The sequence below is a fragment of the Carya illinoinensis genome, chromosome 7, assembly GCF_018687715.1.
Source record: "Carya illinoinensis cultivar Pawnee chromosome 7, C.illinoinensisPawnee_v1, whole genome shotgun sequence".
Lineage (NCBI taxonomy): Eukaryota > Viridiplantae > Streptophyta > Magnoliopsida > Fagales > Juglandaceae > Carya > Carya illinoinensis.
In genome coordinates, this window is record NC_056758.1 from 5,001,469 (window position 1) to 5,073,557 (window position 72,089).

The 72,089-nt window shown below is 35.3% G+C and overlaps 5 protein-coding genes across 6 annotated transcripts; all 5 read right to left on the reverse strand.

Annotated features, from left to right (window-relative positions):
- Positions 1-5,633: 5,633 nt before the first annotated feature.
- Positions 5,634-7,935, reverse strand: LOC122315199 (transcription factor RAX3-like). The gene is made up of 3 exons (XM_043130997.1): positions 7,200-7,935; positions 6,948-7,077; positions 5,634-6,845 (listed from the first exon to the last, which is right to left on the reverse strand). The coding sequence occupies exons 1-3, from the start codon at positions 7,333-7,335 to the stop codon at positions 6,095-6,097; spliced, it is 1,017 nt and encodes a 338-aa protein (XP_042986931.1). The 5' UTR covers positions 7,336-7,935; the 3' UTR covers positions 5,634-6,094.
- Positions 7,936-13,203: 5,268 nt separating this feature from the next.
- On the reverse strand, positions 13,204-32,562 carry LOC122315510 (branched-chain amino acid aminotransferase 2, chloroplastic-like). Of its 2 annotated transcripts, none has more exons than XM_043131448.1 (10): positions 32,242-32,562; positions 32,014-32,090; positions 31,452-31,626; positions 20,118-20,294; positions 19,895-20,026; positions 18,129-18,227; positions 17,372-17,488; positions 16,923-17,018; positions 14,868-14,980; positions 13,204-13,568 (listed from the first exon to the last, which is right to left on the reverse strand). In XM_043131448.1, the coding sequence occupies exons 1-10, from the start codon at positions 32,380-32,382 to the stop codon at positions 13,451-13,453; spliced, it is 1,245 nt and encodes a 414-aa protein (XP_042987382.1). In that variant the 5' UTR covers positions 32,383-32,562; the 3' UTR covers positions 13,204-13,450. The 2 variants fall into 2 exon arrangements, with proteins under 2 accessions (XP_042987382.1, XP_042987381.1); XM_043131447.1 differs by having other exon boundaries at positions 13,205-13,568; positions 32,014-32,102; positions 32,242-32,561.
- A 787-nt stretch (positions 32,563-33,349) lies between these two features.
- On the reverse strand, positions 33,350-41,512 carry LOC122315511 (protein CROWDED NUCLEI 4). Its single transcript, XM_043131449.1, has 8 exons — positions 41,107-41,512; positions 38,517-38,726; positions 38,154-38,407; positions 36,953-37,223; positions 36,770-36,853; positions 34,777-36,632; positions 34,218-34,590; positions 33,350-33,834 (listed from the first exon to the last, which is right to left on the reverse strand). The coding sequence occupies exons 1-7, from the start codon at positions 41,311-41,313 to the stop codon at positions 34,254-34,256; spliced, it is 3,219 nt and encodes a 1,072-aa protein (XP_042987383.1). The 5' UTR covers positions 41,314-41,512; the 3' UTR covers positions 33,350-33,834; positions 34,218-34,253.
- Positions 41,513-43,011: 1,499 nt separating this feature from the next.
- LOC122315512 (pathogenesis-related protein PRB1-2-like) lies at positions 43,012-43,719 on the reverse strand. The gene has a single exon (XM_043131452.1). It carries the CDS (start codon positions 43,677-43,679, stop codon positions 43,170-43,172), a length of 510 nt encoding a protein of 169 aa, XP_042987386.1. The 5' UTR covers positions 43,680-43,719; the 3' UTR covers positions 43,012-43,169.
- A 3,048-nt stretch (positions 43,720-46,767) lies between these two features.
- LOC122315513 (lysosomal Pro-X carboxypeptidase) lies at positions 46,768-52,079 on the reverse strand. The gene is made up of 10 exons (XM_043131453.1): positions 51,539-52,079; positions 51,158-51,344; positions 50,697-50,830; positions 50,487-50,599; positions 50,232-50,355; positions 49,476-49,625; positions 49,222-49,377; positions 48,808-48,887; positions 48,588-48,637; positions 46,768-47,117 (listed from the first exon to the last, which is right to left on the reverse strand). The coding sequence occupies exons 1-10, from the start codon at positions 51,953-51,955 to the stop codon at positions 46,978-46,980; spliced, it is 1,551 nt and encodes a 516-aa protein (XP_042987387.1). The 5' UTR covers positions 51,956-52,079; the 3' UTR covers positions 46,768-46,977.
- Between the last annotated feature and the right edge of the window lie 20,010 nt (positions 52,080-72,089).

Here is a 72,089-nt window from a genome sequence, read left to right on the forward strand (position 1 = left end):
CTTTCATGGTGCAAGCATCTTGTCGATCATTACAATTGTTCGGCCACGTACAGTAATCATATTGTTATACGGTTTACTTGGTTATATATTCATTTTAACCACTTAGTCCAGCTTGATCATTCTAAGCATCATCCATTTATACTGCACGTACACGTATATATAAATTAATACATGCCAGAAATATTTTTAAGAACAACTCCATAAAAATTAATGGCAATTAATTAGCACATGATCCCGTCCAGCTTGCAGGATGTTCTCATGATATATTCCGAACACAGTACTTAAAATTAAACTTTTTGATGGAAATTGAAAATACAGTTAGAAGAGTTTAATTATATAATTATATGACTCAATATAAATTATGATCGCACATAGACTAGCACCCAGTACTTATAGACATTTATAAATTCAAAGAAACGGTAGAGGCAAGTTGAATTCTTTGTGGTTACGATGATATAATATATAAAAAAATAATAATAGTTGCAGTCGTGAGTGTGCGAGCGAATTATTTTAAAAAATGAATAAATGCAGGGTTCACATGAAAAGAAATTAATTTTTTAATAATAGACTCCTACTCTTTTTCAAAATTATTACATGGTATTTGTGCATTCCACGATTATATGTAATATTACTTCTATACATACATATATATATATATATATACACGCAGGCATAAGTTTATTTGTCGGTCTCTCTATGTGAATACGTAATATGAACATATGCATTCTATATATGAAGTAGAGGTGAGAGGAATTAACATTATATTGTTTTATGGTACTCTTCCATTAACGGAGAATATAGAGTTTGATACGTAGTGTGCCCTAAATATGTGAAGAAACTCTGCAGTGTCAAGAGGAGAAATGTAGGTGGCATTCTCATTGACACTTCTCATTGAAACTCTGCAGTGTCAATAGGAGAAATGTAGGTAGGTGGCATTCTCATTGAGTTCCAAAATAAGCAGACTCTTTGACATTATGCATCACGTAGCGCGCGCGGATGGTCTGCCTGGCCTGGAGTCCATTGCAAGTCGTTATTAATTCTATATATATTGAGTTGTTCATATTGCCTTTTTCTTCTCATGATATGATGTCACTGCTTACACAAAATCATTTCATTAATCGAAACATATAAACCTTTTGAACTGCAGAGAGAATTTTTCGTCATCTTCAACGATTTTCCAGGCTACATGCAGCTTCTTTGAAGCTTCTCCTTCTGTTTTTTTACATCGGTGGGAAACTTTTTCAGGCATCATTCTAGATACAAGAAACCTTGATATGACACGGGAAACTTTTTTCTATCCAGTCCCGATGTGACACATGTTGCATATATCACCTGGATCATGCATTCAGATTCATGCACCTCTCTCTCTCTCTCTCTCTCTCTCTCTCTCTGTGGATTAATCAAAGAGTCATTAATGTTGTTTCTTTAAGAAGACTTTTATATTTGACTGCTATCATCTGCTTTATTTTATTTAATACGTTTATATAACACGGGTTTTTTTTTTAAAAATTTTTATTTAATAATATTTCACTATATTGTGAACATAAGAAAGAAATGATCTTCCAAGTAGAATCAATTGGGGGTATTGGTCCCATAATTAATATATATTGCTGAAGAATTACTCAATTTGAAGAGAGAATTGATTGGAGGATCGACTAACTTTGTCAATGGACTTTTAATTAAAGTGTCATGTGCATGTAGAGGTATTGCCTAAATCCTGATCTAGAAGCTCCAAATCATATCAATTGGCTGGATTTATAAAGTTGGGCTACCAAACAAAGTTAGAAAGAAAGTCAAGATCATGAAAATTAGTGATTTGATAATCCGACTTTTGTAACAACTGTATATGTCTGGCATCAACTTATAAATTGCAAGTGATTGTGTCGGTAAGCTATACAGCTTTGACCTAAGAGGAAAGTACTAATTTCTTACTACTTTTATATGTTTTGTTTTTAAAAAGTAAAATCATCTTGCTGAATAACATGAAACACAACCAATATCACTTCAGAAGTTCTTTGATTCTTTTGTTCTTTTCTTTACTTGGCTGCATGCGGATTAATGTCAAGCGATGGGTCGGTATGAGCACTTGAAAGTAGAGCCCTAGCTTCTTCTTTTCTTCTCAGAAAGTAGGACATTTATAGATAAATTAACATATACAATATACAAGTAGAGTCCTAGCTAGATATATATATATATATATATATATATAGATAATTTTATCCGTCATCTCTGTCTTGTTAATTAAACATTTTGAAACAGTAAACAAGAGTGATGTGTTGTAACTTCGAACACGGATTTCATGATGTCATGTTTTTAGTAGCTACTGAGCATGAAATCAACAGTACTGACGAAAACACTAGTATCAGAAGATTTTGTTATATGCATTCATGCTATCAATCATGACAGAATTGATTTGGCCCAAAAGAATTTTATAAAAATAAATGTACAAATTCATACGGTTTGATATAAAATATCATATTATAAAATTATTTTTTAGATTAAAATAGATCTAATGTATTATATGAATATATATTAATTTATAAGTTTACTTTATAAAATCTATCTGTAGTTATATATTTTTCTAATCATAATATATAATGAGCACACATAAAAAATTAGGTTTTGGTGATCTACCCGCATATTGCAAGCTAAATTTTTCTACTTTAGAAGCTAATGATCACATATATATATAAATAATATAAAGGGCTTTCTAGCTAGGTTTAGCAATCCCTAATTAAGGGGACAGTAAAATATTGCTTGGATAGTTGGATGCCCCTAATGTTCACTCTTCCTTCTCTTCTTCAGCTTATTGGTAAAAACTTTATGAAATAAATATAATTTACTAGGACTAGGTGAAAATGGCCATTCGTGCATCCTACCTGACCCGCATGGTATCCAAGAGACAATTTGCCCCATTACACAGGCGAGCGGGGCGGGTAGATATCTACCCACCTGCTCTACCCAACCTATAAATAAGAATACCCCTAATTTCTAGTCCGGCCACATGACCTTTAAACCACGCTGAGCATGTGACTCAAGGTCATTGAGCTTGGCTATGACGACAATCGATTCTTTTGAGGGATGCTACGTCAGCATATGTTGACAACTAGGTGGGACGCATTCTGTTGATGATCGACATTTGTTGGTGGCTAGGTGGAGCACATTTGGGTGGCGGTCGTAGGCCGATCTACCCGATCGACACTAGGGTAGGGCCATCCGTCCATGCGGGATGGGGTCGAGGATCGGGTCCAACAGAAGGCCACCCCCCATACCAATAGGTATGTGGGTGGGGTGGCCGACTGCCCACCCGTATAGGGCAGGGAGCAAGCCTACATTTTACACACTCAAACTACCAAACACTTTACATCCTACGCTATAAATTATTGATACTTTACACTATCCATAAACATATGATCACGAAGATTATGCCACTATCACCCATTTTCATTAACTTTAATAGTCATATTTAATTTTCCTAGACAGTGAGTTTCACCTTAGCAGCTTCTTGATATCTCCTGTATTTTTAATTTGACCCGAGAGGGCAGATCGAGACAACTCTCTGTCCACTAAATTGCCTACTCCTACGCCTAAAATATTGTGTCCAATAGTAGATACAATTAATGGGCGGGCGTGGACCAGTTTCAACTATTATGTCTTCAATCTCCCCAAGCAAGGTTTAAAAAGTTAAGAGCACACGATGAATGAGCTAGCCACTTTGAGTATATACATCGTGCTTCCCAACTGATCCGTACCGCATCGACCGTGCTTTCACAACTATAAACTTCCATGTTAATGCTTTCCGAGATTGAAACTATATATTTCCCAAAAAAATCACTGAGTTTTCAGTACTGTTTGGTTGAAATATAAAAATCAGGAGTTTAGTTGGTATCATAAATCCTCCTTTACTACCTCACCCAAAACATCAACCTAAACCCATAAAATGGTGGATGAAAAAAGGAGCAAAGTTGGAATCTGCCGCACACTACGGCCTACAACTCCTGAGAAAATCCAGAATTTGAATAAAAAAACTAAACCAAACCAGTGGAGACTTGTGTATAGGTGCCATTGTCTTATATCTTCCTCGTCTCTCACTGATCTTTCTCCTCTCAGTTCATCATCAAGATCGTCTCCTTCAACAAAAACAAAATCCCGACCCAACTTTCACTAACAGCCGCTTTAGTAGTAAGTTCTTAGACTGCATGGGATTTTAAATCTCCAGCAGCTCAAGTTCTTGATCTGAGATTCAATGAGCTTAAAAGAATTGAGTCAATAGAGAGGGAGATGTTCAACAAGCCATTATATGCAGTCAATCCCAATCGTTTTAGGTTTGATTTGCCAGAAAATCTTGGTTAACATGATATCTTAATTATTTGTCGATCATCTTGTTTTGGCCCTAAAGTGAGCCCCAAAAACATCATGTCCCCTCAGGGATCAGCTCGTTATGATGAACATTCGCTAACAGAGCTTGGGTTACTCGAGAATTTGTCTCAGGAACTTTACCCTTCTAGCTAGTATGACTTCTTCATTATTTCTGGTCGAGGGTCCACTTTCATGAAGGACTTGCAATGGCGACAACATTGTTCCAGCGTTTGAGTAGGTGCTCCCCAACAATGGAGTTGGGGATGATCATTTAATTTACTATCCTTCTATACATCTATACATAGAAGTTATAGGATATATAAGGCCTTCATGATGATCTATACAACCATATTAGCAACATCCATGCAATATACTTCAAAAGGACCAATTATCACCATTACCGCTCCCTTGTTTACATAAGCTAGCTTCATATAACACAGACAAATCATGGGACTTGGATCTTAACACTTTTCTATCCACATTTGGATCTGATACACATTGATCAAGTTCTGGTGACTTTCATTTGGATTGTTACATGATCTAAATGAGAGCGAAAGCGCCCTTTCTTTAAACAATATCTCCATTTATGGAAAAAAAAAATCTGTATTGGTTATTTGAGTAATATGACTGGAACTATCTCAAATTGACTTCATTTTGGAGTATTCCGTCTTCCCAATATCTTTCGTGGACAACTAGTACTTTCTGTCTAATAATGTCGGACAACCTTCATAAAATTAAAGAAAAGAAAGAACCATGTGTGTACAATATGAGTGTGATTTTCATCAATGTCTAATCCCAAAGTAGTGGGAGTCTGAGATATGCATATATATATACATATATATATACTGAACAAAGTCACAGATAGTGCCCCGGTAAATGGAAAAACAAGTTCATGAAAGGATTGATTTGGATTGGTACGATTTGTTGCGATATGGGACTATACATAAGTGATCATCAAAATAGCTTCAATCGATCCACCAGAGAAACCCATTATGTAGAAAGTCCTGGGCATGCAATTTAAATTTTGCTTGTTCTTGTTGGATCTATATGATAAGATGTGCTTTCACTGCTCTGACTGATATTTCAGACATGAAGAAACAAATAAGAGAAAGAAGCCACATGATTTTGATGCCCTGCTGACCGCTAGATTCAAGCAAGTCACAGCCAAAACGTCAAAGCACGTTTCCTACTTTACCATCTTTTAATTCGTGGAGGATTATTCAGGGTGTATTGTGAAAGCTACAATTCAACCCATGTGTTGGAAAGAGAAATAATAAGCATAGAAGAGTAGTACCTTTTAAGTTATAATTAAAAAGTCGAGAAAAAAGTTAGCGTGGGGGAGAGACTAGTGTATATGGGATCGACTCGATCGATTTATATATCTAAAGAAGAGCGCGCGCACCGAAAGACCAAAGTGCCAGGAGAATTGAACCCAAGTGCAGCACTGTAACAATAGTTTCCCCTGCAGTTAACTTTCATGCGCCCGTCCTATGATTCCTCAACTGCATCCTCCATAAATTCAGTCCCAAAATCATAGAAAAATAATTAAATGGAACTAGAAGAGTAGAATTAATTATTAAAGAACAACCATAGATGTGAAAGAACACATCAGAAAAAAAAAAAATATGTATGAGAAAGAACAGTCAGCTTGGAAGTGTAAACAAGTCTGAGTGAGATCCTGACAGCATATTCTCTGCTGGAACAAATTTACACTGCCCATGTACAACGCTGCTAGCTATTGCGGCGGCGCAAAGTACCTCAAATTCTCAAAAGCAGAATCTCGTAGTTGTGGCAATCCTTGTTGGCAACCTTCGTAGTGATCAGAAACCAAAGGGGGATAAACAAAAGAGTTTATATCTCCCCAACTCGCGCTTTCTCCAGAAGTACTGGTACTAGTCCCAGTGCTCGCATTCACCATCTCCATTCCATAAAGCCCCTCCAACCCATCTAATTGTGGTGGGTTGTCATATCCCAATTCACAAAGCTCGCTTGGGAAACTTTCAAGCCTTTGAAACATGTTATGAAATTGAGTACAAGTACTGTCAATGGAATTCACGATCGCTGCTGAAGTAGGAATACTCAATGAGTTCACATAAAGTTGATCTTGAGACGAGGATATAATATCAACGGGGTATTGAAAATTAGTGGTGTTTGGTTGCTGATTATCTGGAAATTTTCCTCCTAGTTTTATCAGCAAGCTCCTTATTGCTTGGTCCTCCAGGGTAGGGTCTTGGGTTGAACCCATTACTGGCACTGCCACAGGTAGCTCTGCAGACCAGTACGGGGTCTGGTTCATGACCCCAGAAACCATAAAGGCCTCACAGCTCTCTCTCTTCATCTCTTGCTTCAGGCTGTTCGCTCGCCGAGCTTGAGCCTGTTGCTCTTTGCGCTGCCTGCCGAGGAGCTTCTTCTTCAGCCTTGTGTTCCAGTAGTTCTTTATATCATTATCAGTTCGTCCAGGCAATTGCCCTGCGATGATGGACCACCTGCATACACCAAGATGATCTTTGCTTATTCGGAGTCCCCATGATCTTATCACTGAGAAAAGGGCTATAAGATGTTGCCTGAACAAGAACAAGAGCAATTACCTGCTTCCTATATTTAGGTAGAGATTACAAATAACGTTGTCTTCTTCCTCTGAAAACCCACCATGCTTAATGTTTGGCCGGAGATAATTCAACCATCTAAGGCGACAGCTCTTCCCGCATCTCTTAAGGCCTGAAGGCAACACGGAAATATGCAAATTAATTATCATAAGTTCATCTGGGTTTTGATTCACGGAAGAGAAGTACTGGAAATTATAAGATGTAAAGAGGTTTTCATCGAATATTTGTTAGTACCTATCTTTTGGGGCAAAGCTATCCAGTTACCGCCTGTGCCATGCTGCTCGATGTAAGACTTGAGTTTGGTATCTTCCTCAGGCGACCATGGGCCTTTCTTGACGTTGGTCTTGTCACAGCAAGGAGCTCTTCCCATGTTTTGATTTCTGTGGGTTGATAAGAGGTGTTTTTCTTCTCTCTCAGGTATAATTAAACTGCTTCAATCCGCTTTATTATAACTTGACGATGATAGTGATAATATAATGCAATATATATAAAACCAATGAAGACAGAGAGAGAATGGAGAAGGGAGACTATAATGGCTGGAGGAGGACTTGAGACATGGCACGGTCACAGGATTTCAAAAGGCAAATGAGCAAAAGGTGAGAATTTATGAATTAAATAATGAAATAATTTGTAAACGCCAGAATAGGAGACCAGGGTTTTTCTCGTTTGTCTTTCATAATCCAGAATCAAGACATATGTCCGCCATCCTCCTTGACTCTTTCTTCTGATCTTCTCTCTCTCATCAATGTCTGCTATATACAATATCTTTTTATTTTGTATATAATGATGATTGTGATAGTGCATTAAGTGGACCCGACCAGATGGTTGAAGAGATTAGACATCAGATTGTCCAATATCGATCAGTAGCTCAGATAGATGGAATCCTGGATGGAGGCCGGGGAGGCTAGACGTGTTCACACTTGAGAGAGAATATTTTGATATCATGGATGTCCTATGAAGAAACTGCTCCAAAGCAAACCAATGAGTAGAGAGGAGATGTTGATTAATCATGGATGACAGATAGATCAGTTGTTTACAATTGGTCTTGTTTCTTTCAATTCTTTTTCTATTTGGAGTCAAAGGCATGATGCATGCAGCTAATTCATTGAGGGTAATTAAAATTTAAAATACTAGATATTACAAGCTGTACTCTTCTGTAAAATTTAAATAACTAATCTTGAGATCACTTATATAAATAGAAAGAAATAATTCTCTTAGATAACAATTAATTTGTTCGACCAATGCTAGCCTTAGTACTACTGTATATATGTAAATAACATTATTAATTCGAGTCAAAATCAAACTTCTAAGAAAATTAGGAAATCTTGAAATTAACAGAGTTGTCCAAATAGGCAAAAATTGGCAACAAATACTGCCAAACTAAAGGGTTTGATCATCAGGTGAGTCTTGCAAAGTCTCGACCAGTATTATCTGATGATGAGTGCTCGTTTCAATTTGGATTGTTCAATTATATTAGAAGAAAAATGAGTATTTATGATGAATTATTTAAGACACGAATTGATATACTCATTTTGACAATAAATATAATTATTTTAACAAAGAATAAATAGTCACAAATAAACAGTTTTCTTGTAATAATACATTTTTAAGCAATATGAGTCCCTCAAGCTTCTGATCTATCGAATTATGGGCAATCCAAACTATTCATATATCCTCCAAAGCATGTCTTTTTTTAATTAATCCCCACGAAAAGGAACAAGTACTGCTTGACACAATATATATAGTATATATATATATATATATCTCTTGTTGTGGCATGCATGGAAGATTTAAGCAGCAAACATTAGATTCTTCTTCTAATTAACGATCTCAAAGAACGGTCTGATCTCCCTAGCTCACAGCTAGCTTAGTAGAAATTGGTCATTATCAATACAACCACACAAAATCCCCAACCACAAACTCTACAATCCATCTACCAGCTTGCAATTAATAGTACGTTGAATCTTCAAACACTTGATAGGCGTTGTTTTATCGACCTACTGGCTTCCGTGTACCAAAATAACTCTAATCCCACCTTAGCATCATTGCGCGCATTGTAATATAAAGGTCTAATATATACATATATAAGAAAAACGAATATTAGCGACGATTTATTGGCGACTATTTATGATGAGATAATTGGATCGTTTTAACAAAAAATAATCATTTTCATCACAAATAACTAACCATTTATAAGCTTCTAAGATAATTCGGAGTGTAATTCCATAAAAGTAATTTGATAATTTTGAGCTGCAAAATGAAATTATTAACCAAAAAGGCAAAAAAAAAAAAAAAATCAACAAACAAAAATTAATAGTGAGAAGCTTCTTAAGAAATATATATATATATATATATAGAAGTGGAGAAGCTGTCAATTAGTATGGTAGTAGTACTAATGCAATCATGTGGAAATGATGAGGGACTTTTTTCGTTATAGTAGGTGACCAAATCGCCACTAACAGGAAATTACCTTGATGTTGCCTGCATGAGTTGTGTCGTACGTACGTGCTGATGCTTTCAATGCATCACCAAAACAAAAAACATAATTTATAACAAAACTTTCAAATTACACCAACAATAATGGAAACCTTTTTCATAAATACTTATTTAATATAACCCGAGGGAGGTCCACTTTATATAATACATTTCTCCTTTTAGGGTAAAGACTTCTTGGCCTCAACCAATTATACATAAAGCACATGCAATTTGGGACCCCATATTTTATATAATTAAGATGTAATTTGCAGCCTTGCTAGAGTTACCTCATGAATTGCATCACCAATTAGACCTTCTTTATGATCTATTTGTTTATTATGAGTTTTCATATTAATTCCATTGTCCTACTTTTTTTCTCTCTTTTTCCATTTCAAAGAATTCAAAGTTGGAGAGCATGTTTTGATTTGTTGTAAACACGTCTAGAGAGCCGAGTATGAAATATCGAAAAAAGATATATTCATATTTTGGTTTGAATTTAAGAGTCTTAAATAGGAGAGAGATATACACATAAAGTAAATCTTATAATATTTAATTTTTAATAGTATTAAATGTACAATACATATTATATATGCCAGTAAATACCTTCAAATTCAAACACTCAATTTAAATATGAACTTAGGCGATGAAGTATCAAAGTCAAAAGAAGATAAAGAGAGGCTGACTTAATTGATCATAAAATGAAACGTGAAGAAGTCAAAGTTGCCATTATATATAATGATCGACTGTTGATTTTTGCACAGTGTTAATTTTTGCTTTCATCCTTATTTAACTCTTTGCTTACAAATTAAGTTGACAAAGTAGACTACTACTACTACTTTTCGAACATAGAAAGAAGGAATCGGTCTTCTCTCTCTACTCTGGTTTGTCAGCATACGTAGCTTTGGTCGACCTAGCAAAGTTGCCTGCCTGCCTGCTTTGAATCAGTCTTTGGATCAACGGTTTGTTTAATTTGGGCCAATACAGCTGGATATGATCAATTTTTTGAGTACGTAATTACATTTCTAGGTCGGTACGAAAGCTACACTAGTCATAGTTCTGTTTGGATTTAAAAAATATTTTATAACATTTTATTTAATTTTATCATTATAATTTTTTAAATCTAAAAATAATAATAATATTAAAAAATAATATTTTATTCAACTTTTATCTAAAACTATTACATCTCATTTCTAAATCCAAACTAGGCCTCTATATATATTATTGATATGATATATAGAATCTCATTTACAAAAAAAATTAAAATTAATTTTTATTATAAATCAACTTCAAGATTATGAAAAGTAATGAGATTCTCTATAATTATCTATCGTAAAATATTTTTTTATAATTAAAAAAGAGATAGACACAACATAAAAACGTTATAATATGTACTGTACGTTGTCCGTTCGTAATGACATGTCGCAACAACAAATAATGTGCATGATAACTACATGTTGTATCTAATTCTTTACCAACAATTATAAAAATTATTCTGATTAATTATATAATTCTATGCATGAATTGTTGAAGATACAATCAACAGGGCTGCCTTAATATAATTTGGTGCCTAGAAATCATGATGTAGTCAAAAATTAAATTGGTGAGGTGAGATGCATAGACTTCATCTAACTATGTGATCAATGATTCAATTCAATTAGAAGAGACGACGCAGACTCTCTCTGCCTCGATCTGATGTAACGTACTATAGGTGAAGTTGATTGAGGGGCAGGTGAAAAAGGCTGCTTCATGGGTAAATGAAACGATCATGTTGAAAACTTCTTAACATCTAGAAACTTACTTCAATACAGTACTCTTGAAGCAATGTTCATGAGAGACTTTTCTTTAGCTAGGTTTGAATTATAGAAAAAATTAACCACCATGCCAACATAAAAAGGTTTCATGTTGAATTTTAGATGAAGTTAAATAGCATATGAATTATTATTCTTGATGATCATTGTTATTAGAGTAGAGTCTACTATTAAAAAATTAGTTTGATCCATAACCGACCTCCACCTAGCCGCCAACAAGAAAATGATACTAACTTAAGCCTATGAGTAAAAACAATGTACATAAATCTTTGTCTTTCTTCAGGCATCGTGTTCATGGAACTCAAACTTTGCAAAGTCCCCATCGACCAAAACGTACAAGAATAAACCTCTTATAATTTCTAGACCAACAACATTATCGATAACATGCAACACACACAAATTACTGTGGCTAAAGTTGTGTACTTTTGAAGTTGTCGTGTAAGCATGACCAAATAAAGAATGTGCATTCCCAAAATTGACCGCTACAAATCTTTTCTAAGAAGAAAGCTTTGTAGTTATTCAGTTTTTAACTTTTCCTTCCAACTAAAAGTTGAGTCAGCTACGCGGTTTCTTCCTCCTTAAAAGCTAATTTGTTGAAGGGGTAAAGGTCAAAGAACAAAGACAATGCAGATGGGGACAAATGTTTTGAAAAATTCAATGACAGTCCCACTTCTTGCCCAAAACGACAGAACGTTAATGGCACTGCCGTTCTCAGAGAAAATTTCTACACGACTCTACCTAGTGTTGGTTCACCATTTTTAATGGCATTTAAAAACCTGTGGCAAGGCAGATAATCCGGAGCTAAAGGCAAATTATTTAGAATTATGGGCAATTTTTTTTCTTTTTTTTTGGGATAAATTTGGGTAATAGATAACAATGCTACAGTACATTATCGTCTTTTGACACACTTGACGCTGAGTGTGGACGAAATCGACAGGGAGGACGGGACTCAAGTGGGCAAGATGCTCCACTTATTGGGGACACTATCAAATTCTGGATGATTTTTTTTTTTTTTTAAGGGCCAGGCTAAGACGAGCGACGTCAGATAACAATCTCTCTCTAACGCCTGTGCAAAACGACGACAACACAAAAACTTCTTGTTACGACGGATGCATTTTCATGTCATGACTTGTGAGATCAAAAGATTCTCTTAATAAAAGCAAATATTTTGTCGTCACAAGAGATTCAGTTGCAAATCCTTACGATAAGAAGAATATCTGGAGACGACATTTTAATGTTTGAAAGGCAATGATAAAACTGGGTTTTCTGTATTGAGATCTCCTTTGTGGGTCATTTTTTTTTTTTTCTTGATTAAAGAACCTCCATTCCTGTTCAATTTAGAGTGGGAATGTTATTTAATTGGAATCTAATGATACAGAACGTGCATGCGTGCCTATCAGTAATGCATCTCAGATTAATAACACATGGGTGGAGCAAAAAGGGGAGAATAGTTGAAAGCTGTGCACTTCATGACTGGGATAATTCAGTCATTTGGGTCTCGTCTGCATGCCCTATGTATGGTATGTCATAGACTCTAAGAGCTTCTAAATTGCAGAAATTCCTTCACCATATTAATTTATGGATTTCTGGAGCCGAGTGCTATACTAGTGATTAAGCCCGACAAGGCCATGTACAGAAACTACTGAAATAAAAAGCAACAATTTTGTGGGCTTCCCACTTCTCTAACCAGTCACCATATCATCAATGCTTAATTTGCACAAGTGCATATGGCTATGTTTTTTCTTTTTAAGTTAGGATAAATACTACACATCATCCTACACCACACTTTATATATTAAAATATTATTTTTTATTTTTATTTTATTCTTATTAAACTAATTAAATTATTCTATTTATCATCCACACACTACATATTTATTATAGAAAAAATAAAAAAAAAATTAAAATAAGTATGGTGTGTGAAGTGTAAGGATGACAAGAAGATTTTTCCTACTGGGTCTCCAAACTCTTTAATTTATTTCACATGCTTCAGAATTTTTTTTTTTTTTTGAGAGATTTGACAACCATGAGGCCATTTCAGTAGTGCCATGAAACGCACACACTAGAATAAAGAAATAACTCCGTAGAAAAATAATAATAATAATAATAAACAAAATAAAAAATCTAAATATCACTGGTTGCGAAAGCAAACTTAAAACAATTTCTGAACTCCATAGAGGTCACAAAGTTCCTTTGAAAATGCCTACCTCACCTCCACAGTCCAATCCATCTTGTCTTCTATAAGTCCCATCTGTAGTCTGGTAAGCACAGAGTAGAGTTGTTGCGACACAACACCAACACCGCCATCTCTGTAGGACACCCTGAACAAAGAAAAGAAAGCAATTAAGTGCCATTTAATTCACTTCACCGTCATTTGATTCACTGATCCTTTTTCTTGATAAGCGTTTGTTCCACATACACTTTCTCAATACCTAGCTATTTGCACAACATCCTCATGTTTGGTTTATACATATTATTATTATTATTATTATTATTATTATTATTATTATTATTCAAATTGCACCCTTGATGTAACCCATCACCCCAATTCTTATGGGAGATGGAGGTGCCATTTGGTCAAAGTCCTTTGCCCATGTTTGGTTTGTAGGGATCTTACGATAGAACCCGCAAGGCCCTCAACGGTTTTGTACCAAAACCTTGGTATTTAAGAAATATGAGCAAATGAACAAAAACAAGGAAGTCAAGATGGATGGGTGTCGACAGCATAAATTTCTCTTCCCTAAGCAGAGTCTAGAGGAATGATTGAAACAATAAAAGATGGGTAGTTAAACAGTGAAAATAATTGTACCAAATCCATTTCCTATTATTGCAAAACAACAATCCCAACTGATAATTTGACTTGACTCGATTAATCCATTTACAAAAGAGAAAAATTCAGAGGTATTTAACAATCATGCACAAATTAAAATGAGTCATCCAAGAATGCACGGACTTGTGTCACAAAAAAAAAACAACCGCACCAACATGAACAGGCACTTTGACTCAAGTTAAGGCAAGGAACTAAGTGGTAAAGAAAATGCTAAAAGGAACGCAGTAAGAAATCACGATGGCCAATGGCATGACCCTAAGAGCAAAGCAGCTAGAATACGTGTAGTGGGCACTGAGTAATAAAAATAAGAGGCTTTATATTCACAAGAGCTTCGACCCATGTGGCATAAAATCTGAACAAATCAGTAATTTCAAACCACAATAATTAATTAACTGGTGCCACTAGACAAATTCCTATTGATACGTGTCAAAGTAGATATAATCAATATAAGTTGTGTTGTGACTCGTCAAAAGTACTGATATTTGCACTAGGTTCGGCAGACACTGATCTAACTTTCCAGCTTAACAAGTTCAAATCCGTCGCATAGACTGAAATGACTTTTTCAAAAAGTTCTATATCACTGATTTGATCATGTTACAATTCTTTCATGCTTTCAGAATGTGCATCTTTATTACATAAATCATCACTTAGTTTGTTAGTTCCACCATCTATTGTTATTAGCACAAGCTCAGATGGGAATGAATTATTGTTACTTTTTGATTCATTAAAGAGATCGAGCCTATAATTAATGGAATATGGTGTTATCAATCTTTCATTTATATGGTAGTACCTTTTGTCCATATAAGTAATGCTTCCAACAGGTGATACTACCACAGCTGTTCCCGTACAAAACACTTCATCAGCATCAAGCAATTCATCTACTGCCACCTGGCGTTCCTCAACCTGCAGGTTTTTTTTTTTTTTTTAAATAAATAAATACCATTTGTTTAATCTGGAAGGTGGAGAAAAAGTATACAATGGATTTCTTCTTTTTGTTTTTTAGAAATACATTTTTTTTTATAAGTAAGAAGTAAATTTTATTCATTCAAATGAAATAGGCATAGCCTGTGTATATTTTTTTTAGAAATACTAATGCAACAATCCAAAATTTGGAGAGAAATATTGGCTATTTGTAAAAGTTAGTTTCAATATATGCTACCAACAACGACTACTAACTACCAATGAAGATATCCCTTCTAGGGGAGTCACATTTGCATGAACTTATCCTGCCAGTTTTCATCGAAGGAACATTGATTCACAAATTGGAGGTTTTCCACAAAATAGATTAATGCCTTTTACTTGGAACCAAGACCTGGTAAGGGGATGGGAACAAAATAATAATGAAGAATTTGTAGTAAAATAATGCTCCACAGAATGAAATGAGCTCTGTTATCAAGGGTTCCTGTCTATATGGAAGTTTGTAAACATGCCTATAAGCTCAGAAAGAAGGAATATGGTCAAAGTCAACCCAGCTCGACTGGGATTTGAGACAAGTCGATTTGCACTCTAAGAACTTCTCACCTCAGCAAGCCTTCATTCCAAACAGAGGGCATAACACCCCACCTAAAAGTGTAATACCATGGAGATTGGGCAGGAAAAGCCACAATCTTCAAAACTGTAGAAGGTGCTGGCGAGGGTAGATGTATGAATAATAGGTGGCAGATAACTTAATCTTTCAAATGGATTTACTCAATGGGAAGTGGATTTTATCAAAGTGGTACATGATTGGTAGATGGAACTCTTCAACTCATTCTAAGTTCGGTTGTATTCTACTCAGTTGAGACAAGTTTTTTTTTTACAAGTAAACGATTGTATTAATAAGAATTGGCATAGCCCAAGTACACAAGAGGTAACACCTTTTTTTTTTTTTTAAAGAAGAAACGGAAAGAAGAAAATCAAGAAAGTCTAGGCCATTGAAATCTACAACTTTAGCCCATAGGTATAAAGTTTTAACAAAGAGTAATCTAATCTCAAGACAAGTTTTTTCCTTTGATAAGAAAAAGATTCTATTAATAAGAATAGGCAAAGCCCAATTACACACAGGGTACATGAGGTAAAACTGGTTAGGAAGAAAAAGACAAGAAAATCATGAAAATCTAGGCCATGAAATCAATGGCTTTAGCCCATAAGAATAAAGTATTAACAATTCTAGTATGTCAAGAAAACTCAGTTGAGACAAATTGGGGAAGACAACATGGCGGGCCATGTCAAAACAAGAGTTTCTATAAGTGAAGTTGTTAATTATACATTTACTCATCATGGTACTAGATTTCCATGGAAGTCCATCTAGAGGAGCATGCTCCCCCTCGAATACCAGCTTTCTTTGAGTGGACATCTTACCTTGGAAACTTACGGAAGATTCACATGTAAAAGGGATGGGGAATTTGTGACCATATCTTTTTTATGACGAAAAGCATTTTTTGGACCATCTCTCATTCCATTGTGAGCAAGCACTTTGTGGCAAGTAGTTTTTGGTCTCTTTGACCTACCATGGGTGATGCCTAGACGGGTGACAGATTTAGGAAGATTTGAGAGCAATCACAATAAGCTTTTGAGGATAATGATCCCAATCTGTTTAATGTGGTGCATATGGCTGTAAAGGAAAGGAACGATCATAGCTTTCTATGAAATACCCATTTCTATTGGATGCTTCGCACTATGTTTCTCTAAGTCTAGCTCCCACAACTTCTTGATCTCTTTACCAGCTCTAGTTAGGTCTATGATTCTATCTGTAGTGTACTGCCTATGTACTTTGATAGTGTAATTTGATCTTACTTATGACAAACATATTTTTTTCCTTTAATATTGCATGCAAATCAATGTGTCCATGGCTACTGATAAGTACCTGAAACCCTTGGCTTCGAGCAACATCAATTATGCTCTTTCGAGTGATGCCAGGTAGAATCGTCCCTTTTATTGCAGGCGTGGAGATAACATTATCCTAAAATAACATAAAATGAGATTATATCAGCTATGACCTCCTTTAATGACAAGGTTCCTCAACATAGTTCAGATATTTAGAAACAACAAAGTAGTCTGGAAATTGTTTGTCCATCCAATATGGAACATGGTGCACACAACTGAAAAGGAAAACTAGATGAGGTAGATGCATAAATCTACAATAAAAGTTTAGATCTAATTCTTCTTCTGCATTAATAATTGATGTCAATTATTATTCTTGCTTCCCCCCCCCCCCCCCCCCCCCCTCTCTCTCTCTCTCTCTCCCGGTCAGCAATTTCAGTAGTGGTATCCATAAAAGGTAGTTAAGGATCAGCTAAGTCACTAGTCACTTACCTTCACGACAAAAATATTGCAAGAAGAAACCTCCTCTAGATATCTTTTGTGAAGACAATCAAGATAAAGCACATCAGAATAGCCTTTGGCTTTAGCAGCTGATTGCGCCTTCAGAACCTACACATATTTTGAAGGATAAAAAGAGATAATTCAAAAATTTTTTAAATATTACTTATCAAAAAAAGAAGAAGAGATAATTCAGTCTTAAGGCGTTGCCTAAGTTTCACTAACCAGGCAAATAATGGCTGGTAAAGGGAATTTAAATACTAAATGCACCAAAAATTTGGAAAAGGGCTTTTACAGTGTTTGACTTCAGTCAAAATTCTCAGAAGTCTTTACGATAAGTCAAAATGCTCAAGTTAAAAGAAAAAGGAGAATTTAATTTGGATAACCCGCAACTGTCGTTGGCCCATTTCTAAGCACAATGACGCCCTCTTCAAATTATACCTCTAAATCAAACAGCATTACAGCACTAAAAATGATATACTAAATTTCATATACTGCATTCAGATCCTTGATGCATTATTCTCCATTTTTATTTGCAAGTTCGAACACATCCAGTAGGTTGTGAACCCACAATCTCATGCTCCATCTTTTTTTTGCAAAGAACGTGCTATCTGAGACACAGCTCATTGGCTTATGAAACTATATTTTAAAATAATACGACCATATAACTTTAAGAGACGGAAAAATAACAATTTGAGCCAGCACAGACATAACACTTAACAAGCAATTGCAAGGTCAACTGTCAACTTACAGCAGCATAGTTGCCTATGGTCTTTACACCTCCAGTACCACCAGGAGTCGCACGATGCAATTCATGCTCAATAATAAGATGTATTGGTGCCACACCTTCCTGGCATCAAACATATAAAACATATTAAGAGGTTCAACTGCAGAAAAGGAATGCACCAACACCATCCATAGGAAACAGAATGCACAAAAGATGGCATCGTGGAGTAAAAACAGATACAGATGACAATATATTTGAACAAGAAGAAATAAATAGAATACGATTTCCAGATCAAGGAAGAAAGAATATCATGCACAAACAAATAAATCAAAGTACTACCAAAAACAACTGCTCTCATGCAGAAGTGCAAGAAGAAAAACCTATAATTATTATCAAGTCATCAGATTTCCAGTCCCAGAGTGAAATGAGAAACTTCTCCAACTCCATAGTTCTCTTTTAACAGAAACTGAGGAAGCAAACAGCTTCGCAAACTTTTCATATTAACACCGCTTGACAAGAAACAAATACTGTTACATTGTCTCTGCGTGCATGGAAAGTTTTTTTTTTGTTTGGGGGGGGGGGAGAATATAAACGTTAAGTGTAAAATGCATGCAAATATATGCATGTGTTGACACAAATTTTAACAAAATTTTATCCCTCAAAATTTAGCCAATGTGAAAATGTAATTGTATTTAGACTACACAATATATGAAGACAATCTCTTCTCTTTTTTTTTTTTTTAACTTTTTGATGAGTGATATATGAAGAAAATCTAAAAAGCTGAATGTTACATCAAGTGTGTAATGATATAATCTCAAATCTCATCACTCAGCTACTTGCCTCTGTTACTGATAAAGGGGCCAAAAGACATATCACCGTTGCAAGTCATACATACATTTCTTACCACACAAGCTTCCAAAAGGATTGACTGGCCAGTGAGCCTAGGTGGTTTGCGTTAGTGTGAGTAATGCCTAGAAAGTTACTAGACCTTCTTGTAAACTAGAGAGGATTATTTGGTAGTTCAAAAACTGCAGCAATGTAGAAGATGGGTCTCATCTATTTACTGTGGTGCATTTAGAGGGAAAGAAAAGATAAAAATCTTGAAGACCACAAGTGGACATTGGATGAGCCTTTTTTTTTTCAATAATCTGTTCCTTTGGGCAATTGTGACTTTAAAGGACTAAACTTCCATGATTTCTAGTATCTTTTTATATTATAATTAAGTGTTTATCTCGTATACGTATTATGGCTATGCCATTTGTTTTTATCAATAAAATTTTGCCACATATCAAAAGCAGGAAAGTTTTACAGTTTTTTTTACCTTCTTACTTTTTTACTCAGGTGTTCTAATGTATAACCCTGTGTACTTGGGTAGCACCCTTTTGCTCATTAATATAATATCTGACTTACCAAAATATATATGATTTTCCACACAACCTCAAATTCATTAATTTATATTGTAAGTGTAGTAGGGCATAATGAAAAATATCAAGCATTTTATGGTAGCTTCAAATTGAAAGAAAGCTCTCATTTCCAAAAGTTCCACCTCAATTTCAACATCCCTATAAATGATAATTGAGAGACAAAAACAAGCCAATATTTCTTGAGGAAAAAAATAAAAGATGTTTAAGATGTGAAAAATATCGCTTAGTCATTCTAGATCTTAGCAGAGGATTATGCATCCAAAAAGTAGACAATGTAAACAAGACTCAGCACAAGGGTTAAGACATCAGATTTTAAGTGGAAAACAAAGTATAATCGATATCACAATGTGAGCAAAGATTATAAACCTTAAAATAGTTTCCAACAGGTGAAACATAAATGAGAAAGGTATACTCTGGAGCAGGTGCAAGACCAAGAACAGCTCCACTTCCCATTAGCAATGGCCTAATGTATAAGGAACCTTTGCCTGGAGGAGGAATCTGAAAAGAGACATTAAAAGACTTACTGATCCAACATATACCAACAATCACTAACAAGAAGATTATACTGCAAGTTAAGGCGGTATGTTACCCAACGTTTATTTGCTAAAACAGTAGCCTTTACAGCTTCCACAAACTGTTCAACTGTTGGTGATGGCATGCACATCCGCTCTGCACCCATCCTCATCCTCAATGCATTTTCCTCAGGACGAAACAGTAAAATATTGCCATCTTCTTTCCTGTAGGCTTTCAAACCTTCAAATAATCCCTACAAATGCACACAAGAGACATGGAAAAAGTTGTCAAAACTGAAGAAACTGAAACAATAAAATGAAATGGCATATAAAGGATATAGATCAGGATCCCAGGGATATACTACAATTCAACATCCACTAACATAAAGCGAACAAATTGTCCACTAATTCAATGGCTATCTGGCTAATCCAAGACTGAATTATCGAACCTTCACTAATCCCTTCTTCTATCAAGACATTCAGTTCAAGATCCTTTTTCTTTTTCTTTTTCTTTTTCTTTTTCTTTTTTATAAGTAAGAAAATTTATTAATCCACATAACTAGGCATAGCCCAAGTACACAAAAAGTATACAAGAGAAAGACACCTAATTACAAACTAAAGCTGGAAAAACAGTAAAAGTTATTAAGACTAATCCCATCCAATACAATAACTGAAGCCCAAAGCAACAATGTATTAAAGAAAAAATCTCTAATCCCTCCCACCGAACATTGTCTATTGTCAAAACAGTGCCCATTCCTCTCATTCCAAAAAACCCATAGAGGCACCATCTTCCAAACAGCCACAATTTGTAGATTACCTTGAATACCTCTCCAACAAGGCAAAAGATTCACCCAAGCAATGCCAAGACTAAAAAAAACCTCATCCCACAAAGCCTTAGCCACATCACAATGGAGAAGGAGGTGATATGCTGATTTTCCAAACCTTTTGCACATGAAGCACCAATCCATTACAACTATACCGCACTTTCTCAGCTTATCAATAGTAAGAATTTTCCCATGAAAAGCCAACCAACCAAAGAAAGCCACCTTGAGAGGAACTTTGCTTCTCCAAATATTTTTCCAAGGAAAATCAGTAGGAGTTTGTATCACCATGACCTTGTACAAAGACCTAACCGAGAAATTCTTATTTGCAGGATGAGTCCTAAGCAATATGTCATCCCCTCCTGACCTTATGTTTAGAGCATAAAAGAAGCTGTAAAATCAGTGATGTCCCCCACCTCCCAATCCTGGACATCTCTAATAAATCTTACTAACCACTAAATAAAACCAGCATAATTATGCATATAATCAGCCACAGAAGCACCCTTATTGAAGGCAATCCTAAAAAGAGAAGGGAAAACATTCTTAAGGACATCATCTCCACACCATAAGTTTTTTTGATGAATAAATAAATATATTGATCAAAGAATGGCAAAGCCAGTTACACTAGTCTAATGCCCTAACTAGGTAGGCACATTAGAGACAAGAAAATCATGAAGAACCATGCCGTTAAAATCCACAGCTACGGCCCAACTACAAAGAGTTCTGAAAAATAAAACTTTTAGTTCCTCTAAAGATCTTTCTTGGTCTTCAAAAGTCCTCTCATTGCGCTCCTGTCATAAGCACCACATAATGCATAGAGGAATCATCTTCCACATTGCTCTAATTGGTTGCCTTCCTCTTAAATTTGGCCAACTCGCCAAAGCTGCCTTCACCGTCTTCGGCATAACCCATGCCATGTCTAATCGAGTAAATACCTCATTCCAAAGGGTTCCGGCTGTGTCACAATGCAGGAGAAGGTGCTCTACCGACTCACCCCCTCCTTTACACACACAACACCTCTCTGTAATGATAATCATCATTTTCCTCAAGTTATCAATTGTAAGAATCTTTCCCAGAGAAGCTATCCAGACAAAGAAGGAGATTTTGGGTGGTGCCTTGTGTCTCCAAATCTTTTTCCAAGGAAACTGAGCATTTGGTTCCATAATAAGAGCCTTATAGAACAAGCAAACAGTGAAAGAGCCTTTAGCTGCCGGCTTCCACCACATAACATCCTCAAGCTGCCTGTTTGGTCTGATGGCATATATTAGGCTATAAAAATCAGCAAAGCAACTTACTTCTCAATCTTGTGCCGCCCTACTAAAGGTAACGTTCCAATGAATATGTCCCCCCGTGGTCTCCAAAACATCTGCCACTGAAACGTCCTTTGCACTTGCTATCTGGAAGAGAGAGGGAAATAAATCTTGCAAGGCCCTATTGTCACACCAAACATCACTCCAGAATTTTATTCTTGAGCCCACACCCAGCTATAACTTAACAAAGCGATTAAACACCCCCCATCCTCTTCTTATGTGTTTCCACAACCCAACACCATAGGCCCCCCTTACTTCTCTAGAGCACCAATCCCCCCATAGCGCACCATATTTCTTTTCAATCACCATTTTCCTTAAGGATTCTGGTTCTATCGCGTATCTCCACAGCCATTTTCCTAGTGACGCTCGATTGAACACCCTTAGGTTTCTAATCCCCAACCCTCCACCCGAGATAGGGCGACAAACCTGTACCCATCTAACCAGATGAAACTTAAACTCCTCCCTCATGCCCCCCCACAAGAAGTCACGTTGGAGTTTCTCAATACGGGCTGCTACACTCGCTGGTATTGGGAAAAGAGATAAAAAATAAGTAGGTAGGTTAGAGAGTGTACTCTTTATCAAAGTAATCCTACCACCTTTAGACAAATACACTCTCTTCCATCCTGCCAACCTTTTCTCAATTTTCTCAATCACAGTATTCCAGACCGACAACGCCCTTAAGGCACTACCCAGAGGAAGTCCCAAATAAGTCATAGGTAATGACGTTATCTTGCACCCCAACGATCTAGCTAACTAGCGCATGTTAGGCACTTCCCCAATTGGCACCAATTCTGACTTCTCTAGGTTCACCTTCAACCCGGACACTGCCTCGAAACAAAGGAATAAAGCCTTTAGTGCTTGCATCTGATTCTGTTCCGCTTCACACATGATAAGGGTATCATCTGCAAACAATAGGTGAGAAATATTAATAATGCCCCTCTCCGGGGTTCCTATCTTAAAACCCTCAACGAAGCCATTCGTAACCAAGGCCGTGATCATCCTACTTAAAGCCTCCATGACTATAACAAACAATAAAGGTGACAACGGATCCCCTTGTCTCAACCCACGTGAACTATTAAAAAAGCCCACTGCACCGCCATTTACCAATACTAAAAACTTCGCCATCAATATGCACCAATGGATCCATTTCCCCCATCTCTCCCCAAAACCGCATCTCCTTAGCAAATTGAGAAGAAACTCCCAATTGACATGATCATATGCCTTTTCCATGTCTAGTTTACACATGATCCCGGAATTTCCAGCCTTTAGTCTACTATCATGGCATTCGTTGGCAATAAGCACAGCATCTAGAATCTGTCTTCCTTTTACAAAAGCATTTTGTGGATTCGAAACAATCTTCCCCACCACCTCACTCAGTCTGTTCGCAAGAACTTTGGAAATTATCTTATAGACCCCATTCACTAGACTAATAGGCCGATATTCCGTGATTTTCAATGCCCCTACCTTCTTCGGTATCAGTGCAAGGAATGTGGTATTCAGACTTTTGCAAATTTTCCAGCCATATAAAACTCTTGGAACACCTTCATCAAGTCCTCCTTTATCACTTCCCAACAATCCTAAAAGAATCCCATGGAGAACCCATCCGGTCTTGGAGCTTTGTCCCTGTTCATTTTCTTCACTACCTCATGAACCTCTAACTCCTAGAACTCCCTCTCCAATCATAACACATCACTTGACTCGATAGTATCAAAAACCATCCCATTCAAAGAAGGCCGCCATCCCGCCTGCTCTGCAAGTTCTCATAAAAGTCAACTATATGATTGTGAATTGTCTGTTCGTCTCTACACTCCACCCCTTCAAATTTCAGCATCTCAATATTGTTGTTTCTTCTATGTGAGTTTGCAATTCTGTGGAAGAACCTTGTGCTTCTATCTCCTTCCCGCAACCATAAAGCCCTAGACTTTTGATGCCATGACACCTCTTCTAGAAGTATCAACCTCTCAACATCAGCAATCAGCTCAACCTTCCGACCTAATTCTTCCTGTGAAAGTGGTTACATCCCCTGACGCCTCTCGATCTCTTGAATTTCCAGCATCTTTATTTTTTTGTTTTCCCCTACATTTCCGAATGACTTCGTGTTCCATACTCTTAAATCTCTTTTAAGTGCTTTCAACTTACTAGTAAAAATGAAACTGGGCGTACCTTGGAATTGGTAGGAAGACCACCATTGTTTAACCCTATCCACAAAACCTTCAGATTTCAGCCACATATTTTCAAATTTGAAAGGTCGCTGGCCATTACATAACCCTCCGCAATCCAACAAAATGGACCAATGGTCTGAACCTATCCGGGGCAAACGCTTTTGCCATACATCCGGAAAATGGCTTTCCCACTCTGGGGAAATTAGGAAACAATCCAGTCGAGACCATGACTGATTGTTAGACCAAGTAGCGGTACCTCCGGCTAGTGGCAAGTCTACCAAATTCAGATCAAAAATGCATTCCGAGAACTCCTCCATGGCTAGCCTCATTCTTCTACTTCCATCAACTTCACTACAGAATCTTACAACATTAAAATCTCCCCCAATGCACCATGGAAGATCCCACCAAGTATAAACCCCGGCTAATTCATCCCACAGTAATCTTCTATCCATGTCTACATTGGGACCATATACACCTGCAAAAGCCCATAGAAAGTCATCGGACACACACTTAAACGAACAAGCTACCATGTATTGTCCGATAAACTCCTCTATCTTCTCCACCACCCGCCCATCCCACAACACCAACACCCCACCCGACACCCTGTTAGATGCCAAGTATGCCCAATCCACATGTACTCCACTCCATAAACTCCTCACAATCCTCCTATCGATCGTCTTCAATTTTGTCTCTTGCAAGCATACTATATCCACTTTCCACTCCCGAAGCATGTTCCTAATCCGTAGGCGCTTGTTAAGCTCATTAAGCCCACGGACATTCCAATAAACAATTTTAGGTTTCATAGGGGAGCAGCCAGCCCCTTGTCTTTCCCTCTACCCCTTCTGGAGCTGCCCTTCATATTCATAGACCATGTCAATCTTCTCAGTTCCCACTGTTTCTTCGATTGGCCTTTGTTTTTTTTTATTATGCCCAGCCTCAATCGCTGTGAGCAATGCCATAAATTGCTCCTCGTATCCGTCACATTCTATCCCCACGAATTTTTGGATCTCTCTCACCTTATGAAAGACCCATTCAGACACTTTCGATTGATCCGGAAAATAGAAATTCAAAGGTACAGGATCCTCCCTCCTACAGTTCTAGAAACCGTGTAAATCATCTTCAAAAGAGATATCTTCCAACCCCAACTGACCACTGACATCGGGTAACACCAAATCCCCATCCACCGACAGCATCAAATCCTCAGATCCCTCCCCCTCTTCCTCCGCTGAATCTGATTCCAATACAACTCTACCCTGCTCTTCCATCGGCACTAAACCCAACTTTTCCATGCATATCAGCACTTTCTGGCTTTCCTTATACTGAAAACTGCCCTCGAGATTCGACTGCAAGTCCCCCGATAGTTTCAAAATTTCGCACTATTCCAACCTCACCGTTGGGACCACATCGGAGTGCTCCAACGCCGTCATCGGCGTCGTCTGTGGGCTCACCTCCCTCCTCTCCACCGTCGACGAGCTTTGCGGCAGCATCTCTGGTAGACTCGGGCTCGGATCTATACTCGACGACTTCGTCTTCTCGCGCAGGGCCGCCAGGATCTCGTCACAGTCTCCAGAATCACCGTCAGCGAGTTCTGTGTCGTTGCCGACACCTTCGTTGCCGACGGTTGCCGTGGTGGTGTCTCCACATCTTCCGTGGAAACGCAGACAACCGGGTTGAGGAAACCCAGATTGAATGAACCCAGAAACTCATCTGGGTCTTCAGAATTGGACCTGGGCTGAGAAGGCCCAGGCCCAACGTGAGGCCCTCCACTCGTGGAGGCCTTGTTCCCGTAAGAAAAGGGTTGGGGCCTTAACACGGGATTTGGGCTACGGGCCCCCAACTCCAGGCCCACCCTTAGCCTCAACCCAGCCTTATGAATTTCATTAAAGCCCTCCCTCTGAAATGCTACCGTTCCATACCTCTCCCTTTCATCCTCCCATCTCCCTCCTATTTCCTTAATCAACCCGACATAATTTCTGACTTCATCCATTTCCTTCTGCAACTTCCTCAACTGGCCCTGTAGCTCCAACAGACGTTTGCTGGACACCCACGACTCCTGTCCAACTACCCTGCCAAACTCTGCTTTTCAAAGATGGCGTGGGGCTCGACACTCCCCCCCGGCTACGTGGCTTGCACCTCCGACGAGCCCCTTCTGCACATACGTCGGTCCCGTCGTGAGGACCTCCTTGAAGGTTCTGGGCACCATGTTTGAGGACTTTACCATTCTATTGCCCTGCCCTCCTCCACCCTTCCATACCCATTTCCTCTGGTCTAAACCAACTCTAAAGCCAGATTCTTCACTTTCCTCCATCCCCATCCATCTTCACCTTCTGGAAAACAGAGCAAGTGGATTCTACCTTCCTTTCCATATTTGGCAATCGACAAATAACACCCACGCCTATTCGAGCAGCGTTGGGCAACAAAACTGCAATATCCTTCTCTTATTACCGAATATACATCCTTCTTTCCCCCCTTCAGGCAATCCTCCAACACTTTTACCATCCAAAAAGTTGTGTTTCGGCCCACCAAAAGTTCGTACCTCTCCTTCCACCCGTGTTTTGAAAAACCTATATTATTTCCTTCCTTTGAGAGGCTAATCAGCTTGAACTCAACAACAACTTCACGTGAAAAAGCCATAACACACCAGAAAACAGCACAAAACTTCACCGTGACACCCTCACCACTGTGAGAAGTTACATGTGTACGGAGAGAGTTTTCCACATTGATAAATCACTCTTTCACACTGGTTCCACACCATAAGTCATGCCAAAATCTGATCAGGGTACCCCTACCCACTTCAAATCTGAAATTTCTAGAGAAATCCCCCCATCAATTTTGAATGAATTTCCACACTCCCACGCCATACGCCCCTCTTACTTCGTTTGAGCACCAACCTCTCCAAATACTCCCATCTTTGGCATCAATTACAATACTCCAAAGGACATCCCCTTCTTGATGGTACCGCCATAACCATTTCCCTAAAAGTGCCTAATTAAGAGTTCTGAACTTTCTAACCCCCAAACCTCCAAAAGATAAAGGAGTACAAATCTTGTCCCACTTAAGCAAGTGGAATTTTTCTCTCATCCTCAAAACCTCCCCAAAAAAAAGCACAGAAGATCATTTCCATTCTATTAGCCACTCCTGCAGGTAAAGGGAATAAAGATAGGAAATACGTTGGAATGTTAAATAAGGTACTCTTGATTAAAGTGATTCTTCCCCCTTTAGAAAAATAAATCCTTTTCCAACCAACTCATCTACATTCAATCTTCTCGATGACCCCGTCCCATATTGCCTTGGATTTATGAGATGCCCCCAAGGGAAGAACAAGGTACTTCATGGGCAAAGTAGAAACCTTACAACTCAAAATATCAGCGAAATCCCCTAAGTTATTGACCAAACCAACAGGGACCATTTCAAACTTAGACAAATTTACCTTTAAGCCGGAAACAGCTGGAAAACATAGCAAAAGTGCCAGTAACGAACAAATCTGGTCAGGGTTCGGCTCACAAAGGATCAAGGTATCATCAGCGAAGAGTAGATGAGAGACATTAATGCTGCCATGCGAAGAGCTACGTACCCTAAAACCCGAGATAAAACCTCTATCCGCCGCCTTCAACATTCTGCTCTAGACGTCCATTACTAAAACAAAAAGGAAAGAGGACAAAGGATCCCCTTGTCTCAATTCCCGGAAGCTATTAAAAAAAACCCGCTGGGGTACCATTAACCAAAACTGAAAATCCACTTACACCACCTCTCCCCAAAACCATACCTGCCAAGAATGTACACCAAAAAGATCCCAATTAACATGATCAAAAGCCTTCTCCATGTCAAGTTTACAAGTTCCATTTTCTTTATTATTTTTTTCTGTAAGTATGTTCCATTTTCTTTAAATTATAGGAATCAATCTCATCAAAATTAGGAAATGAGCACTATACACAACAATTTTGGCAAGCCCACAAATTATATGATTAAGAATCTATGGTAACATTTGGTTGACATCATAGTTCAAGAATTCTGGGAAGGATTTCCAAGTATTTCCTTCTTTGGTTGAAAATAGTTCAAGGTAATCTCAGTGCCCTCCCTCCCTCCCTCCTGACCACTTCCTCTTTCGCCCATTGAAGCCAAGCACCACCACCAGCAACTTCAACTCAAAGGCTTAACCTCTGGCACTCTTTTAGAGCCCGGACATTGGATTCCAGCTCCCCCCCCCCCCCCCCCCCACCCCCAGTCCCCCTTCAATTTTGGTGTATTACTTATTATGGATCATGTGGTATTGTGTTGGGGAGGTCAATGAAGCGGGATTCACTTTCAAGTACTTGAGTCAATTGATAGCAACAGAACTTTTTCACTGTGTGTGTGGGGAGGTGCTTTCTCTTCTTTGCTCAATTGCTTCTTTCTATATGTTTACCATGGGTTTTGTTTATTTTTCATTTCTCAATTTTTTTTTATCTTAATGTTGGTTGAGGGGCAGAGAAATACAAGGAATAGGTGAGTGTTGTTATGAGAGGGTGTGCTTTTTGGGACAATAGGGGAATGCAATTATTATTTTATTTTATTGATGATATTGATAGGCATAGTCCAGGTACACAGGACATATACAAGAGCAAAACCTAAGCATGAGTGTCTAGTGATACAAGAAAGTCGTGGATATTTAGGCCATTAAAATCTATTACAATCAACCAATGAAATAAAGTATTAAAAAGAAAATTCTAAGCTTGTCTATTGATAGCTCGTGATCCTCAAAACTTCTTTCATTCCTCTCCTCTCTCTCTAAAGACACCACCATAGTCAAATTGCGCATTATTGGGACCACCTTCTATATTGCTGCGAGTTGCGAATTACAACATAGGCCTTTCCAGTTTACTAGGAAATCAATCACCCGTCTTGGCATAACCTAGCTAATCCCATGCTAGCAAATAATTCATTCTACAGTGTCATGGCAACCTTACAGTGGAGTAGCAAGTGATCAGCAGTTTCCCTACTAATCTTGCACATGCAAAAAAAATTTATTATAACAATTTGACCTTTCCTTCAATTATCTAAGGTGAGGATCTTCCTCAAGGAAGCTGGACATACAAAGAAAGTTCCTTGTAAGGGTGCTTTAGTCTTCCAAATACTCTTCCATGGGGAATGAAATAATAAAAGGACTTCAGAAACTTGTGGAGTAGCATTAATGCTGGGAGGATATATTATGCACAAGTTTTTATTGTGGAAGAAACTTCCATATTCAATATTGAATCTGTTTCTTTTTTCTTTTCTTTTCTTTTTTTCTTTTTTTGATGTCAGGGAATCTCACCAAGGCAGGGCCTTTCGGACCCACCCCTGCAAAATAAACCCCGGTCCCAAGCACCACACCCTCGGAAGTTTCCCTACATGGAACTGGTTAAATCGCTGGCTTTTCATCAAGGGGTGTGGCCTCAAAGGTTGTTTGCACCCATGAGGTGTTGAACCTTGAACCTTGAACCTTGAAGGGAGTGATACCCCCAAGACCGGGCCTTCACCGCTTGGGCCAAACCCTTGGGCTTTTATGTTTCTTATTAATTTTGGTCCATGTGATTTCACTTGAATTTTTAATTTTATAGTAATATAGTAACATACTATTCTTATCAAATTTTTTTTTTTTAAATCAGTAAATAAGAACTTTATTAATCAGAAAGTAGGCATAGCCCAAGTACAAGGGGCATATACAAGAGCAACACCTATTCGTGACTTATAAAAATCTCTATTAAGGCTATTTTTCAACTCATGATTCATATTTTTCTTATATATGTGGATTACCAATATGTTATATTGATACCTAGTTATAAGATAGATGAAACGGATTATTTGTATTCAGACTCACACGGGCTAAAGATCTAGGGGTAACAAAGTACGTTTAAATTCTACTAAGAATTAAAAGAAAGTTGCACGAGAATTTAGGTTGCAATCAACTCAAGCAATGCCGATGATTAAAGATGCTGGATTAAACCAGTAGTGTACATAAGACGTGAAAAATGCCTTTTTGTGTTTTATCGGTAATGGAGGCATGTATGCTATATTATTATAACGTCTTAATTTGCCTTCCCTTGTTACATAACACAATCAGTGTTTTCAACCATCATTTAAATAGTTCTCCATCCAAAAATGTATAAAGTTCCCAAACAGCATGCATTTTAAAATAAATAAACGTAAGTCTTCCTAAAATATCCTTCAATGTTAGAAGAAAGGTAGGTTCAAATTTAAGGGTAACATGGGAAGTTAAATGGCAAATACTTCTATTTTTAGAATCATATGTTTTAGGGCTGAAAAAATAAGAATCAATTTTCAGATTGCTTCTATTGGAATTTGATCCCTATATGTCTCATGTGGTGCATTTGGCTTGAGAGGAACGACCAGTGCTTCGAAGATCTAGAAAAATCACTGGATGAACTTAGATGTTTCTTATTTGATGAGGATAAACTTAGATGTTTCTTTTTCCATAACTTAGTTCTTTGGGTTTCAGCTATTGTATTAAATGGAACTAGCGTTCTGTGTTCATGATTTTCTTGTACCTTTTTCAAGTTCCTAACTTGTAATTCGGTTTTCACTTTCATATACATCCTGTGTACTTGGGCTTTGCTATTTCTTGTTTCAATAAAATCTTTCCTACTTATATTAAAAAATAAAAAATAAAAAAATAAAAAAGCATCCAAATTATTACAAAATGACAGGAATAAATCTCATGTTCCAAATTTATCTTCCATGGGAATATTTTTGGGAAAATTAATTCCTCTAATATCCCAAGAATCAGACAATATGAGAATCTGATATTCCTAGGAACCTAATCAGATTCTTTATCAAACCAAGCATTGCATTTATAACATACCCATCATTTAGATTCTCAGGCATCGTATTCCTAAAAATCTAATACCATTTGGCATATTGGGTTCCATGAATCAAGTGTCACCTAAAAAGTATGGAAACCCAAAAGTGAAATTTCTTAACTACATCCTTAAACTATGGTAATGTACTACATGCTCAAAATTGAAACCAGTTCACAATGAATACCACTGCATTAACATGATTATGTAATATAGAATAAATTCTATGGTATTATCTAGTAAAGAGATAAATAGCATATGCATAAAGATTTAAGATCGCACCTGACCATAATTCAAGACTCCAGCTGAGGGGGTCATTTCAATATTCCCAAAACGCTGTAATTCACCTTTAGAGAAGTCTCCATCTCGAGCACATTTCATGATATACATATAATCAGTAGGAAGAAATGCAAATCCAAGGTTGTCCCAATCTATGTCGGCTAATTCAGCTGTTTCACTGACGTTTAAAAAAGTATGTCAATGGCCTAGAATGAATTCACACAACAGAAAGATAGATTAGCGATGTGACTGATGTGAAACTAGTTTATGGCTTTGAAGATAACTCATATCTCTGTGTGTTTGTCACTAAAAGTTACCTGTAAACATTTGGCATGTACTATAAAGCCCATGACAAATTAGATCATCATGAACTCGAACAATTGTCTCTTAATTCTTTTATATTATGTTAAGAAAGGCCAAAACTCAAAACTATAACGTCATTCAAAAAATGAATGGCCAAATTTAACGAAGCATATGATTTCACCACGAAAACTCTCTTTCAATAGCAATAGTCAGCGCGATTCAGTTTTGAACGACAACAATAATAATATAATACCACACAAACCTGGAAGTATCAGATAAAACGGCATCACGCATAGAGGGAGAACGTGCTTGAAGAGCTGTATAAGAAGCCAAGGGAAGCTGCTTTTGAAGCTGCAAACATAGCCATTTTCTCACAAGGAACCAAAATTCAACAGCGTTTTTGGATAAAATCTGGAACTCAGAAAGTGAAGCATGCGCAAGAAAAAATGAACCCAGCGAAGGATGGAGGGAAAGGAAATGGAGAGTTTACCTTGAGAGAGGAAGGAGAGGAAAGTGATCTGTCGGCGAAGGGCGACGGTGAAGGGACATAAGTGTAAGAATTGCGGCGGAAGGAGGAGCACGATAGGTAAGAGGGCTGAAGACCGGCAAAGGCGGCGGCGCTTCTCTCCATTTCTGCTATGATATGCTATGCTCTGCCCTGCCCTCTCTCTCTCTCTCTCTCTCTGTGGGAACAGAGTGCCTCTCTAGTCTTTGCGCGTGCGTTTCTCTCTCTATCTCCTCTGTCCGCTGTATAAAAGTGGGAAAGGGATGGATGGATTCTGAGTTCTGACCAATTACCCTAGGCTTTTGGTTGAAGATTCTAAGCCTAAAACCCCTAAATTCTACCATATAATATAATATAATATAATAGCAGTGATATCTTTTTCCTTTTCTGTCATAAAATAATTAAAAAAGAAGTTGTACAAATGAAAATTAATATTCTTGATTAGCATCCTAAATTACAAAATTTTACTTTTAATGTCATATCTTAACAATAATCCTTATACTTTATTACGCTTGAGATTGAGCCTTGTGTAATTATTTTTTAGAATTAAGGACAGTTTCAATTAAAAAATTATCTTTATCATTACAATTTTATTAAATTTTCATATAAAATATAATAAATAATTCAACTAATCTTAATTTAAAATTTTTAAATTTTAAAATAAAAATAATATTATAATAATATTTTATTCAATTTTTAACTTTTATCTAAAACACTCTCATTTCACCTCCCTATCCAAACAATCGCTTCTTGTCTTCTGCTACACAAGTTTTGAATTAACCAATTCCATCCAAAATTATGCTCATTTCGGCTCCCAGAAAACACGTGTCACCCTCCACCGCTACCACATGCTGAGATTTTTTTTTTTTTTAAATTAAGTAAATCAAAGGATTGGTAAATTACCACATGAACCAAACCAAACTCAACGAGGTCGGACAGATACAGTGATACTCGGCTGTCTCGTCTGCCCCTCACAATCACTTCGTTCTGGCCACCGGCCAGAAAGGCCAGAATCATAATATATTCATTCACTGAAATGCGCTAACCTTTTCTATTTATGCTTTCTGGGGAGGGAGGGAGGAAGAGAGAAAGGTCAAACGGAACGATGACTGAAAATTGCACCCCACAAGAATTACACTACCAGTTCACACACAATACAGCAAACCAGACAACCCAAAAGCCATAAATGGAGACCATCTTTCAGAAGCTAAAACACCACCCCCTATGTTAATGCAAATATTCGCAACAATCACCTGCCCCTGATGAAAGCTAAACTCACAAAGCCGACAAAAGATGCACAAACATATACAAATTTCTCTAATGATCACAGTGAGTGGAGTCATTTACATATTTAGCCCAGCTTTAAGAGATGTCACCAGCCAAAACTACTTTAAAAATGAGTGGAGAAGACTGGTGTAGTAAGTGAACAATGGATGCATCCATTAAAAAGCCAGAAGTCTTTTCAGTTTTGACCTTGTCCACTACTGCAGTTTATGGACAAATTTCTCTTTATAACTTCGCCGCACCATGATGTTCAACTTCTTGTTTCCTATATTTTGACATCTCGCTTCATTGAGGCTGCAAAACAAAGACGTGCATAAGGATTAAAAAAAAAAAGGAGAAAGCAGCAGTATAAATGGCTAATTACTCAAGGAAAGCACATTCTGTAGCATCGGTAAGGACAAGACATGAGCAAGAACAAGCAATCACAAATGAAAGAAGCAGGCAAAATACCATAACCTGCTAGCCATGGAACAAAAAACCCCCATAAATTGAGACTTTCAGTCTTACAAGTTCAAACAACATATATTTATAACAGCGAATGAAAGTGAAAATAATAAACGTGAAACAAAAATTTCTGAGCAACCTGAATGGAATGAAATGAACAAAAACCATAACAATCTTATATAACAGCATGCAAAAACGTCAACTCAAGCAAGATTTGAGATAGCAGCAGTCACCTGATAATGCCCAGTATCTTGTCCAACATTGTGTACTTACTGTACATTTTCTGGTGCCTTGGGGCCACAGGGAAAGACACCATTCTTTACATGTGAAGAATTCGTAAGACCATTTATTCCTTCATCGGGAGGAATATTTATTACTTCATCTGGAGGAACATCCTGCTCCAATTCCGCAACAGGATTCAACAGACTGTCTAATTTGTCTTCATTTGTGAAGTTGTGAGTCTCCGTTTTCTCCAGAGTCACTTCTGAGATTTGTATGATTTTATCTAAAATAAACGCACCATCCTCTTCAGCACCTTCTTTAGTTTGGAAGGATGACAACGATACATGCTGATCCTCTGGAGCATTTTGTTGGGTGGAAATTGCACTGAAACCAAATAAACAAACATTTAGCAGAAGTGCTTGGGGAAAAAATATTTAACAGGAATTTAAAAAGAAATTAAAAAAATTATCATTTCTAAGAACCAGTAGAGCATTTCAAATAATCATCCCAAGAAACACAATACGAACACTAAGCCATAAAAAGGACAGGATTTAATTTGCAAAGTTTAACCTCTCAGTAGAGGTCCCTTGAGCTGCTGCACCATCATCTTGTTGCCTCCTTTTCTTATTGTTCCGCCTTTGCTCTGGTTGTAAATTAACACCATCATTGGATATAGAGTGTATAACCCTTCTTTTCCTTCCAGCCTGCAGCCCTTGCTCAGAAATTGAAGGGATGCATTTTTCACTGGAATGCCCCTCGACTTCAGATGCAGTATGATGTGTTGCTTTTACAACCTCGCCTCCAGTAGGCACTTCGACTATCACTTTTGGCTCACCAAGAGCATATCTCACCTGCTGTCGCTCGCTGAAAATTATGTTTGACTTCTCTCCCACATACTTATGCCCAATGCTTGCATTTTCATGGTCAGGAGGCCTTTCTTCAGACTTCATTGGAGTCTTATCAGGAGAATGTTTGAATATTAATTCTGTACAGCGTTTAATCCAAGAGAAACGAGCAGAGTTATGAGCAGAAGCACCATTCATATCACCCATAGATGGAGAATTGAGCCCATTGCTAACGTCAGTAACATCTATCTCTTTGTGCGAGTCCACGGCATTTTGTACAAGAGCTTGCTGCTTCAAAATTCTTTTTGCAGGAACTTTCCTCTGGCTTCGTTCGGGATCTGAATTTTGCAACTCAGCAACAATAACGTTATCTGAGGCTACATTCAAATCCCGCAATTTCTTAAGGTCTTCAATTTGGGAAAGAATCTCTCCTCTATCTGCATGCAATAGCTCTCTTTGCTCTTTCAATTTCTCTCTTTGGACCTTAAGATCCTCAATGCAATTATTTAATTCTTCCCACTCCCTGTTTCTTAGCTCACGCTCGAAATTTATCTCAACTCTCTCGGTTTCGAGCCTCTTCATTTCTAAAGAAACCTGTTCCAGCTCCTTCTCTGCTTGTTCCTTGAGAGAGCTTATATACTGAAGTTCAGTTTTCTTTTCTTGCTCAAAGGCTTTCTCTCTCTCCCTCAAATCATTCTCTAATTCTTCACGTCTTTTCTCAAAACAATTCTCTAGTTCTCTCTTACGCATCTCAACATCTAGTAAGAAATCTGCATGTTCTTGCTGCATCTTGCTGAACCACTCAGTGCGATCATGCACCATCTTATTCATGAAGTCTTCCCGCTCACAGCTAAGTGCCTCTATTTCAAGTTTACATTGATCTCGCATTGCAACTTTTTCCAGTTTAAGACTATCACGCTCATCCTTAATAAACCTGGAAAATGCCAATCTCTCTTCAGCTATGCGTTCTGCTTCTTTCCGTAGCTCCCCTCTTTTCTCATCAATTAACTCCCATTCAGCTTCAAACTTAGCCTTCTCTATTTTCAACTTATCAGAATCAGCCAAAAGCTCCATTTTTTGAGCCCTAACCATGTCTATTTCTTCTTTAAGTTTCATCTCTAGAACTGATAACTCACTTGTTTCAGTTTTCATGGCCTCCAACTTCTCCTGTGCACAATCAACCAACTTCTTTTCGTCACCCAATGAATCCAGCGACTTTTGAAGCTCTGCTTTCATTTTTTTAATCTCTTCTTTTTCTTCTAGAAAACGAGCTTTCTTCAGCTCAAACTCCTTCTCATGAGCACTTAGGTCTTTTTCTTTCTCATCTAGTAGATTTAATGTCTCGGCCACGTCTTTCTCCCTATCTGCCATTGCCCTTGACTGAACCTCCAAGTCATGTTCCCTTTCCAATACTAGGTTCTCCCGCTGCCTAAGATCCATTTCCTTTAACTCCCAAGCCCGTCTCTTAGCCTCAATTTCATCTTCAAAAGTTTTTTGCTTCAGCTGCAGCTCAGCATCAAATTCAGACTTCCTTGTTCTCAAAGCAATTTCCTGTTTGGAAATGACTTTGTGTAATTCATCCTGCATTGCAAAAGATCATTCCAAGAAAAAATCCATACTCAGAATGGAATAAAAACAAAGATATAGCTTACAAAATCTTCCGCTTTATAACTTTTTGAATTTTCTGAAAACAAACTGCAAGATAAGACACAACTCACAGATTCTTTACTCGCAAGTTTTTCCTGTAAAACAAGTATGTCTTGCTGTTGCTTGTTCAGCAAAGCTTCCTTTTTAATGACATCCTGCATGAACTTAAAAGAGAAACTACATAAATGAAGTTTTCCATAAATGGAGTAAAAATTACATACATCAACATAAAATCAAGAAGTAAGAATACGAACCTGCTCCCTTTTTGACAGGGAAGCCTTGGTCAGCTCTAGATCAGATCTCTTATGATTTAGAGCTCCAAGTTCCTTCTCAATATTTGCCTTTGAGTCCTCTATCTCTTTTTCAAGTCGATTTAAATCCTGAGATCTATTGAAAATGTAATCCTCCCTCTGATTCAGCAGAACTTGGGCATCAAGTAATCTTTCTTGTTCAAGCTGCAAAGCTTTCTGCCTTTCATTTAAAGATTGCCTCTCAAGACTGATCTCTTTCTCTCTTTCATCACAGCTAAAACAATACAACAAAGAAATTATAAAGCTACAGAAGCAGGTTCCTTGCTGCAAATTTATTCATCTGAAGCAGCATGTCCTGAACCAAAACTATGACCATTGTATGACTAGAGCTATATATGAAAGACAACAGAAAAACTTCTTCTGTGTTAATGCAAAGTTGAGAGCTTCTGCTTTCATCAGTAAGTCAAGATAAAGGTGAAGTCCACAAGAAGAGCAACCCCATGGTCTTACATGGAATTCCGTCATGAACTAAGTTATGGAATGGCATGGGGACTAATGCTAACTCCAAATCTACATATAGCACAAGGTTTGATTACTAGAGAACAGAAAAAGGATAACAATTACAACTCAATCTTCATCTCAGAAAAAGGGTTAGCACCAAAACGGAAAAATGTCAAAGTTACATTTTTCTTTGAGTATCACTCTGCATTCTTCAATACCGATGAAAAGAACATTACTCTTGAGTTGTAATTCAGGCGTTTTCCATTCTTTGATCAATATAATTATTTATTTATCAAAAAAAAAAAAGAACATTACTCTTGATCAAAAGAGTGAAAGGGCCTCTGGTTGGGTAAGGTGGCATTAGAGCAGTTTAAAATGCATCATTTGCTCAAGTGATATATTGAAAGGCTGAAATCTGTAAGGCGGCATAGATTAAGAGAGTCAAAGAGGAGGTGACGTGAAACTTGACTAGGGAATCTGAGACATTTTAATGAAATTAGCCACAAAATTCAAAGAAAAACACCATTATGCAGCTCACTTACTAATCTTTTGTGCATCATAATGTTATAAAATAAGAGCTCAAAGATTTTAAGCATTTTTCTTTGGCATATTTTCCTAGTTGAAACTAACCAAATTCCACTTGTACACAGGCAGTCTACAAAAGTGGTTTCAAAAACACGATATAAATGAGTATGGAACATACTCGGTCTTGAAAGATATCATTCGCCTCCTAAGATCATCTTCCCGTGCTTCAACTTCCTGCAGTTTTCTTTCTGAGGCATGGTTATAGCGGCTCACTTCTGCTTGCAAAGATTCTGCCGCATGCAGCTTTGCCTCAGACTCGGTGAATTTCTTCTGAGCTTCCTCTACCATATCGCGTGCTTCAGCCAATTTGCTCTCAGCTGCAACCTTTATTTCAGCAGATTCTGCACGCATCTCACTCAAGGCCTTCTCAAGCTGAAGAAATCCATTGGACAACCACCAAGAAAACATTAATAATGATAGGGGTCATATGGAAAGGCAAATTTTCTTTAATTTAAAGGACAGCCACAATTGATAAGCTTACACTGGCTATACACTCGTCTTTGACTCCTACAGCCCTTTTCAGATTCTCTTCTCTTTTCCTTGACCCAGCTAAAGCAGATAGATGCACAGCTTGATCACGCATATGCATTATTTCAGCTGTGTCAGCAGAAGTTTTGATTTGCTCATACTTGGAATCCAGTTCCTTTTTTTCCAATAGGAGAAGGCCCATGTGGTGTTGGTGGTCAAAGATCTAGATGATATTATTAGTTAGATATACTTTGATTACTTCTCAAAAAAAAGTTAGATATACTAAGGGAAAAAAATACAGCTAGGATGTTTTTTTTTTTATAAGTGGGTATAACTGGGATGCAACTCATGGTAGAGGTATAAATGTAGCAAAGAATAGACAATAGGGCCCAATTGAGTAGCAACATTCGATGCGTAAACCCAGTAAAGCTGCACTTCGCGGGTACATAAATTTGCATACAGAGGAAAGAGAAATGAGATCAAAAGCAACTTAAGTACCCAATAACAAACAATTCCACAGGACAAGTAATATGAGAATAAGCTAATTGAAAATCATGTGTTGCAAATGTTAAGGAAACACACCTTGTGAAGATAAGGGCAAGTATGGCCCAAATCACAAGCAAGCATGGAAAAATTTAACAACAAAATATAGGGTAAAATTGCTTGGAGAATACAATTAGACAGGATTTTGCAACATCACAGAATATTAAGAATGTTCAAGTACTGATATTTGCTAGCTCAAGATGACATCATAAAATCAGTGCAACAAGTTAGAGGAACCATCTAGAAAGATAATCCACAGTTTTAGAACCCCAAACACCCGCATGCACAGACCCAGTAACTCTTGGATGGACTTCATGTACCACAGTATCAACCATCTACACAAGTTGTAAATGCACATACTTATGTGCACATATACAAGGTATTCATTTTCTCGTACCGTAATCTCCCAAACAACAAGAAAATTGTCAAGTTATTCAGGCAACCATATTGCCTGAAAAAACATCAGCATTTAAAAAATATGCATCTGCCTAGTATCTTATACAATCAACACCATCAATAGGAAAGAGATCTAAATTCAGCTTCCCCAAATCCAAAAAGTATGACCCACCAAAAAACTACATGTACAAATATGTAAATAAAATGCCACCATCTCCATCGTCACTCATCTGCAATCAATGAGATACCATCATAAGGTCCACTTATGATTACAAATGGAACTAGGCAACTATATATACATAAATTTTAATAAAGAAACCTCTATTTTAAATTCTCTGCCAAATAATAACCAACTTAAGCGCAATAAAGCATAAGCGTGCCTAGAGCCTAGGCACAAAGCACAAACACAAAAAGGAAGCACGCAACTGATTGGAGTATAGCCCACATTATTTTTTGGTAAGTAATGAAGCCCACTTTTTAAAAAAGTAATGTATAATAAAAAAATATTCAAAATTACCAAAAAATCTAAAGAATTAATATAGTAATATATTCAGCACATTAACTCAATTTGTTAAAGAGTATTAAGCAGCGCAAAAATCAAATGATCAACAGATTACATTAAACTTAAACATAGCATTTATATAATTTTCTTGTGCTTTACAACATAACACAACCATGATATTGCATAGACATAATCAAAGTAAATTACATGGTTGAATCAAAATTACCCAACAGGTAACAACCAAAAAAGCACTAGAATTGTAGGTATTGACTTCTATGCCAACATAAGCAATAAAATGAAAGTCTAAAGTATATAGTCCTAGATATTTACCACAAATAAATGGTTCCGTAAAACAGTGCAAAGTTCAAACAGATATCTTATATTTTTTTCCAAAAAACTATAAAAGCACACTTTTTGAGCTTTAAGCTCACTAAAAAAGCACCAATAAGTGCGCTCTTACCGGCGGCAAACACCCCGGCCTATATATGTTGATTTCCACCCACGCACTCAAGTCACTAAGAATTATTGAAAAAAAGTAAACATTACGTGCTAGAATCATTGATATTAACGTTATTTCTTGTTAAAATTATTAAAGATGGAAATTATGCAATTTCAACATTTATTTATAAGAAATTATTCAAAATCAAATATATAATTATTGAGTGAAAACAAGTTGTACACGTACTTAAGTGAAGCACAGATCACGTTCATTTCATTTTAATCCAAATACCTTTCTTAATATTATAGTTCAACAGCTCAGCTAAAATGCTTTTCAGGTTTTCCAACATAATTGTCCCTTCGCCCTATATTTCGATGACACAGAATAAAAGGAAATGGAAAACAAAAGAATCAACCCAACAAGTCCAAATAGTATGGCAATAACTCGGAAGAAACACATTCATTCTGAAGTGCTAAACAGCGAATGAGAATTTCAGATATATCAAGACTTGATATCTTTCCACCTCGTTTCAGTAACCAAGAGAAAGCCAATGACCCACAAATCTGAAATCCCCCAAGCCCACCTATACGAGCAAATAAAAATTTCCAAAATAAACTGCAAACCGAAATTAAATTTTTCAAGAGAAATAAGGAAACAAAAATTAAATTGAGAATTATAAACAAATGAAGTAAAAAAAAAACTGAGAAGGGACCAAAAAAAAACCTCTGCTTCAAGCTTTGCAATATAGGCTATGAGGGCAGCCTTGTCCGTCCGTTTGATGGATTCTTCATCCAAGCCAGCCCCTTGAAGGCGCTTCCAGATGGCTTCGTCGCTAAGAGGCGTTTTCAAAACCCTAGAACCGGGCGTTATAGACAAAGGCCGAGAAGAAGCCGGAGTGATCGCGAGGCGTTCCGATCGCGGAGTGGCCATCTCCGCTTCCGAAACACCCTTAACGTTTTTGAGCTACGGCTACTGTTGATCTGCGAAAGTCCCACTCCCACTTCGGGCGTTCTTGCCTTTTCGGAGCGTGCTCTCTCTCTCTCTCTCTATAGAACACACGGTGTAGTCTGTGAGAGTAAAGTCGTCAATTATGCTTTGAAAGCGCTTTTACTTTACTTTGAAGCCTGAGGCTGAGAGTTGGAAACTTGGCCAGCAGTGGTGGAAAATATCGGTGATGATGACCAGACTTTTTATACGACGTCGTTTGCACGGGTTTTAAAATTTAAAAATCTAAGCCGCCATTAATAGATATACATTAATAGAATAATGTAAACGTATAATTATTTTTATTATTATTTTTATAATTATATTTTAAAATGTGAATGTTTTTATAAAATGACGTTATTATTATAAGATATTTTATAAAAATGTCTCTATAGTTATTTAAATGATTATAAAAGGAAATTTTGTGTTTATCATTTTCCATATTGATTTTTAAAAATTTATTATGTTATTGGATGCGGCTGTCTATCATCTTATTGAGTACTTTGTGATAGAATATTAATATAATTAATGTTAAATATAATTTTAAAATATATAAATCTCGTATATTCTATGTAAAATTATGTAAGATTTATTATTAAAAAATAATTTTTTATATAAATTTTAAATTTATCCACTTGTATTATAAAATTACTTAATAATTATTTTGACTTGGATAGAAATAGAAAACTTTAATTAACGACTTATAATTTATTTGTTTAATTAAATAATTTTACCACTCAACATTTATCCTATTTTGAGGCAGAATGCAGATTTTTCTTTTTATTGCCCTGTCCATAAATAATTTAATTCTATAAAATAAAAAAAATAAAATAATAATAATAATAATAAAATCTGTGGGCCAACGAACGTGCATGGACCATCTTTGAAGAGGGTTGCATGTTCACAAGCCTTATAAGACAAGACAATAATAGTCCCTAGTGTCGTAGCCACTCTGTCATATATATCTCATTGGGGTTCCAACAGTATGTTTTGTCATGATTTGAAAATGATTTATAATTAGTTCTATATTCTTTGTTTTGACAACATAATATTTTGTACCTTGAGAGTAATTTATATTTCTTTTTACCTTTATAAGAGAAATGTTTTTATGTCTCGATTGTGTGTCTCGATAATTTTGTTTTTTATTTAATAATTAAGAAAATATTTTTTAATGATATCGTAAATTTTTTTTAAAAAAAAGTTTAAGAATATAAAAAATAATAAAAAAATCACCAAAAAAAAAATTGTTCTTCTCTAGACCGAGCTTATGCTACATCCGCTCTTTCTTTTGACCGTTATAATTGAAGAAGATGTCAACCATACTTTAAGTGTATAATGAAAGTTGTATTTGGATAATCAGATAATCTCAAATATTAAATATTCTGTAATACTAGTGAAAAATTAATATTAAAAAATTAAATAGTAATAAACAAAAATGCTATTCTCATCGACAGTTGGGTTCTGATAATTTTTTTTAATTAATGATTAAGAAAATATTTTTTTAATGATGTAAACTTTTTTAAAAACAAATAGTTAAGAATATAAAAAAATAAAACTTTTTTACTTTTATCAGGAGTACTTGTCTTGTGCTAGCACTGCTCTAATTAAAAATTATAAAATAAAAGATGAATAATAACATCACTCTTCGCAAAAAAGCTCCAGCATGAGTATTTATATTAGATTCAAAAAACCAAGGTGAATCTAAAACTTTGGCCATTCCCCAAAACAAGAATGCTTGATGTATAATATATAAATAGTTCTTAATTCTAATATTAAGGCCTTAATATCATTAGTTATAATGATCAATAAGGCCTTTCTCCAAGATAATTCCCGGGAGGATAATAATTACAGGTGATGAAGACTCCTCCATTAGAACAAAAGGATCGAGCACAGCCTAACTGAGTAGTATCCTTCCACACCACCTGCGTATAATGCAGACATTGGTTTCCCATCAAGCAGTCATTGATCATGTAATTGTAAAATGCCTTCTCGTCAACCCACGCTTTCACGGCAGCCACCGCATCCATGAAGCCGGCGCCGTAGCCCCAGTAAAGGTTCTCTCCGTAAGGGCCATTGGAGTGGATCATCTTGCAGCCAATGGATCTCTGGTGCCGAGCGTACTTCCTAGCGTATGCCTGCAGGGTTGTGTTCCACTGCAAGGGACCGACCCCGACTTGCATGCGCGCCATGTTGTGGAAGGCGACGAAGGCTGCGGCGCTGTGGTGGGCGTGGGAAACAAGAGCCTGCAGTTGGGCTATACACAGAACACAAAGGAAAACACGGTTAATGGTGTACTTTGACATGGTAGCCATTTTTTGGCTGCCCTGCAAACCATGTCACTGGTTTTATTGGGAATATATATACATATATAGGGATTGGTTTGCAGTTTTGCCTTTTGGAAGAGTTTATTTCAATACACACATTCTCAACAGTTTCGGCTGATTTTTCTCCATGCAATGATGGCACTACGTTGGAAAAAGGTTTACTTTCAGAATACCTATATTTAGAAATCTTAATTGGCTTAATGACGCAAAGCCACAGACGGTATTTGCTTTCTTTATGAGTTTTCGTTATCGTCGGATCAAAGGGAATTGAGATTTACTCTTTATTATCTCTGCATATTACGTATCACACTTATTTTTATTTATTTTTAGTTTTATTTTTCTTAAACTAGTTAAATTTTTCTATTTATCATCTATACACAATATATTTAATAAAAAAAAATTAAAAAATTATATGTAATGTATGGTATGAAAATGATGAATAAAATTTTTCAAATATAAGCGGTGCTATTCTATCGCCTAAGTAGCACCGCTCATTATTACCACTAGCATACTAAACTTTTTTTTTCATTTTTGTTTTCACATTTTTAATATATTTTAATATTTTTAAAAAATAAAAAATATATCAATACATTTAAAATTACTTCTTTAATCATTAAGTAAAAAAAAATTAACGAGTGGTCAACTAGAGCAGTGATAGTGGGGCAACATAGTAGATTTATCCTTTCATATATATATTTAAAAAAATCTATTTGCAGTCATTTTTACGTACTTTTTGTACACTTCACTAATGTGATTGGTTACGTTACCTTTTTTAATATAAAATAACTATTTTTTCAATCACATCAATAGACTATATAAGACATACGTAAAAGTGACTATATATAACAAAACTCTTTTCACACTCTGTTCTGTTAGTTCACCGGCTTGATGTCGAAGTTTTATTGCTTTTGAGAAATACTTTAGACCGGTTTATCCTATAATGGTAGAATAACGGAGACCAATGAAAGAGTGCCACGTAAGGGCAAAAAATTCAAAACTAGTGTGCTGCAAAGTAGGGGAAGATTTCTGTGAAGACACCCACCCCACCCCCTCTCTCTCTCTCTCAAATCGAGAATATCCACATTTTCCTTCTCTCTCCCTCTCCGTCCCTCTCTCTCTCTCATTCACGAACACTAAAGTGACCAGAAAAATCCTATTCTTCTAGGACATAGAGCACTGCAAGCGTAGATGACCTCAAAACCTGGGATGCCAAGTTCGTAGGCCACCATTTCCAATCTTCATTCTATATGGGGGAAGCCGTATTTTGTTTTCCTTTTTCAGTGAGGCAAATTAAAACTGGAATGGGAAGATTTAGAACAAGAAGATGAACATCTGTACGGGGGGAGCCAAATTTTTTTTTCCCCTTTTCAGTGAGGTAATCTAAAACCGAAATGAGAAGATTTAGAATAAGAAGATGAATATGGGCTCTGTTTTTAAAGATTTTTGGTTCGTAGGAGTCGAGGGAAGGTTATGGTTTTATGGGTTTTGGTTTCATACAGGATGGAGGGAGGGTTAGGGTTACGGTAACACTTCTTCATCTGGTTCGATTTTATGGAGTTGCTTGAGAGGGAGGGAGAGAGAAAGAGAAGCAAGCGGAGAATCGAACACAAGAAATGGATCAGTAGCCAGAGAGAGACGACATGCAGAGACAGAGAGAGACCGCACGTAGAAAATCGAACGGATGAACTGGATCTGTTTTGCTTGGATGAACTTCAAAAGAGAGTACTGCAAGCAACACTTGCAACATTAGGAATTTTCTGTATTGCATGAGAGAGAGAGAGAGAGAGAGAGAGAGAGAGAGAGGGGGTGGGGGGTCTTGATAGAGTGGTTCCCTGTAGTACAGGAGTATTGTTTCAAGATATAGCCTTTACGTGACTATCATCTATGGGTTTCGATAAAAAAGAATTTATAGAATAATCCGATTAAAAGTTATACTCATTGCTTTTATGTTAATATTATGAACCTTTTTTTGTCCCCAGAAGATAGAGAAAAAAGTGCATATCGAGAGAGAGAAGGGGGGGGGGGGGGGGGGGGGGGGGGGGTTGGCGGGGGCCACCGACCTTTCATTCTGTCAGCCCAATATCTCCGTGGCTGCTCCATTTATAGCTTTATGATTGGAATCCCGTCCAAATTTTCTCAAAAAAAGAAATTTATCTTTATGGATGACTAATTCACCTCCATTTCTTCAGTGAATCCAAGTACGAGAAATCACGATCATTTTACTTACTAATCTAATCACTTTTAGAAATGCAATAATTAAAATCTCCCATGTTTTTCTTTAGATAGGACCCACTTCAAATAAAATGAAAGATTCTATTACTCGTGCGTGGTGGGTAGTCAATTTATGAACACTTTCCAAGTTTCAGCACAAAGAGAGTCAAGATCGGCCTATTCAAACCTCCTTTATCGTGTAGAAAGCCGAAAATAGTCAAGCCAAAAACTAGCTCTGGATACTCGCCTGACTGAATAGTAGCAAGAGAAATGTTTTAGCCATAATTTCACAAAAATATATTTATATATTGATATGATTTGATGTACTATATTAACTTATAAAATTATTTTTATTATAAAATAAATATAATATATTCTATAACATTATGTCAATTTGTAAATTTATTTTTATAGAATTCCTAGTGGCTGTAACACTTCTCTATTAAGAGTGAGTTATGATGCGATGTGCAGAACCCTCCCTCCTTGGCAAAGTCAATGCAGAAAAGGGCACACCCTATACCAACCAAATCATCCGATACAACAGCCCAAGTTTTGCCGGTGAAAAGACAACTTCACCCAAACAATTGAGGTCACCGTTTGAGAAGGAAGTGATATGATAATACCGGGTAGGGAGCTAGGAACTTCATGAATCATGACTACTACATTTTAAATCTTTGCAACCCAATGAACAACTATTTACACCAATATTTCAATAAACTATTTATCCAAAAAATAACAATATCAAGAACCATTATCCATTACCCTCCAAGTAGGAGTGAGGAGAAATATAGTTAACGGGCAAGTGATGTTCAGGAAATACCACGTAGGTGTTTGGTGTACTAAAAAATCCAGTTACACTAAAAAGTAGTTAAAATTGCCATCTCACTATATACACATATATATATTTACAATGTTCCCCGCACTTTTAGTGGAGACAGTACTTTATAAGAGGCAATGATCAAGTTAAGGGCACTGACATGGGAAAGGAGAGGTCTTACACTGTTCATTCAATGATGTCCGAAGGAAAAACACAGACAAGTTTGAACTGTATACAAGAAAGATCTTCATACACCAACTACATGTCGATAATTGCTTTCTTTTCCTGATAGTAATCACTTATCCAGCCTTTAATCAACTTGATTTCAGTTGCCCTCTGCTCTAGCAACCAATCAGGATCTTCTGAGCTTGAAGCACGTAAATCTATGTGATGGGCACCTGATAATTAAATGATAAAATGCTTTTAGCATTCCATTCATTCGTAAGTCCTTAAATATCAAATCACATCCAAGAGTCCTTCAGAAGCTAACTGAGAAACCTAATCTAGTACTGAATTCCTAAAGATCCTACATCACACACACACACGAATATTTTTTTTTTATATATAAGTACTAAGAAGCACGCAGAATTTATCAAATAGTGGTAGCTAGTAGCAAGGGATGTCATAAAACAAGTTTGAACATTCTAGCAATCACTTCTTAAAAACAAATAGACATGGAAGCAGACTGATTACATCAAATTTCAAAGAGAACTCACAGGCATTGAGATAAGCAGGCAGAATGTTGGAGATATCGCCAATGCATAAACTAAATATGTCTGGTAATATTATCTAGAATGATCTAGATTACGTGCTTTGTAAGAATATCCTTGAAATGGGAATATCAAAACCAAGGTAAAATTTGAACGGACAGTCTTATTTCCCACCATATGTTGTTTCTCTGTACCATTGTCTCCCAAGGAGCATCCCATCCTGTGAGAGGATGGCACAGAAGACACAAAAACTGGTGTTGAAGAACTATATGAAGCACATAACATACACAGATGGAGTTGAATTTATTCTAATTGGGAAGTAATTAGTGGACAAGGGTGGTGCAAAAGAAACAAAAACTGGTGCATCCCAAGTCATTTAAGGAGTATACGTCATATGAGAACAAAATGTGAGAGGAGTAATAAAAAAGTTTCATAACATAAGACAAAGACTTAAGGATTCAACTAACATAATATAACTCAAAATGAAGGGCAAAGAAAAAGATAATTCTGAGTCAAAAAGATGTGACGTACTCCTGCATTTAGCGAAAAGGAAGAAGGCAGTTAAATAAAATTGGTAGGTGAGATGATTTTGTTTTAATTCAAGTGTGTACAGAATCTTTAAACGTGAGAAAAAAAGCCAATCAAACCAATGGACCTGAAACCTGACCCTTTTAGTTGTTTGGGCCAACTATAATATTTGAATTGAGACATGCATTGGGGCTCAAAGACATTAGAATGCCTAGGCCAGTGGTTTTTAGTCTTATAAATTATCTGTAATGATATATCTTTTGACAACTACTACTTGAAAGGAATCGACCAACCATGATTTTTTTTAGAATATGAAAAGGTGAAGGTAGGTTTTAGATAAATTCCTATCCATCCAAGATGTAGATTACAAGTAAATACCATGGGTGCCTTGGTATTTTGCTGTATATGACATAAAACCAATGTCAACCCACTAAATAGCCCTATCGGATGGGGAGATTTTTCCCTTGAATTATCCGAGTTGCATTTGTAGGAAACTCCTTGCCAAGGACTTGTGCACCCCTGCGATTAGTTAGGGCACCATTCCTGGATGCCCGTTGCAAAAAAAAAAAAAAATAGCCCTCACACAGATAAAAGAGGAGAGGACTATAGTTGGTATCAGTTGAAAATTACCTTCTTCAGTAACAAGAGCAACAATAGTTTCAGATATGTTCTGCAGAACACTGCAATAGATGTCACTTCCAATGATTAGCATTCAAACAAAGAATTTTTTTATTGGTAAAGCAAGGATTTTATTGATGATATAAATAGGCATAGCCCAAGTACATGGGACATATACCCAAACAATGAATGTTCAAAATCAAACATAAGAAAAGCTTAACAAAGATGCCACCTTCCACCACTCCAGGGATCCAATAGGCCATTGGAGAAAATGATATTACTTCCAAACTTTTTCAGGGCTGTCTTGATATCCTTCACAACAAAATCCAAAGATGCAGTCATTATATGGCATTTGAAAAGTAAAGCATTATGCATGAAAGGACCGTAACACATCAGCCAGTAAATGGACCATGGTGTTGCAACATGTTACTGGTTTCTGAAATTACTGCATTTGATTTGAATGTACGAATCTCTCAAACAATCCACTGAGATTAATAAGTTCTACAATTCAAGTACTTAAACCACTTTTTTTGGTTGTAAATCCTAGTTAAATATCTCATGTATACGTCCTGTGTACTTGGCTATGCCTTTTATTATCTTGATTACCTATCAAAAGTACTTAAAAGCGCAGGTATCATTCACTCACATGTCCACCAAATTCCGTTGTTATCCATCCAGATCTTGGTTTCACCTTGAACTCCTTCCAGCATTCCTCTTGAAAGGAAGAGTGATTATAATTATATGTTGGAAACATGCTCGCATCCCAGCTACTAGACATTGGCATAACCATCTCGGTGCATGCCTATATTATTATAAGGAAATAGTAGGAGCAATTTAATCACCAAAAAGTATCGCTTAAGATAAAGCAATGACATAAGAAAGTACTACAAAACTCTAGACCTGCCAGTTCCAGCCATCCATGCCATGAGGATCATCATCCAATTGAAAGCAGTCAACACCTCCAGTATAATTGTAATACACACTAACTCCTTCAAATATGCGCTCCAGAATGCTAGTGCCTTGAGGACAACCGTCAATCTTTCTGCAAACCTACAAGAAGAGTTAAATCATATTTAAATGTGTTAAAGAAGCAAAGGATTTTTACACATACCCTGTCAGAACAGAAGTCAGGATGATAGATCAATATAGAGCGGATGCAGCTATGGAAGAATAGACTCAGAACATTATGAAACAGAAATAGTTGATAAGCATACCGGTTCTACATAAAGGGTAAATTGAACAGAAGAGGGACGTAGCGATTCTAGCCTATAGTACAACTGGATACAGAGAAATCTAAACCATACTGCTGAACATTGGCAACTTTCTTTTTGTTTTGATAAGTAAGAAGATATTTTATTTATATGGAAATAGGCATAGCCCAAGTAAACAGGAAGATTACTTGGCATCTTTTTTTTTATAAGTATAGTTAAGGCTCAAACAAATGAGTATAGGAACATCTGAATGCAAAAGCCGAACAAAAATTGGAGGCAAATGTCAGAATCTCAGCTCCCAGGCTGCTTTTGGCAATGCGAAGATTGGCATCTTATACATTGCAAATTATAGTTATTGGAAGGAATTTAATTTAGACTATCAGATCTTCCCTATATGTATGTGCACGTGAGAAATTTTACAAATTGCATTATAATGCTAACTAACCTCTCTTATTGGATGTCCAGGTAACGGCATCATAAAATCAGAACTGTAAGGGTAGTTCACCATTGCCAAATAACTATAAGCAGAGTCCAACCAGTCTCTCAGATCTTCAGCCCTCTTTAAGGTCCTGTCAACTGCCACTGATCAGTTAAGACCCAACAAACCAAATTGACAAAAATATACCCTGTATAAAACAAGTTCAGTAATTATCAGCTGATACAGCAACAGCAAACATATTTCTTTCATTTTTTTTCTTACCTACATAAGTGGAATGTTTTGGTCAGTTGCAGGAGGCCATCATTTTTTAGACTCTCAGATATTAAGACGTCCCAGGACTCCTTAACAGTATTGAAACAGCTGGCACTTTCACGCTAATAAAGAGAGTAACATTGTTATAACACGGGAAATGTATATCTATATGTAATATACTACAATAGAGATGGCAGTGAAAGATGAAGACTTCCACACCTTGAAAGCACCAGAAACGATGTCATAAAATGTTTCTGGTGGCACAATATCTTCAAACTGAAGAATCGGAGCAGAAGAAGCAAGCGCACCAACTGCAACATGAGGATACTTGAGCCTCATCCATGAGGCTAACACTATTCAAATTGAAAAAAAATGAGAACATGTAGATGGCATTCATATGTCACAACAAACAGAATGCCACTAGTCAATAAACTAACGCTATGCATATTGCAAACTTTTTTTTGATAAGTTCCTATGCATATTGCAAACTAATAAATATCTGTACAAACAAACACAAACAAACATCATTTTTCTTTAAAGGCAAAAAAAAAAAAAACCCAGACCATAGTGGTTCATTAATTTCAGATGCACGTCTACCACATCAATCTATCTTACTACAAAGCAAAAGCCAAAGTTCAGAGCGGCCTCTAATTAACAAGCACTGTGTCTGCAACACTTACTTCCCCCGTAGGATCCACCAAACAACACCACAGGAGAAGCCTCGGCGGAAAAATCTCGCTTCAGTTCCCGAAGCAACACCGCGAAATCCGCGAGTGCTTGCTCGGCCGTAAGATAGGATAATGTGGTGGCATTCTTGTATGCCTCGTCTCTACTTCCATATGGCATCGACTGGCCATAGTATCGGTGCTGCCCATCAATCAAACAAGTTTGGAGCTCAATCACACATTCCAGACTCACAATCTAACCATTTTCCTACTTGTATGAAACCAATAATGTAAAAAGTACAAATTAATATCAGTCAACGCCGCTCTTAAATTAAACCTAAATTTTCATTGATTAAGCTGTTAAACAGAGACCAAAGAAGAAGAAGAAGCCCTTACTTCGGGAAAAACCACCATGGCGCCGAAGCGAGGGGCGATTTCCCAGACGAAACCGGTGTTGGCGGCGAACCACTCGATGTCACCCTCATTGCCGCAGTAGAAGAAGATGGGGCCAAGGCGCTGCGCCCCCACCCAGTGCTCGGTGCTGATGAGGTACCGCTGAGGGAAACTAGGGAGGTCCGAGAAACTGAAGTGGTCGAGTCGCTGAGAGAAATATCGGGTTTCGTACTGGTAATGTGGTTGCTGCTGCCGATTCTGAATCAGTGGTTTTGAGTGTCCGCCGAGAAACCGTGGGGTCCATTTGGAGGAGGTAAGGCGGGAAGTCTGTAATGCGATCGACGGTAAACATGAAGAGATACCGATGATCAGGAGAGATAAGGCGAGAACGGATAGATTGGCTTTTATCGCCATATCCATGAGGCTTCTTCTGCTTTGTGGGTACTGCTTGGTTTTCAGGGCCGTAATGGATTGGCAAGTCGGAATACTCTGACCTAGTCTTCGGTCGGGCTTATGCTCGCAACGGTTTAAGGTTCAACCTTATCCCATGACAAGTGTGGGTGTTCTTATTGGCGCTGGTTTTATGGTTTCATTAAAATCATTTTTAAAATTTAGCTAAAAGTATATATTTAACATAAAATTAAAATCATTCAAGATATAACTTTACATTAAATTAATAAAAATAATAATATAATATTATTTTTTTAATAATACTTTTTTTATTTTTATTTTTTTATATTTTATAACTACACTAACTATATGTTAATTAATAATTTAATAACTCAATATTTTATCCAGCATCTTATTGTGACAGGCCCAATTGAGTAGCAAGAAAATAAGTAATATCCCAATATATAGTTGGTGTATGTTCTTAAAATAATTTTTTTTTTTTTTAAGATGAACGTTGTATCGCCAAATTTAAAGGAAATTTTGGTAGTATTGTAGCCCATGTGTAGAGCTTCCCCAGTTTGACTTCTTCAATGCCAGTGTTCTAAAATAGGACTATTCATCCTGATTCCTGATCGGAAATCTAGAAATACCTAGCCCGAAATCCAAATTTCGGTCTGGATATACCCGATTTCAAACACGAGCCAAAATTCGGGTGAATTTGGATATCAGGCTGTACCTGGATTTTTTTTTAATTTAAAAAAAAATCAATTTTTGAAGCATATTATTTTATAAAAAATAAAATCCAATTATTTTTTCTTCAAATATCGTGTCTACTATTAATAAAAACTCATATTTATACAAAAATTTTGTAAAGTATAATTCTCATATATTTATTTTTAAAATTAAAAAAAGTATTGAAAATCATATTTTTTTAATAAATGCCTATATTATGTGAAAAGATTTTCTAAATCATTAAGCATAATACTAACATTTTTCAGAATAATAAAAATAAAAAAATAAAATGCAAACTAACTACATATTACATTATTTTGTTATTTACACATTACATTACAAAATACAAAATTACAATATATGAATTACAAAATCATTAGCATGGTCTTCTATCAATGATTTAATATCACACCAAGTAGCGACTTCAAGTGATCTTGTAACAGCCTGCTAGAAATTCAATTGTGAAATTTCTATTAAGTTTAAGAACCTCGTGAAAACCCCATAAGTTTTCACGAATCCATTAATCGTATAGGTTTTTGTCTAACTACATAGTTAGTGTTATTATTTACTATGGTATCAGAAGTGTGTTTTTGATTATTGGAGATAGTTAGAAGTGTCAAAATGTATTATGGTTAGTGCCATTAGACTCGGAGGGTTATTTAAAGTCTTATGGCGCAATAACATTTTTTCATATTTTCGGTCAAAACGTCTGTTCAAAACTGTAGATATTATTGGATAAAAAGAAATATCTTGAGGTAATTTTCATGAATATTATTGGGTAAAAATATTTTTAGTTGATTTTTATAGATATTATTAGATAAAAATATCTTAAATTGATTTTTTTGTAGATACTATTGGATAGAATATTATGAGATAATCTTTTATAGATATTTTGGGTAGGAGAAAACTACACTCAACTCTCAACTCCAGCCTCATCTCTTCCATATCTCATCCATAAGTATCTCCAGCCACCTCTCCCCACGAAATTATCTTCATTTACACTTTCCATTGAAAGAATATCAAACACTCTCTCTCGGACAGCTTTTAGGAGGTCTTTCGCACGCCCATTTCGAAGCTGTTGTAAGTTTTTTATCATAAAGTCTCTTTCATATAAGTTGTTCCTTTTTGAGTCTAGTTTACATGGATATCTTATTTGCACCATTTGAAGATTATTTGGTTAGTCAAATATTGTGTAAACTATAGAAAGGTCATTCTGGGAGATAAACTGGAGAATATGTTATCGTTTGGAGTTTTTGACCAAGCTAATGGATAGATATTGGTCCGAAATTTTTATGGAGTATTGTTAACATGTATATATGACTATTGGTTGAGGATTTTTGCATGATTAAAGGTTTTGATGAAATATTTTCTTAGATTTAGAAACTTAGAAACTAGAAGAGGAAAAACAGTTTCTGTTTTGAGAAAGTTTAACTCTTTGGTGGTCTAAACCTATTCTAATGACTTTGATAATTTTATTGGAAGATCCTAAACATCTTATATACATGTTATATTATTATTTTGAATATATTTGATGTTAGTTTCAAAGATATGAAATTTTATGCAAAGAGATATTCAGATAAGCCAAAGTGTGGATATTCTTGGCTAAATTTATGTTTTGGTTAATTTCTAACCATGTGATCTTGAATTAGAAGCTTATATATGTTTTAGGACATCTTTTTAAACCATGTAATGGTTTGGTTTGAAAATCATATATTTATAAGTCATAGATCAAGAGATTTATCAAAACTAGTTGAGGAAAAAGTTTCTGTTTTTGGACTAAGTGTAAAACCAAAAACTCCAAATGTTATTTTGTGATTTTGGTGACTTTAGTTTGATGATTTAAAGCATGGTTGATGTTAGGATGATATTATGAATATGTTAGAAGTAAGATTTGATTTTTGGAATTCTTAGAGATGTTTTGAATTAAGGTCAAAACTTGTGATTCAAGTGCTTTGATCTTTTTACAAAAAAGTTTGGTGTTGATTATTAGCTTTTTCTAAATGGATGTTTTAAGTATGGTTTTGAACTTAGGATTGGAAGATGTTTGTTGCAAAATTTTGGTTTAAGCATGAGTTTTGAAGTTGGAATGAATTGCAACAAAAATCAAGGGAAATGGCCTATGGATGTTTCGGCCATAGTGTGTTCTTCATAGTTGTGTTTTGTTTTAAATTTTTCTGAGTTAATATTTAAGTTTAGGACAAAATTTACATGAAGAATGTAAATTTTAGAAACTTTTGGAGTTAGTATGCAAAATCCTTAAGTTATGGGTAAAACGGTCATTTTCCCACATGTAGAGAGTAAAATGAAAATTTTACTCTTTAAGTTAGTATTTTTCATATTTTAAATATTTAGTAATTTAGTTCTAACTTTTAGAATCACTAATTACAGTTCCTCGTAGTCGCACTTGAAGTTTTATAAGAAACGCGGAGATCGAGGTAAATTAGCTTTTAACTTACTAGCAGTCTACTGTGTATGTGTGCTAAGTAAAGGAACTACAGTGTATGTATGTATGTTATCATATATGTCATGCCATGTCAAGTTATCACGTAATTGTCTATTATACAAAATTTATTCTGTCATCAATTTTTATCTGTTACATAATATATTCTGTCATGTATTACTGTACATTACAAGTATGTCATGTTAAATATGTTGTCTATTATATGTTATGTCATGTTACGAAATGTTTCTATCTCAAGTTGGTCATGTATTTCAAGTTATGTTCAAATCACGTTATGTTACGTCAGGGCTCCAGTCCTTTCGTTTTCCAGTCACGTTTCATCTTGAGTACATTTAGTTTGTGTAGAATACATGGGGCCACAATAACTGTGGAGTATGTATTTAATTGCATTGTGATGCGTAGAATACATGGGGCCACAACAACTGTGGAGCATGTATTTACACGTAGAATACATGGGGCCACAACAACTGTGGAGTATGTATTTTTCATGTTAAGTCAAGTTTACGTAGAATACATGGGGCCACAACAACTGTAGAGTATGTATTTACACGTAGAATACATGGGGCCACAACAACTGTGGAGTATGTATTTTTCATGTTAATTCAAGTTTCAAAGCAAGTTCATGCTAAGTCAAGTTTCAGATCAAGTTCATGTCAAGTCAAGTTCAGTTCATGTTTCAATTTAAGTTATGTCAATTATGCTATATTGTACGTCAAGTTATGCTTTAATTACTTATAAATTTGATTATGCATTTATGCTTTTACTGTCATCCATGCATTATTAGCTTGTGTGAAAGTTTTTTGTTAACTTACTGAGATTTGTAATCAAATCTCACTTTGGTAGTCCCAACTACTATTCCCCCCGAATGGTAGATCTTGTTACAGGACCTGAAGGAGAATCAGGAGCTGATCAACTAGACACAGTTGACTAAGCATGGATGACAAACTTATTCAAAATAAAAGTTTTGAATACTTAGAAAAACACAACAAACCTATCAGTTTCTGTAGAGAAAAATGAAAGGAAATGACAAACTTACTCTTGAATAGAAAGAACAAACCCAGCAGAATGAGAAACCTTGATCCTATTCAGCAATGGGATGAACTTGATGTAAGAAAACTCCTTCTCAAAACCACTAGAACAGAAATTTTTTATAAGAATTTCATTTCCAACACAAAATAGCATAACAAAGATGTAATATCTACAAACGCTCTCTCCCGAACAACAGTAGATCAAAAAGTGGCAATGGCAACAAGGAGAGAACTCATTACAGAGCAAAGAAACCCATTGGAATCTATAGAAGATGCATATATATGTCCAGATCATCATAAGCTAGTAATAAGGCATGGAAGTCTTATTAATGCAAATAAATCCAAAACAATTACTAGTTCAAAAAGGGAAAAAACTCCTCATTGTGATCTACTGCTCCATATCATCCGTATTCTGGAATCAAAGAAAAAAAACTTATAACTTCACTATCACCTAAAATTAAAAAAGCACTTAGAATATTTTAAATCCAAATAATCAACATAATCATGTCCTAAGAATACCTTTAGGCCAAATAACAGCTCCATGTCCTCAATATCATTGGAATTGAAAACCAAAATCCCTATCTATAGCACCACACAGATCTAGTTGTGTGCCATCCCTAGTATCCTGTTGTATTCCATCTACCCTAAGTTGAATTTGTGAACGTAATCTAACAGTTAAAAACAAGTAAATATATTAGATTATACTAGCATACAACCATATGCTACTATAAGATAGGCTAACATAATTTATTTTGGACACATACTCTAGATATGTAATTGGTAGATAAATTGAGAAATTAAAAAAGAAAAAAATAAATAAGTATAAAATTGTTAAAGCTGGGTATTAACAGACCAGTTTTGTGCCAAAAACAGACCAGGAAGACGCTAAAACTACAAGTTTTGGGAAGTTAACAAGGGAAGCAATGAAAAAAAAAATTATGGCACAGTCCTCATTAGTCTCTTTAGCTTCATCGCATGATGGTGGCTGCAATGAACAAAAAAATTATGAATATTAAGGTTTGTACTTTTTTGACAACATAATAAAATATTGAACCATAAATATTAACGAACTAAAACAGTATGGACTGTGATTACAAGACTCAAGTGGGGTTTCCTCACACACACATGTGCCCGTGCCTGTGCCCTAACAAATTGAATAAACTTCTAAACAGAAATCAGATGAATAATAGAACTTCTAAATAGAACAAAGCACTCTTGTACATGGGCATAAAACACAAAGAAATGAAAACAAAATAGACCCAAATCAACAAAGTAAAAAATGGAAAAAAAAAAACCCTAAAAAAACTACTGCAGATCTGAACTTGAACATATGCTAGCATAGATCTGACCCTAAAAAACCCATAAAAAAAAGGATACACGTAGATCTGAACTAACTTTCATGAAATGAACATCTCGAGCAAGAGAAATCACTAACGGCATACACACTCATATATCCAGAAAAATCGACAACAACAAACAACAAAGGTAACATGTATCAAACAACAAACAAAATAACTAACAGCATGATCTACACGAACCACGTTTACAAAGGGAAGAGACCGAGAAATAGACAACACCATGCTCATCCAAACCCACAAGCATAAAATCTCATTGACCCAAGAAACCGAGAAGGAGATGGAGCGACGGAGAGTGATGATGAAAACGATGACGAGAGAGAGAGAGAGAGAGAGAGAGAGAGAGAGAGAGAGAGAGAGAGAGAGAGAGAGAGAGAGAGAGAGAGAGAGTAGTTTTGATGGATTTTTTGAAAAAACTAAGTACCAGGTTTTCAATCCGGATAACCATCTCGGGTTTACCTAAATTTAGAAATGCAGATTTCAGCCCAGGTTTGATCCGAGCCAAAACCCATAACCGGGAACCCAGTTATCCAACCTGAATGAGCAGTCCTACTCTAAAATTAATATTCTTTTACTATTTTACAACTCTATATTGAATAGAAGATAATTTTATAAAATTAAAATTTATTTTAGTTAAGTAGAATGCTTGATGGATTATTGTAAAATAACTTATAAGATAATTGTAAAAAAGTTATAGGTATATCATAAAAATGTTATACATACAATTTCTCGTGCAAAATATATTCACACTTGAAAAGTTATGAAAACGTAATTTCATTGTCATATAATGGTGTTGCATGTGCAAAAAGAATGGGGATTAGTCGATCATTTATTACTTCATTGTGAGATTACCGCTACAACCTGCGGAATGACTTCTTCAATAAGGTGGGACTCACTCAGGAGATACCAAAAAAGGTGATCGATCTCTTAGCTTCTTGGAGAGGCCTTAAGATAACTCATATTGTAGCAATATGAAAGATGATCTAGCATGCTTATTGTGGTGCATTTGGAGTCAAATGAACAACAAAAGTTTTGAAGAACAAGAGAGATCAATGGAATAAGTTTCTATGAATTTCTTATATCACTAAATTAGCATGCTCAGGCGATGCTCTTGTATATGTCTCGTATACTTAGAATTTTGCCAATTCTTATGATTAATAAAATTTTGTTTACTGATAAAAAAAATATAACTAATAAGATATCACAATTTCTTTGATAAAAACAACAAAAACAAGAGTTTTTCCCTCTTTGATCAACAACTTTATGTTCAGCACTAATAAGTAAAAATTGGGGTGTAAATGATCTAGTTCAGTCCGATTTTGAAAAAATTTTATAACTAAACTAGTATACACTAACTTTGAAAATTTTAAAATCGATATGGATTAATCCATCACTGAAATCGAAACTTATAATTTTTTCAATTTCGATCTGGTCTAGTTTTTTCAATTTACTGTTTACACGCGTGGCACTACATAATTTTAATATTATAATTTTTTTAACACTAAACTTTAGTGTTAGAATTTAATATTTATTATTAATAATTAATAATTTATTAGTATCTAATTATACTAGTATAGTATAAGTATTAGTGAAAATAATATACTTGAGTAATAAGATTAAAATAGCATAATTAGTATGTAATTATAGTATGAGTAGTCATGTCTAACTTATATCAAATGTTATATTAATTTTATATTATAAGATTAATAGATTTGGATAATAAGATTAAAGTTTCATGTTATATTAATTAGCAATTTAGTGTATATATATAATGTAATATAAAGAATTATATATAATATAAAAAATAAAAAATATATATACATATACCAATTCTTCAAACTAGTTTTCAAATATAAAAATCGATACTGAACCAGCTTAGAAAAGTAAAGGTATTAAAGAAAATTGAACTGATTGTTGATAAAAACTCAGGTATAGAGTAGCTAATCAGTTATAAAAGAAATTTAAAAAAGACTCTTGGAAAAGGAACTAACAAAGAGTGAAGAAAGATTGCCCCTTATGAGTATTTTATTTTTGGAAAGATATGTTTTTTTTTATTATTATTATAAAATCTTTAAGGATAAACTTTCATAAGACTTTGTGAAAATTCAACTCCGATAAAACAGAGTCAGAGTCAGATTTCTTTTTTATTTTATAGTTAGTGTCAAAGTAAGAGGTGTCGTTGGATCGACTCTGACTTCTATCCAATCCAACTTAGATCTAACTCCGATATTGAACATATGTTGTAAAATATATGTAATTATCTATATATTGATCATATATACTAATATAGTTATATATTTATAACTAGAACTTTTATAATTAAATTCAATAATATACTCGTATAAACTAATTATTTTAAAATAATATACTTATAATATAATATAAATTGACTAAATTGACTAATAATAGTTTAGTATATCATGTAAGCATCAGAGTATTACTACCATGTAATAGTAATAAATAATAACATTAGTATAATAACATGTAATACTAAGTCTAGTGTATAATTAAGTTAGAAACAAATTAGACACTAGTATAATAATATGTAATACTATAATACAATAACATATAATTAAATATTATAATACAAGTCTATAATATGAATATATTAGACACCATTATAGAATAGTATAATGAGTTAAGAACATATACTATAGTATAATAATATGTAATTGTTAATAATTAATACTATAGTATAAGTATAAATACTAATATGGGTGTAACGGGTCCAGTTTAGTTTGGTTTTAGACAAAATTTAGGATCGAATCAGTAACACCACTTTTTCATTTTTTTAAAATTAATTATGTATCGATTACCCCCTAAATCGATACTTCCAATTTTACTGGTTTCAATCCAGTTTTTCAGTTTTAATATATTAAGTATATTAGTATTACTAATGTATTTATCAAAAAAATATGTTAAGAATTTATTAGGCAATAAAATGTATTTAATATATATTTTATATTTAAAACATATGATCAAATAAATATTCATATTTAAGATTAAAATGTTATGTTATAAATTATACTATATTATTTCATACATAATTATATATATTATATATAAAAAATATATAATATAAAATATATTATATATAATATTAAAAATTAATAATATATATAATATGTGAGCTGGTTCGGTGTTGGAATACGTAAAACCGATTCCATACTGGATTTGACTAGTTTTTTAAATGAAGGAACTGATTCTTGACTAAACCGGTCGAAAGCTGGACTAAACCAACTAGTCCGATTCGGTCAGGGTTGGTTTTCTGATTTTTCAGTTTATTTTTACACCCCTAAATACTAATAATTTTATTTAAACACTATAGTACAAGTCTATTTATAATAATGTATAACAACACTATAGTACATGTAATACTAATGTATATTGTATGATAACATTAGTATAATAATATGTGATACTAAGTCTAATATATAATTATGTTAAAAATAGGTTAGACACTAGTATAAAATAGTTACTAGTATAAAGAGTTAATAACATATAATACTATAATATAATAATGTGTAATTATTAATAATCAAAATATTTAAATACTATAGTACAAGTCTACTTATAAATACTAACAATTATATTGTTAAGGGTTTCTATCCCCACCTCATCTTATTCGGTATATATAGCCTTTTCAGTTTTTACTTTTGGCCTTCTCTTGAGTCATCTCCTCCCCCCCCCCCCCCCCTCCCACGTTATCATTTCTCTGACGAATCTAAGTCTAGTCTCTTAGAAATCCCATTTTGCCATTTTCTCTTATCCCGCTGTCATCACCATTGATCTAAGTATAGTCTAGGATTTATAAGTTTAAAAAATCTAAGGCCTAGGTTGTTTAGTGGAACCATCTCGTTCAATCTCATTTTATTTAATCATTATAATTTTACTAAATTTCCAAACAAAATACAATAAACAATTCAATTTTTTCAAATCACAATTTAAAATTAATATTAAAAACTTATATTCTAATAATATTTTATTTAATATTCATCTCATCTCATCTCATCTTAACTCACTATACAAATTTGGCTAGTCTAACCCTAACTTCCTCACCCTCATTGGCCACCACTAGTACCCGTTGTTGTTCACCACTGATTCACAGTAAGTGCTTTTTAGTTTTTTTTTTTTTTCATTTTTGGTTGATTTTGCCTTTGTTTATGTAACTAGATTTGAGATCTTCTTGCATTCCCAAAGGCTTCCAAATTTTTGGTTCACCATAGTCTACAGTAAATGAATCCCTTCATTACCCCTTGCCATGTTTGCTTGTGATTGGGTGTTTGCTATCTTAGTAATCTATAAGGTGTAAGTAGGCAGTAGGCACATGTGCATATACATATAAGAAAATAGATTTATGTTGCCTCCAAACATGCAACTTGTTTTTTTTCTCCCTTTATAGGAGCCTCCAAGCATGCAAATAGAAATAGCTAATAACTTCCAACAATAGGATTTAGAGTTACGTAAATAACACCAAATTTATTTAAGTGAATGTTTGTATTATGTTTTGTGAACTTGTATTATATGAACTTTTTGAGGCTATTTTTTGTGTTGTGTGAACTTGTATTATGGGCTCAATCTGCTATTAGTTGATAACCTAAAAGTGTGGGGTTATTTTTGTGTTTTGTGGACTTATATTATGTGAATTTGCTGTTAGTCGATAACCTAAAAGTTTGTGATTGTTTTGTACAATTAACCTATTTGGGTTGTTTTTGTGTTGTGTAAACTTGTATTTTGTGAATTTTTTGTTAGTCCATAACCTGAAAGTTTTGGGCTTTTTTATATGATTAGCCAGAGATATGAGGTTGTTTTTGTTTTGTGTGAACTTGTATTATGTGAATTTGTTGTTAGTAAAAAACCTGAAAGTTTGAGGCTGTTTTTGTATTGTGTGATTAACCGTACTCTTTTGTTTGTGTATTGTATTTTGGTTTTTTAATCATGAATTATGAAGCCACAAGCACTCTTACTTCTACCTCTGCATCTTGTCCAAAAGAATCACAACTACAAAAGCCTATCGAGGCTTCCATAATCGAAGAGTCAAGTGAACCATTAGACTCCTCAGCAGGCACTCTTATTACCTTTTATTCTACCCCTTGCCTTCCATCAGTTAGTAGAAATCTAAATATATATTTGAGGTATAGGGTCATTTCACAAACGTGTCTGATTGTGATCTTGAAGAACCTATAGGAACTTGTAACCATTGTGGAAAATTTTGGAAATGTCATGATAGCACACGTCTACCTTTGCCCTAAAAATCATAAGAGCAAATTGGAAAAGAGTTAACAATTCTTGATCCTATAGGCAAGAGTTAAGGGAGGGGAATGAGAGAAGAATCTAAGGATGACTAAGTATAATGAGTAAAAAAATTAGGTATGCCCTTGCTAGGATAGTGATAGTGGATGAGTCTCCTTTTAGAATTGTTATGGGTTAAAGATTTTGGGACTACACTAAATCCATTGATCCTAGATTTCCTATTCATTCTCATTTTATAGTAATGAGCGATTATATGAGATTATTTTTTGGAGAGAATGATAGATTAAAGAAAATGTTTTTGAAAACCAAATAAAGAGTGTGTTTGACCATTGACACTTAAATATCTATCCGCAAAATAAGTTATATGTGTATCACGGATTACTTTATTTATATAAGTTGAAATTTTCATAAGCGGATAATTTCATTTACTTGGATTAGTGATCAACAACGATTAAGAGAGAGTTTGAGGAGTGTATGCTTGATTGGTGCATTAACAAAATTCTTACAATTACGGTGGACAATGCTACTTCTAACGACTCCACTGTTGATTGATTGAGAACAAATAAAATAGGAAGTGAGGAGTGTGTTTTGGATCATGAGTTTATTCACATGAGATTTACTGCACATAGTTTAAATTTTATTGTGAGTGAATGTTTAAAAGATGTTGATAAGTCAATCATAAGGTTCTGCAATTTAATCAAAATTATTCTTCCAAAAAACTTGTCACTTTCAAATCTTGTATTGATAGGTCAAAAGTTGCATGTTCTAGTTTTTTACGTATTGATATGCCTATTAGATGGAACTCGACTTATTTTATGTTGGACTTGGTTGGAAAGTATAAAAAAGCCTCCAACTTCTGCTTGATAAGAATCCCTACTCATGTTTACTTTTTTGAGGATGGGCCTAGGAAAAGGATTTAGGAGCTCCTGGTCTAATGATTGGGAGACTATTAGAAACTTTACGAAATTTATTCATATATTTTGTACTGTAACATTGCATATTTCTAATACACTATATGTCAAATTGAATATGTATTTTTAAGAACTTCTTAGTACTCATGCAAATTTGAATAGTTTTTGTGATAATGGTAATCGATGGTTGACTTCAATGACTTTTAGACTAACAATGAAGTAAGATAAATATTGGAGAGATCTCTAAAAGATAAACATGTTGTTTATTGCTATCAATCTTGATTCATGATACAAATTGGTTACTCAAGCATATCACTACAATAATATATGGTTTTTGCGACCATTTCATTTCCATCCCTACTGAAATTGACTCTAAAAATTAGTATTTGCATCCAATTTACACTCGTTGCAAGTTTTCATCGCTAAAGATGATTTTTGAGGAAAAAAAAAAAAACAGTTCTATAACTTTTGCATCCACAATTTGATCCTGTCTCGTCAGTTTTTCTCAACACAAAACTCAGGCCGCATCAACATTCTGTAGGTGACAATTCGAATTCGTTACAACATTATAAAATACAATAGGATTATAGGGTTTTTGTAATCATATCATTTCCGTCACTACACAAATTGACATTAATTAAAATTTTTTGCGTCAGATTTAAACTCATCACTAAAGGTAAGCTGGGCAATGAACAGTTTTTTCCTTTTGTGTCCACGATTTAGTCCTTTTGCATCATCATTGTACCATAATCGCTAACTTAAATCCGTTACCTTTTATAACTAAAAAATTGTGACAATACTTAATATATTTGTGACAATTATTTGTGCAGGAATAGAAGAAACTTGTATAAATCCCACTGGCAGCTTACAAATTCCCAAAAAAATTTCCATTTATTCAACCATAGCCCTAATTTTGCTAAGGAGGGTTTGAATGAGTGTAATGCTCATTTGAAGGGAAATCCCAATCTCCTCACATCATTTCAAACAGTGAATTCATTCATTCATTTCAAATTGTGCATAGGTACGCGTGTTCTCAACTTTTCAACATTGATATATTTTTTCATGGCCGTTGCAACTTTTGTGACATTTTGTGATATATTTTCTTGGTATTTGTTTTTCATGCCTATATTAATCTAGGCAATTATGTGGGTCTTGCATGTATTTTGCAATTTTTAGACTTCTTTTTTTGCTTGTTTTGATTACTTTGCCAAATTATTCTTAATTGATAGTATTTGTTTGATAGGAAAATGAACACAAATGATTATGATTATACAGTATTTTTAATGAGGTTTAACTCTTCTAATTATTAATCCTTAAGCTTTTTTTTTTTTTTAATGCAAGCTTTTCCTTTTTTATTACATTTTAACACTTTAATCGGCCTTTGTTTGTTTGTTATGACCATTGTGGATTTAGTTTCTGAAGTTGGTAGAAGTTAGAGTAGTATAAGGTGTATGACATTTAGTATTAACTTAGGATAAGGCGTTTACATTCAACCCAACGTCTAATTGGATATTTTGTAATTAACTGGAGCTACATTTTAAATTGATCATCACCATCATATTGTGACAATGCATCTCTCTCTCTCTCTCTCTCTCTCTCTCTCTCTCTCTCTCTCTTATTAATGGATGTCCATGATAATTACAATGTTTCAGTTTATTTGTTTTTGTACATTTTGGAGTTTGGAACATAGTTTTTCTTTGTTTTGCTAAACAAAATTAGTGGGCATTATAAGTATCTTTATTCTCACTTTTTTTAAGAATAGACATTCTCATTTTAGTTAATTGTTATGTATTGGACATTGGCTATTTCTCCCTATAAACTAAGCATTCTCATCATTCTACCAATTTTTTATCTTTTGCAAAATTTGCATACAGCAAAGCTAGGATGAGTATGTCAATGAGCACTTCAAAACCCATTCACATATATTCTTCGCTTTTGCTTGGTAATATTTTTTTCTTAGTGGCGTCAAAATCTCACTGATTTTGAGAGTGGTCCTATGATACCTAGATCGTGTTAGGTGGTTTCCTACACCAAGCGAGGCAGGAAATCTAAGAACACAACTACCTTGTTCAACACTCTAATTAAGCCTCCTTAATTGTTGTTGGATATAGAAGATAAGTAAAGAAATATGGTAGATGGTTGGAATGAAATTTCCAAATTTATGGAAAATATTAACAAGTTAGTAATATATGACATTCCAATTTTTGATCAAACTATTATCTTACAGATGAATAAAAGCTGGATGCATCATACCGATAGGTTTGGGTTAAGTGAATATGCCGAAGGGCGTAGAGAATTTCTCATAATGGCTTGAGTTTATGCTACCATAAACAATGGTGTGAACTATGAAGTGTTCATATTGTTGATATCGTAACGATTTGTTCCAACCTATAAGTGAGGTGGAATGGCATTTATTTATTACTGGAATAGATCCAAGCTACATTAATTGGATATTTCATGGGGAGCAAGAACAAATTAACATCAACATCAATGACGAAGGTGATGATAATGGTCACGATTGTTACATTGATGACATAGACGAGATGTTAGGTGACGTTCATGCTACTATTGTTGTTGATGTTGATGAAAACATGGTTGTACATACAGTGAGTCCATCTTCTATTGAACCTGAAGCAACCCACTTTTGAGAAACTAGTGGAAGATGCTCAGCATCCATGGGGTGGCGTCAAGATCAAAGGGTAGGGGATGAAACAACTTTAAGGCATTCCGCAAACTCTGAGGTCTGCACCATATTTGATAAAGAGCGTCGTTGGTTTGTTGAAGACCCTTGTAATGTCAGGCTGGGTCTTTCTAGTGATGGATTCAACCCATTCAATAATATGAGTAAACCGTATAACATATGACCAGTTATTTTAGTTCTATATAACTTGCATCCATGGTTATGTATGAAAGATCTATTTTTCATGTTGTCTACAATCATTTCTGGGCCTAAAAAAATAACATTAGAAAAGAGTTACATTTGAAAGAAGATGGGATCGAGTTACAATCCTGCATACCAATTTCATGTTACATGGAAATAAAAGGAAAGAATTTTGTACAGGGCTGAGTAGTGTTAAATTCCATGATGGTTTTGCATCTAATATTTTTAGATGTGTTAATGTTAGTGATTGTAAAATATCTGATATTAAAAGTCATGATACCTACATATTCATGCAAATGCTACTACTAGTGGCAATCGGTGGGTACTTAATATATGATATATTTTAGACATTGATGGAACTTAGTACTATTTTTAGGGAATTATGTGCACGAACGTGTAAGAAAGAAGTAGTGAAGCATCTTGAGACTAACATTGTCCTCATTCTTTGCAAGGTGGAAATATTCTTTGACGTAATGGTCTACCTATCTGTACATTTGCCTCGTGAATTGTTGCTTGCAGGAACAGTTTAATAAAGGTGGATGTATCCATTTGAGAGATATTTGGTGAAATTAAAAAGGTACATTGAAAACAAAACCTGCCTAGAAGGCTGCATTGCAGAGACATATATTCATGTAGAGTGCTTGATATTATCCTCTATGTATATGCATGATATACCAACTAAGTTCATTTGTGATGATCGAAATGTTGATGTTGGTATGCAAAAATCTAAAATAGCTTCCATGTCAGTTTTCTCCCAGAAAGTGCACCCACTAGAGAGTTCAATTCCTATTGATATAGAGAAGAAATTATTTAAGATTACCAGATGGTATGTCCTCTATAATTGCACTGAGATCGTCCAATACTTGGAGTAAGAACCTGCAATCATAGTCCTCAATTTAGTAAATATTAATTTCTTAACTTTCATTGTGGTCTGGCCAAATTAAACAAAAACGTATTTTATTTTTATAGGGAGCACTACAACATTTTGAAGGACTAGAGCCTTTCTAAAATTGAAAGGAGGCATGAAGCTGAATTTCCAAAGTGGTTCATGAAACGTGTAAGCCTACACTATATCTACCTTGTAGTATTTTTGATAATCCATCTCGAAAAACCTTGGTATTTACTTTTATTCTCTTTTGTTTTATATTATAGATTCAAGTGATGTGTGCTAGAGACCCAGACAAAGTTTCCAATGATCTTTATGCAATAGTTTGTGGGCCTGACCCTTGGGTGGCATCATATGTTGGTTGTATCATTAACGGTATAAGGTTTCATGTAAAGCATAGTGAAATAAATCTTGGGATACAAAATAATGGTGTGCTAGTTACAAGTGAACATCAATCAACTATGGTAGATTTCTATGATGTTATAAATGAAATATTGGAGTTACGATAAAAGGGATGGCGGTGTGTCTGGTTGTTTAATTTTGATTGGTTTGATGTTGGTGATAGCATTCGAGGTATACATGTCGGTGAGCATGTTACAAACGTTAATATGGCAAGAACTTGGTATAAGGATGAGCCATTTGTATTGGCATGCCAAGCGTCACAAGTTTTTTACCTCGGAGACAGAAACTTGGGTGGATCTTGCCACGCTGTGCAAAAAATCACATATAAGAATATCTATGATGTTCTATAATTGGATTTAGAAGAAGATGAAGATGAGGTGGGCGAGGGCGATGCATATCAGGAGGAAGAGACGTCCGATATTTATAGAGAGGTCAAATTTCAGGGTTTAGCCATTAATAAGGATATATGTTTAGCCACAGATTGTTCCTGTTGGTACAAATTTGGGGGGAAGTAATAACCATCATGACGACCAAGCATTTATCAATGAAAGCTGATTAAGACTCAATTTTGGAAGCTGACTGCAATTATACTATCTCCATTGATTTCACTAATTAAGACTCAATTGATGGTTATACCGATTCAGAGACTGAGGATGACACCACTGATGATGATGATTGTGCACCAAGTCCAAATGAAGGTATGGTCACATAAGGGAACTTTTTACCTTGTAATCTAGTTTCATATACATAGAGAGAGAGAGAGAGAGAGAGAGAGAGAGAGAGAGAGAGAGAGAGAGAGAGAGAGAGAGAGAGAGAGAGAGAGAGAGAGAGAGAGAGAGAGAGAGAGAGAGAGAGATTGATTGATGGATTGCTTGCTTGAGCTGTATGCAAATTGAAAAGTAAACATAATCGAGTCGAGATAATTATATGCTCATCATTTGTTCTTTCCCTTTTCCTTTTCCTAAAGTGTTGGTTTTGAACTGGTTTCTTGTTCTCTAAAAATGCATCTTATTTGTAGGTTCATAGAGGAAGGCTTTTGATCCATATGATCCAGGACATATGAAGTGGATCTATAATGAGGTTGATAAAATATTGTTATTAAGTGTTTTGTTTTAATATTGCTTTCACTATTAGTCCTCCTGTTTATGCTACCTTATCTTGTAGGCTATCACGAGAGCTGAGCTTTTTGGATGGCATTCTTGGAGTCACATATTGCTTTACTTCTTGTCTAGGATGTAATTTCTTAGAAGCTTAATTTTTATTCTACTTTTTGTGTAATTACCCTATAGTTTGGCTTTGGTATTGTTTGGTCTTTCACATATATGGTGTTTAGAATGTAAGAGTGGGAATTATGTGTGTAGATGCTTCTCTTGGTCATCAATTATATACAATTCAACTAACATTTTATGTCATTTAATAGTTAGAGGATCTTGCAAGCACTTGAAATGCTCTTTTTATATCCAAAAAAAAGTTCTATAATAGCCCATAGTTATTTAGTTTTATAATATACTAGATTTTAGACAACCTAGGTGGGGCCACTTAAAAGATGGTTTGCTAAAGGTGGTAAAGCTTTGTGAGGTGATTTGCTAGGAACTAATTCGACAGTTACTTCTTTTGCTCAAAATTTAGAGGTACCATTATTATTTATTTACATTCATTCTATTTGCTAGAAAGGCCACTATTTATAAAACAGGATTTGTGTCTGCTGCTTTTCTTGCCAACTTGGGCTATCAATATAATGCAATTGTGAATTTTCTCTATTTCTTCCAAAATATGTGAATCATGATTAGTTTTTCCTTCAAAAGTTTATTATTTATGTATTAATTTGCAAATTCTTCTACTTGTATCGGCATAATTGATTGTTCCTTATTTCATTGTAAGGCTTCATTTGATTAGAGCTGTAGTGAAATTTGCTATTTTGTTGAGAGGATCAAGGAGGTTCACTGGTGGTGTGGAGAAGGTGAGAATACTTTATAGAATCAGATTTATAATAAATGATAGTTTTTTCAAACTTAGGACTAGTTTGCAAATGCATGGCATGACTCTCTTCATGAAATGTTTGCTACTAGAAGATGGATAATTTTGGGCATCATGTAAAGTTCAACCACATGATGTGTCATCAAAAGTTTATAATTGTGCTGAACTTTTTAATGGCAAGGGTGAGAGTATGCAGCAGAAAGAAAAGGAATGAAAGAAGAAGAAAGACCAATATGACCATTTTTGAAATCTTATCATTAAAAAAACATATACTAGATTTTGATGAATAGAGGCGAACGTAGCTGCATGTTCTCCTCTCTTAAACTCTATTTTTGCTCGTCTTTTAAAGGAAAAAATGTATCAACTGCAAAGGAAATTTTCTGTGGTTTTGAGTAATTCTAGAGAATTATCTTTCTAGATGATACTCATGGTTATGGATTTAGTTGGAAAGGATATATTTGAAACTTGGATGCAAGATTCAATAGATGAATGAATAGGATATGAGAGGATTTGTATAAAAAAAAATATGTAATAGATTGGATGTGAGTACATACATGGTAAATATGGTTTCTATTTCTAGTTGATTTGAAAATAGTTGTTGGATATCCTTCATCTTTGTACCTTAGACCTTCTAATTGCCATGTCTCAGCTCCTTTACATTTGATAGTCTAGAAGAGAATACCATCATGCGCCATATGATCACAACAGCGCATATCATAATATTCAACTCACAGTTAAGAGACTTCAACTAATTAATTAAAAAATCTCGGCTGTAGGTTGATTAATTGGCTCAAATCATGGGATATTCTTATTTGGGTAAATAATATTTATCATTATGGAATGTAAGATCAGGAGGATGAATTAGGAATTCATGTATTGCTTTGCTATGAGTCACTCTTGGGATTTGAAGGATCATAACTTCACGTGTCTATATCTCCCTCACATCTATTCTAAATTTTAGAATTCGGTCAATAATCACCATATCGAAAAAACACATGACCGAAAAGAAGATCGTTTCATTTTCTGTCAATTAATTTCATTTACACTATATTTAGTGTCACATCTATTCTAAAATTTTTCATGTTTTAGATTGTTCCAATAAACTGCCATGCAAGAATACATTGTATAGTGCCATTAATTGCACATTCCTTATCTTATTTGTTCTTTTAATAGTGTAATTTCACTATCAAGAATTAATTTCACATTACACTCAATGCTAATTAATAGTGTAATGAAAAAAAAAATAATAGTGTAATGAAAAAGATGAATGGCGGTGTACAGTAACAAGTTCAAAGAATATTTTATATTTTCCAATCACATAAATTATCTCATGATAAATTAGCACTTATAACTTAATAGTGGAATGAATACATACATCATCCTTGACCATGAGACCAGATGAGACGATATGTGGGTGGGAAGGCATTTGGTTGCGTGGAGGGAAACCAATTCCACTTAGGGACAAAAGTGTCAATTTTTCCTTTTTAGTACACAACACCTAGCTATACCCACCCTCAAATCTCTTTTCTCCTACACGAATTAGGTCTATTCACTTCCACCAATCATCCTCCATTTACAAGAAGTGATTTGCACATCTAAAATTATATTGACAGCTTGATTATTTTTTGCTGAGCTTTAGGTTTTGTCGTTGGGCTGCTTTGCAAGTGGTTGAACTTGGGTTGGAGAGAGTACACAGACATAACTGGAGGAGCTTAGGGGAATTCCAAGTTCGGTATATTGGCATTACCATCCTTAAGTACCTCTATTTTACTAGAGCTTTCTTGCATGTGCATCATATACTTGTAAATACTGATAGATTGATTCTTCCAAAACTAGACTTCACTTTAGCTTTCTATTATTTGGCTTTCAAGAAAAACAAGTCCTTTTCAAGGTAGGTTTGCTATTGTTGATAGAATTTACAGATTTTGTTTTACAATTTTTTACTTGATTGTTGGTAGCCAATGTAGGATTGCGCATTACCCAATATAGTGTTGGAAGAATTGTAAAAAATAACAAAGGACAAGATGTTTTTGTGAATGGTAAACACAAATAAAAAGGATTGTATTAATATGTAAGCTGCTATATATGGTTTCACTAAAGAGACCAATTACCAAACTAGAAAAAACTAGATAGAAGAAATAGCAAAATTGTGAAATTACTACTTATTTCAAAAACTTAAGGAGAATAGATAAATTTAATTATTTATATTATATCTTAACAGCTTGAGGAACGAAATGCAAATGTGGGGGAAATTTTTCTAAAGCAAGCTGAATTTGAT

Excerpts from the sequence above, each read along its gene's own strand:
- LOC122315510 (XM_043131447.1), bottom strand. The coding sequence starts at position 32,382 with ATGGAGAGAAGCGCCGCCGCCTTTGCCGGTCTTCAGCCCTCTTACCTA. Across the intron at positions 32,103-32,241 it reads CCTCTCCTTCCTCTCTCAAG|CTTCAAAAGCAGCTTCCCTT; the intron begins GTAAACTCTCCA and ends CTATGTTTGCAG. Across the intron at positions 17,019-17,371 it reads GCAATATTTTTGTCGTGAAG|GATAATGTTATCTCCACGCC; the intron begins GTAAGTGACTAG and ends ATGTTATTTTAG.
- LOC122315511 (XM_043131449.1), bottom strand. The coding sequence starts at position 41,313 with ATGGCCACTCCGCGATCGGAACGCCTCGCGATCACTCCGGCTTCTTCT. Across the intron at positions 38,408-38,516 it reads AAGACGAGTGTATAGCCAGT|CTTGAGAAGGCCTTGAGTGA; the intron begins GTAAGCTTATCA and ends GGATTTCTTCAG. Across the intron at positions 37,224-38,153 it reads ATGATATCTTTCAAGACCGA|CTGTGATGAAAGAGAGAAAG; the intron begins GTATGTTCCATA and ends GTATTGTTTTAG.
- LOC122315513 (XM_043131453.1), bottom strand. The coding sequence starts at position 51,955 with ATGGATATGGCGATAAAAGCCAATCTATCCGTTCTCGCCTTATCTCTC. Across the intron at positions 50,600-50,696 it reads TCGTTTCTGGTGCTTTCAAG|CGTGAAAGTGCCAGCTGTTT; the intron begins GTGTGGAAGTCT and ends TCTCTTTATTAG. Across the intron at positions 49,626-50,231 it reads CTGGACATCCAATAAGAGAG|GTTTGCAGAAAGATTGACGG; the intron begins GTTAGTTAGCAT and ends CTCTTCTTGTAG.
- LOC122315512 (XM_043131452.1), bottom strand. The coding sequence starts at position 43,679 with ATGGCTACCATGTCAAAGTACACCATTAACCGTGTTTTCCTTTGTGTT.
- LOC122315199 (XM_043130997.1), bottom strand. The coding sequence starts at position 7,335 with ATGGGAAGAGCTCCTTGCTGTGACAAGACCAACGTCAAGAAAGGCCCA. Across the intron at positions 7,078-7,199 it reads AGCTTTGCCCCAAAAGATAG|GCCTTAAGAGATGCGGGAAG; the intron begins GTACTAACAAAT and ends TGTTGCCTTCAG. Across the intron at positions 6,846-6,947 it reads TACCTAAATATAGGAAGCAG|GTGGTCCATCATCGCAGGGC; the intron begins GTAATTGCTCTT and ends TGGTGTATGCAG.